The sequence below is a fragment of the Schistocerca cancellata genome, chromosome 7 (genome assembly GCF_023864275.1).
Source record: "Schistocerca cancellata isolate TAMUIC-IGC-003103 chromosome 7, iqSchCanc2.1, whole genome shotgun sequence".
Taxonomy (NCBI): Eukaryota; Metazoa; Arthropoda; class Insecta; order Orthoptera; family Acrididae; genus Schistocerca; species Schistocerca cancellata.
In genome coordinates this window covers 71,852,073-71,913,020 of record NC_064632.1, presented here as the reverse complement: position 1 = coordinate 71,913,020, position 60,948 = coordinate 71,852,073, and the positions used below count along the sequence as shown (strand labels likewise).

At 40.6% G+C, this 60,948-nt stretch overlaps 2 non-coding genes across 2 annotated transcripts; one reads left to right on the top strand and one right to left on the bottom strand.

Moving 5' to 3' along the window:
• Positions 1-7,135: 7,135 nt before the first annotated feature.
• Trnat-ugu (transfer RNA threonine (anticodon UGU)) lies at positions 7,136-7,210 on the top strand. The gene has a single exon. It is a non-coding gene; the product is annotated as a tRNA-Thr (tRNA).
• Positions 7,211-14,857: 7,647 nt separating this feature from the next.
• On the bottom strand, positions 14,858-14,932 carry Trnat-ugu (transfer RNA threonine (anticodon UGU)). The gene has a single exon. It is a non-coding gene; the product is annotated as a tRNA-Thr (tRNA).
• Between the last annotated feature and the right edge of the window lie 46,016 nt (positions 14,933-60,948).

The window sequence follows — 60,948 nt, the reverse complement described above, 5'->3', positions numbered from 1 at the left end:
AGTTTGCAGAGGATGAAGATAATCCATCCTATGGACCTGGAATGCACTAAAAAGTTAATCCAATCTTTGTCGCTCGATTCCCAAAACTTTTATTTTCTCATACTAATTACATGTTTTCTAAGGATCTTCGAAACATATTTGTTTCAAACTTTCAGTAAATATTACACAGTACCTTCTGCATAATTTAACACAGCCTTTTTCCAAAAAACTGTATATTTTTTAATATATAAATAATAAATTGCAAAAAACTGTTGTGAATTTTCATTACAATTGAAAAAAAAATCATCTTTAATAACTGAACTAAAATTTTGTAAAATCCCTGTGTTAAGTTGTAGCCCATATTCCAATAAATAATATGTAAAAAGTTCAACTTCCTACCTCAAATACTTTGTGAAGAAAGATGTAATTTATAAGCGTTATTTTAACATTGCAAGTATAGGGCGTTCCGGAGCCCCTTAAATACAGTAATGCTTTTCGTGCAGCCACAGGACGTCATGTTACGAATCAAACAGTGCGCAGTAGGCTGCATGATGCGCAACTTCACTCCCGACGCCCATGGCGAGGTTCATCTTTGCAACCATGACACCATGCAGCGCGATACAGATGGGCCCAACAACATGCCTAATGGACCGCTCAGGATTGGCATGACGTTCTCGTCACCGATGAGTGTCGCATATGCCTTCAACCAGAAAATCGTCGGAGACGTGTTTGGTGGCAACCCGATCAGGCTGTACGCCTTAGACACACTGTCTAGAGAGTGCAGCAAGGTGGAGGTTCCCTGCGTTTTGGGGTGGCATTATGTGGGGCCGACGTACGCCGGTGGTCGTCATGGAAGGCGCCGTAACGACTGTATAATACGTGAATGCCATCCTCTGACCTATAGTGCAACCATACGGGCAGCATATTGGCGAGGCATTCGTCTTCATGAGCGAAACTTCATGCCCCCACCGTGCACATCCTGTGAATGACTTCCTTCAGGATAATGACATCGCTCGAGTAGAGTGGCCAGCATGTTCTCCGGACATCAAACCTATCGAACAATCCTAGGATAAATTGAAGTGGGCTGTTTATGGACGACGTGACCCACCAACCACTCTGAGGGATCTGTGCCGAATCGCCGTTGAGGAGTGGGACAATCTGGACCAACAATGCCTTGATGAGCTTCTGGATAGTATGCTACGACGAATAAAGGCATTCATCAATACAAGAGAACGTGCTAGTGGGTATTAGAGGTACAGGTGTGTACAGCAATATGGACCACCACCTCTGAAAGTCCCGCTGTATGGTGGTACAACATGCAGTGTGGTTTTTATGAGCATTAAAAAGGACAGAAGGGATGTTTACGTTGATCTCTATTCCAATTTGCTGTACAGGTTCCGGAACTCTTGGAACCGAGGTGGTCCAAAACTGTTTTTGATGTGTGTAATATACGCCTGCTTGACACATTGCACATCTACACAACCATTAGTAAGGCCTCTCCTTTGCATTATCAGAATTACTCTCACTAAATTTTTTCTCCCCAATATTCTTAACACACTAGTAAGAATTGCCGGGAAAGTCTCCGCTTTCGGCGGTTTGACGAACCGTAAATAACAACCACGTCTCCCAGTCTTGCTTCAGTATCGTGTACCAGACTTGCAGCTGTAATATTTCTAATCAACGGACCATCATCCAATCCCTTTCGCACTGAGACAAGGGAAAAAATATGTTTCTACAATTTACTTTCTTATGACGCACATCCAGCACAGTTTGGAAAAAGAAATATGGTTTATAAGCAATAATTTTCCAAGTATTTTTATAACCGATGGACTATGACAGCAGCAGCTCGCATGATAGCATACTGAGCTGCTGTCGACCTTGGACGATTCAGCAGTGGTGGACATGACCTACTACACCCACTATCGCTGAGATATGAATTGGCGGTTACGCCAGCAACCGTGACCTAGCACACAGATCTGCTACTGTGTTTAATATTGGTTGTGGGTTCCAATCCTAATTCGGCGATATCTTTATGTGACGGTATCATGGAGAACCATGTTCGGGAGTGAGAGAACTACACTCCTGGAAATGGAAAAAAGAACACATTGACACCGGTGTGTCAGACCCACCATACTTGCTCCGGACACTGCGAGAGGGCTGTACAAGCAATGATCACACGCACGGCACAGCGGACACACCAGGAACCGCGGTGTTGGCCGTCGAATGGCGCTAGCTGCGCAGCATTTGTGCACCGCCGCCGTCAGTGTCAGCCAGTTTGCCGTGGCATACGGAGCTCCATCGCAGTCTTTAACACTGGTAGCAGGCCGCGACAGCGTGGAAGTGAACCGTATGTGCAGTTGACGGACTTTGAGCGAGGGCGTATAGTGGGCATGCGGGAGGCCGGGTGGACGTACCGCCGAATTGCTCAACACGTGGGGCGTGAGGTCTCCACAGTACATCGATGTTGTCGCCAGTGGTCGGCGGAAGGTGCACGTGCCCGTCGACCTGGGACCGGACCGCAGCGACGCACGGATGCACGCCAAGACCGTAGGATCCTACGCAGTGCCGTAGGGGACCGCACCGCCACTTCCCAGCAAATTAGGGACACTGTTGCTCCTGGGGTATCGGCGAGGACCATTCGCAACCGTCTCCATGAAGCTGGGCTACGGTCCCGCACACCGTTAGGCCGTCTTCCGCTCACGCCCCAACGCCATAGACTGGGAGACTCAGACGTTCATAACGGGTGGCAGGGAGAAAGAATCCAGTGAAATTTTTTTAAGTGCTTTATCTGAAAACTACCTTGAGCAGTTAAACAGAGAACCGACTCGTGGCGATAACATATTAGACCTTCTGGTGACAAACAGACCCGAACTATTTGAAAAAGTTAACGCAGAACAGGGAATCAGTGATCATAAAGCGGTTACGGCATCGATGATTTCAGCCGTAAATAGGAATATTAAAAAGGGTAGGAAGATTTTTCTGTTTAGAAAAAGTGACAAAAAGCAGATTTCAGAGTACCTGTTGGCTCAACACAAAAGTTTTGTCTCAAGTACTGATAGTGTTGAGGATCAGTGGACAAAGTTCAAAACCATCGTACAATATGCGTTAGATGAGTATGTGCCAAGCAAGATCGTAAGAGATGGAAAAGAGCCACCGTGGTTCAACAACCGAGTTAGAAAACTGCTGCGGAAGCAAAGGGAACTTCACAGCAAACATAAACATAGCCAAAGCCTTGCAGACAAACAAAAATTACGCGAAGCGAAATGTAGTGTGAAGAGAGCTATGCGAGAGGCGTTCAATGAATTCGAAAGTAAAGTTCTATGTACTGACTTGGCAGAAAATCCTAAGAAATTTTGGTCTTATGTCAAAGCGGTAGGTGGATCAAAACAAAATGTCCAGACACTCTGTGACCAAAATGGTACTGAAACAGAGGATGACAGACTAAAGGCCGAAATACTAAATGTCTTTTTCCAAAGTTGTTTCACAGAGGAAGATTGCACTGTAGTTCCTTCTCTAGATTGTCGCACAGATGACAAAATGGTAGATATCGAAATAGACGACAGAGGGATAGAGAAACAATTAAAATCGCTCAAAAGAGGAAAGGCCTCTGGACCTGATGGGATACCAGTTCAATTTTACACAGAGTACGCGAAGGAACTTGCCCCCCTTCTTGCAGCGGTGTACCGTAGGTCTCTAGAAGAGCGTAGCGTTCCAAAGGATTGGAAAAGGGCACAGGTCATCCCCGTTTTCAAGAAGGGACGTCGAACAGATGTGCAGAACTATAGACCTATATCTCTAACGTCGATCAGTTGTAGAATTTTGGAACACGTATTGTGTTCGAGTATAATGACTTTTCTGGAGACTAGAAATCTACTCTGTAGGAATCAGCATGGGTTTCGAAAAAGACGGTCATGTGAAACCCAGCTCGCGCTATTCGTCCACGAGACTCAGAGGGCCATAGACACGGGTTCACAGGTAGATGCCGTGTTTCTTGACTTCCGCAGGGCGTTCGATACAGTTCCCCACAGTCGTTTATTGAACAAAGTAAGAGCATATGGACTATCAGACCAATTGTGTGATTGGATTGAGGAGTTCCTAGATAACAGGACGCAGCATGTTATTCTCAATGGAGAGAAGTCTTCCGAAGAGTAATTTCAGGTGTGCCGCAGGGGAGTGTCATAGGACCGTTGCTATTCACAATATACATAAATGACCTGGTGGATGACATCGGAAGTTCACTGAGGCTTTTTGCAGATGATGCTGTGGTGTATCGAGAGGTTGTAACAATGGAAAATTGTACTGAAATGCAGGAGGATCTGCAGCGAATTGACGCATGGTGCAGGGAATGGCAACTGAATCTCAATGTAGACAAGTGTAATGTGCTGCGAATACACAGAAAGATAGATCCTTTATCATTTAGCTACAAAATAGCAGGTCAGCAACTGGAAGCAGTTAATACCATAAATTATCTGGGAGTACGCATTAGGAGTGATTTAAAATGGAATGATCATATAATGTTGATTGTCGGTAAAGCAGATGCCAGACTGAGATTCATTGGAAGAATCCTAAGGAAATGCAATCCGAAAACAAAGGAAGTAGGTTACAGTACGCTTGTTCGCCCACTGCTTGAGTGCTGCTCAGCGGTGTGGGATCCGTACCAGATAGGGTTGATACAAGACATAGAGAAGATCCAACGGAGAGCAGCGCGCTTCGTTACAGGATCATTTAGTAATCGCGAAAGCGTTACGGAGATGATAGATAAACTCCAGTGGAAGACTCTGCAGGAGAGACGCTCAGTAGCTCGGTACGGGCTTTTGTCAAAGTTTCGAGAACATACCATCACCGAAGAGTCAAGCAGTATATTGCTCCCTCCTACATATATCTCGCGAAGAGACCATGAGGATAAAATCAGAGAGATTAGAGCCCACACAGAGGCATACCGACAATCCTTCTTTCCACGAACAATACGAGACTGGAATAGAAGGGAGAACCGATAGAGGTACTGAAGGTACCCTCCGCCACACACCGACAGGTGGCTTGCGGAGTGTGGATGTAGATGTAGATCGTGCAGCCCGCCTCCAGTGGTGTCGCGACAGGCGTGAATGGAGGGACGAATGGAGACGTGTCGTCTTCAGCGATGAGAGTCGCTTCTGCCTTGGTGCCAATGATGGTCGTATGCGTGTTTGGCGCCGTGCAGGTGAGCGCCACAATCAGGACTGCATACGACCGAGGCACACAGGGCCAACACCCGGCATCATGGTGTGGGGAGCGATCTCCTACACTGGCCGTACACCACTGGTGATCGTCGAGGGGACACTGAATAGTACACGGTACATCCGAACCGTCATCGAACCCATCGTTCTACCATTCCTAGACCGGCAAGGGAACTTGCTGTTCCAACAGGACAATGCACGTCCGCATGTATCCCGTGCCACCCAACGTGCTCTAGAAGGTGTAAGTCAACTACCCTGGCCAGCAAGATCTCCGGATCTGTCCCCCATTGAGCATGTTTGGGACTGGATGAAGCGTCGTCTCACGCGGTCTGCACGTCCAGCACGAACGCTGGTCCAACTGAGGCGCCAGGTGGAAATGGCATGGCAAGCCGTTCCACAGGACTACATCCAGCATCTCTACGATCGTCTCCATGGGAGAATAGCAGCCTGCATTGCTGCGAAAGGTGGATATACACTGTACTAGTGCCGGCATTGTGCATGCTCTGTTGCCTGTGTCTATGTGCCTGTGGTTCTGTCAGTGTGATCATGTGATGTATCTGACCCCAGGAATGTGTCAATAAAGTTTCCCCTTCCTGGGACAATGAATTCACGGTGTTCTTATTTCAATTTCCAGGAGTGTATATACTGAATGTTTTTTTCTAAGCATCATACATCTGTGACGCTACGCCTATCACTTCCTCTTACCTCTGTATAAGTAACAGCAAAGTGCATATTCTTTTTTCCCGAGAGGTCTACGATAAGATTGATTTCTCAGCCACTAGCATGGATCTCAGTCAATTATGAAGGATTTTGAGCAGTGATTGTTGTAGATCATTCAGGGTAGCATCCAAGACTTCTCCCGCAAAACACTTACATATAGCACTAAAGTCACATCTTGACTATACTCTAAATATAAATGCAGATAACCATACAGTATGGAGATTTCCTACCGGATTTTTTGACATTTGCCACATTTTTTTCCATATTTATCCATTTTACTATATTCCATATGTAATGGTTATGACTCCTGAATTTTGAACACATAAGCGCTACAGTTTCATCTGAATGCGTACAAGGTGTGGAAGACTACAGTTTTAATGGATTATTCGGTAATGGTAGGATGTAATATCTCGATACTCTTCTTAAAAAAGGACGATCAGGAACAGTAATGAAACTTCCTGGCAAATTAAAACTGTGTGCCGTACTGAGACTCGAACTCGGGACCTTTGCCTTTCGCGGGCAAGTGCTCTAGTGTTCGCTGGAGAGCTTCTGTAACGTTTGGAAGGTAGGAGACGTGGTACTGGCGGAAGTAAAGCTATGAGGACGGGGTGTGAGTCGTGCTTGGGTAGGTCAGATGGTAGAGAACTTGCCCGCGAAAGACAAAAGTCCCGATTTCGAGTCGCGGTCCGGCACACAGTTTTAGTCAGCCAGGAAGTTTCATATCAGCTATATATGACGGTAGTATCTGTTCCCGAAAGAACAGTTACCGTGGATGACCATGCGGCTTTGCTAGGAATGAAATGATAATTAAATGGACACCCTAGCTGCAAACAGGCGTTGATGTACTTCATTGGGGACATGTTGAAAATGTGTGCCCCGACCAGGACTCGAACCCGGAATCTCCTGCTAGGGTGTCCATTTAATTATCATTTCATTTCTAGCAAAGCTGCATGGTCATCAACAGTAACTGTTCTTTCGGGAACAGATACTACCGTCATATATAGTTAAAATATGGCTTCCCGGCCATTGACCTTCTTGTGCGAACGCACACGCTATGCCCGAACTCGTACGGGACTTGGTAGATTAATCTACCACGAGTAATGAGTATGATGGGCATACATCTATTAGGCGCACTACGAATGTAGTGGTGTGGACATGTTGGGAATGTGGATCTAACGGGGAGCGTGCAAGGGATAAGTCCCTGCAGACGCACTATCCTCTGTGCCCGCGGTGGCTCAGATGGATAGAGCGTCTGCCATGTAAGCAGGAGATCCCGGGTTCGAGTCCCGGTCGGGGCACACATTTTCAACGTCCCCAATAAAGTACATCAACGCCTGTTTACAGCTAGGGTGTCCATTTAATTATCATTTCATTTCATATCAGCGCACACTCCGCTGCAGAGTGAAAATCTCAGTCTAGGAACTATAATGATTTATACAACAATGGCCTGTACATGTGGTATTACATGTTGCACATCCAGATGACCGTCTCTGTTCGTCGTAATCAAACCAGTTTGGAAAATTATAGTGAGAGTAAATCTGAGAATGCCGGCCGCTGTGGCCGAGCAGTTCTAGGCTCTTCAGTCCGGAACCGCGCTGCTGCTACGGTCGCAGGTTCGAATGCTGCCTTGGGCATGGATGTGCGTGATGTCCTTAGGTTAGTTAGGTTTAAATAGTTCTAAGCCTAGGGGACTGTTGACCTCAGATGTTACGTCCCATAGTGCTTTGAGCCATTTGAACCATTTTTGAAATTTGAGAATGCAAAGGACAACTACGCATCTGCTCTGGAGGGTTCGCTGCGATATAAAATAAATTATGAATTCCTGACACGTATTCGAGACATTGTTTGTCGGGCAGACCTACTAAAATTACCAAATATGTATACTTAAGATCGTTCCGCAATTTTTCTAACGGTGGTGAGTAATATTAGCTCCATGGCGTCTTTTCTGATTACGACTTCTAAAATTCGAAGACATGTTATATTTTTAGATGTATGTGTACATGTTTTGGAAGACAGTTGTTTTAATGGATTATTTCGGTAATGGTAGGACGAAATATTGATACTCTACTTAAAAAAGACAGCCAGGATCCATAATGGTTTATAAAAAATGTGCTGTATATCTGTACACTGACATTATGACCGCTTGCTTTACAGCGTTATGGTTCAGTCGCAATACAGCAGCAATTCCGCGTGACTTGGAAGTGACAAGTCCTTAGCAGTTTTCTAATGGCATGTGCTACCAGAAGTCTACGCACAGGTCACGCAATATCCGTAAATTACAGACCGATGGTTTGTGGCAGCGGAGCTGGCACCTGATAGCGTCCCAAATATGTCCAAATTTGGCGAAATTGGTAGCAAAGACATCAACGTGAGTTCGCTATAATACTCCTCAAACCACTGTAGCCCGATTCTGGCCTTCTGATACTGATAGTTACCCTGCTGGGAGGTACCATCGCCGTTGGGGATTCCGGTGGTCCATAGCTGTTATGGTGACTTTGATTACTACCGCAGGACCCGTGGAACAACAGGTGAACGCCCACCACAGCGTAATACTGTCCTCAACAGCCTGCGTCCATGGCGATTTGCATGTTTCGAACAGCCGTTCGCCTGAATATCCGGACACGGCCGTGGACCTGGTGTAACAGGAGGCGTGGTCTTCTCTGAGCAGACGACGCATTTTCATTGATCCACGGTCGAATCTAGATGGTCCCGTGCCCACTACAGTCGTAACTGACTGTTTTGTTGTGTCAGAATAGGAACACGTGGCTACAAATTCTCATGTTCAACAGTGTGCATTGAACAGTGCGCTCAGAAACAGTTGTGCCCGCATTTTACTCTTTCGACAGATCTGCCACAGGCTGTCGCCTGTCCCGCTTTTCAGGTCAGACAAGCATCTGACGTCCATGTTCCGTGATGTGTAGTGGACGTCCAACAGGTCGCCTTCTCTTGATTTCACATTCCTTCAACCACTTTCCATAGCTGTTGACAATAGCTGCACGCGAACAGTCTATCGGCATCGCCCTTTCCCAGATGATCATTTCCAAGGCCGGTCATAGCAATCTGCTCTTTTTCAAAGTCGTTTATGACAGTAGATTTGTCTATTTGTTTCTCATAGCAGCCCTAGACATTCGTCATCGGTCTCTGCACCACATGCATACTCCCCTCGTCGCGCCACGCTCTGACAACGCCACCAGGCGGCATTTAATCTCGCAGTGAGCAGTGCTCGTAATGCTCTGTCTCTCTTCAGTGCAATTTTTAACGCGAAAATGGACAGTGCAAAGCATCTGTATTGGAAGCCGAACAAACAGCGGAATTTGGAGCAACTCAGCTGGATGATTGAAATCATCTCGTCTGCCCACGTTACATCCTAGAGAATGAACACTGACTGGGAAACTAGTTTTCTTACGCTTCGCAGCTATTGTTGACAGAAACATGGTCTTTCCAGATGTGCCACAGTTCCACTAGACATTGCTAATGTCAGTATAGTGGTATCTACGATTAGGCTTCGAATCAATAATTATTTATCATCTGCATAACATGTTTAGAGCAGATATGATACTGCGTGAAGAGTTTGACAGAGCAGTGAAAGACCTAAGCCGAAACAAGGCCCCGGGAGTAGACAAAACGGCTCTGAGCACTATGGGACTTAACATCTGTGGTCATCAGTCCCCTAGAACTTAGAACTACTTAAACCTAACTAACCTAAGGACATCACACACATCCATGCCCGAGGCAGGATTCGAACCTGCGACCATAGCAGTCGCGCGGTTCCCACTGAGCGTCTAACACCGCTAGACCACCGCGGCCGGCCGGGAGTAGACAACATTCCATTATAACTACTGATAGTCTTGGGAGAGCCAGCCCTGACAAAACTCTACCATCTGGTGAGCAACATGTATGAGACAGGCGAAATACCCTCAGACTTCAAGAATAATATAATAATTCCAATCCCAAAGAAAGCAGGTTTTGACAGATGTGAAAATTACCTAACTATCAGTTTAATAAGCCACGGCTGCAAAATACTAACACGAATTCCTTACAGACGAATGGAAAAACTGATAGAAGCCGACCTCGGGGAAAATCAGTTTGGATTCCGTAGAAATGCTGTAACACGTGAGGCAATACTGACCCCACGACTTATCTTAGAAAATAGATTAATGGAAACGCAAACGTACGTTTCTAGTATTTGTAGACTTACAGAAAACTTTTCACAATGTTGACTGGAATACTCTGTTTCAAATTGTGAACGTCGCAGAGGTAAAACACAGGGAGCGGAAGGCTATTTACAATTTGTACAGAAACCAGATGGCAGTTATAAGAGTCGAGCGGCATGAAAGGGAAGCAGTGGTTGGGAAGGGAGTGAGACAGGGTTGTAGCCTATCCCCGATGTTATTCAATCTGTATATTGAGCAAGCAGTAAAGGAAACAAAAGAAAAATTTGGAGTAGGAATTAAAATCCATGGAGAAGAAATAAAAACTTTGAGGTTCGCCGATGACATTGTAATTCTGTCAGAGACAGCAAAGGACCTGGAGAGCAGCTGAACGGAATGGACAGTGTCTTGAAAGGAGAATGAACATCAACAAAAGCAGAACGAGGATAATGGAATGTAATCGAATTAAATCGGGTGATGGTGCGGGAATTAGATTAGGAAATGAGACAATTAAAGTAGTAAATGAGTTTTGCTATTTGGGGAGCAAATTAACTGATGATGGTCGAAGTAGAGAGGATATAAAATGCAGACTGGCAATGGCAAGGAAAGCGTTTCTGAAGAACAGAAATTTGTTAACTTGGAGTATAGATTTACGTGTCAGGGAGTCGTTTCTGAAAGTTTTTGTATGGAGTGTAGCCATGTATGGAAGTGAAACGTGGACGATAAATAGTTCGGACAAGAAGAGAATAGAAGCTTTCGAAATGTGGTGCTACAGAATAATGCTGAAGATTAGATGGGTAGATCACATAACTAATGCGGAGATACTGAATAGAATTAGGGAGGAGAGAAATTTGTGGCACACCTTGACTAGAAGAAGTTATCGGTTGGTAGGAAATGTTCTGAGGCATCAAGGGATCACCAATCTAGTATTGAGGGGCAGCGTGGAGGGTAAAAATCGCAAAGGGAGACGAAGAGATGAATACACTAAGCAGAAGGATGTATGTTGCAGTAGCTACTGGGAGATGAAGAAGCTTGCACAGGATAGAGTAGCATTGAGAGCTGCATCAAACCAGTCTCTGGACTGAAGACCACAACAACAACAACAACAACTTGTTTAGGATTACCGTGGTGTGTTATGACAAAATACGAAATTTCAACTACAGTCTGAGACCCTTATCAGGTTGGTTTAATTATGACAAGAGCAGCTGGTATAGGAGTCTAAAAAAAATGGTTCAAATGGCTTTGAGCACTATGAAATATTTTTCGTGGAATAAGTTGTGGTGCACCACTTTAATTACATAGACATTAAGATGTGAATATACATTTCCCTTGTCTGCATTGTTGTCTTTAATGTAATTTTTTTTTTTGTTTGAGCTATGTCATGTTTAGATATAAGTTATTTCTGCTGCTGTTTGCCAGGCATAGTGCTACTAAATTTCACTTTGTATTACTCTGTTAAGCTAGTTTTACTATTGATTTATTTTTATTGTTGCTGCACATTGGCTCATATTAGTTGTAATGTTGCATTGCTTGGTAATTTAGATTTACTGTAGCTTGCTTTGCAATTTTCCATTTTTTTTGCATTGCTGTTTGTGTTAATTTGTTATGTGCTGCTGCATTGCCTTGTCCCTTAGTTTAGCATCTGAGCTCAGTAGATTTAAGTTAGCTTAAGAGGAGTAGACTATATAAGAAACTAACTATGATGAATTTATAAGAAATGCATTGAGAAGCTATCAGAAAATGGTCTGGCAAAAAAAAAAAATAAGAATACTGTACAGTGGAGAAAAACTATTTTTGACAGAGGATGTGAACAGAATACAGAAAGCAGGCTTGGATATGACTTTTTGGGAATAATGATGAACGAAGGGAGATCTCCATGCAAAATACTGCAGTAAAACAAACCCTGTCCTTTCCTTTTGTGTCATCCCTCTATATGTTTGTGTACCCTTGTGTATTTGTGTTTTTCCTGTCTTTATGTGTTTAGCTGATGAGAGCTATGTTGTAGAATTTTTCTATGTTATTTACTTTGTAAAAATGTTGAGACATTATTTATTCTGTTTTGTTTTAATGCTCATGTGTGAAGTTGATGTTTCGCAAGTTATTCTGATCTTTTATGTATGTACTCATGTCATAATTCCTGTAACACTGATGTATATGTTTATTTCTATTCTTTTGTAAAGCCTGTACTACAAATGTTATCTGTATTATTATGTTTTTAATGATGTTTTCTGTATCTGTGTAATTGTATTCTCATGTTATAAAATTGTAATTGACACCAGTTCATCAAATTAAGTAACTTGTAAGCATTCATTTCACTGCATACATTTCTGTTGGTCATAGTAATGCACAATATGTGAGAAGTTGTGACTGTTAGTGTTTGCACGTATGTTAATAATTCAGCAAGGGTCTGGATAACAGCATTGTTGGTTCTAAGGACAATTCCAAAAACTTTGTGAGTGCACAAGTGGTGGTTTATGGACTTGCTATATTCTCCGCAAGACTCTTCGATGGTGATTGTGCACCTGCACAGTCGCAGCAGATGGCTGCTGATTGTGCACCTGCACAGTCGCAGCAGATGGCTGCTGGCCGTCTCTACATGGACTACAGTGGGTCTGCATCTTTGATGACCCACCAATACCATTATTTCTACAAGGACTGTAGTGGGTCTGCACCTCTGGTGGCCCACCAATACCACAATCTCAACCAGAACTACAGTGGGTCTACTCTGTAATGACCTACCTACCAATCTTCTTCAAAACGTCGAATGACTCTGCTGTGGGTTTGCTCTGTTGTGGCCCATTACCTGTCAGCATGTCAAGAGTCAGCACTGTCTTTCCGTTGGAAGGACATCACTACTTCTTCAAGACTGCATGGAAATCCACTACTTCCGTGTGCAATTTCTTTTACTAATGAGACTTTGTGAAAAAAAACTGTAATTACTATTATGATGAATGATCAGGACTATCTTTATGGACTGTGAGAAAATTTTAGCTTTTGACCAACATTGTATAAATAAGTGTGTGCATTTGATATCTTTCTTACTGTAATTATGAAAAATTTTTTCAAATCTGTATTGGCCAGTGCCCAACACATTTTGTAAAATTTTTTGTAGGGAGCATGGGGGCTATGTAAGTAGGCTGTTTATGTTTTCTTTATGTAAGTAGGCTGTTTATGTTTTATTATCGGCAACGTTACGTAGCGCTCTGTATGAAAATCACTGGCTGTGCTGTGTGCAGTGTGTGGCTAGTTTGCATTGTTCTAGTTTGCATTGTTGTCTGCCATTGTAGTGTTGGGCAGCGGCAGCTGGATGTGAACAGCGCGTAGCGTTGCGCAGTTGGAGGTGAGCCGCCAGCAGTGGTGGATGTGGGGAGAGAGATGGCTGAGTTTTGTAATTTGTCATGAACTGATATATATATTATGACTATTAAGGTAAATACATTGTTTGTTCTCTATTAATATCTTTCATTTGCTAACTATCCCTATCACTAGTTAGTGCCTTCTGTAGTTTGAATCTTTTATTTAGCTGATAATAGTGGCGCTCGCTGTATTGCAGTAGTTCGAGTAATGAAGATTTTTGTGAGGTAAGTGATTTCTGAAAGGTGTAGTTTAATGTTACTCAGGGCCATTCTTTTGCAGGGATCTTTGATAGTCAGATTGCGTTGCGCTAAAAATATTGTGTGTCACTTTAGTGAATGTTTGAGTACGTTCAGTTTTGCTCAGCTGTTTGAAAAGCAAATAGTGTAAGAGGTTTATCAGCACAGTCGTGTATAATTTGTTCTAAGGGGACGTTTCATCTTGTATAATTGTTCTAAGGGGATGTTACACCTTGTGAAACACATTGGCTTTCTCTTTTTCATAGGAACGGTATGTGAGTCTATTTGTGATACATCAGTCGTAATGTAACACTACATACACTGTCAGAACGCTGTTTTTAATAAGTCCCCTCACGGTGGCAAACACAAGCCAAGTTGCTTCATATCTGTCTCAGAACGATTTTTCCTGTACAGTCGACTTCTGGGCAGTGTGGCAGGGCTATGGACGAGTGACGCCCCGGCCCCTGTCACACGCCGCACACGAACTGCTATAGATGTCGCAGAGCTCATGAGTGGTCTTGGGTTGTCATGCTAAAGGAGAGCGGCCGTCACTTTTGGACGAGCTCTTGAAATTCGAAACTCAAAGCCAGTATGTAGACATAAAGAATAAAGATGCAAAATTCTGCTAGCAGAAAATTTTATAAATTATACTGTTAATGAAGGTTTATAAAGTGAAATACGTGTCTATTGAATTGAAGCTCACAGTAATCTGCTAGATGAAATTTCAGTACTTTTTAAATTAGCTTTAACACATTTACAAGATGATTCCCGAGGAATGTCACATAATGTGTGACGTGATCCTACATATGAAAATAAACTGGAAAAACCTTTTGAAAATGTATGAAGATGGTCTCTGTTCTTTCGGAGTCGGCCGCAGTGGCCGAACGGTTCTAGGCGCTACAGTTGGAACCGCGCGATCGCTATGGTCGCAGGTTCGAATCCTGCCTCGGGAATGGATGTATGTGATGTCCTTAGGTTATTTAGGTTTAAGTAGTTCTAAGTTCTAGGGGACTGAAGACCTCAGATGTTAAGTCCCATAGTGCTCAGAACCATTTGACCCATTTTGTTCTTTCGGACATGTCCGCAAGAACAGATACCACCAGTGACCATGCAGCTCTCTTAGAATGCAATGATAATTAAATCAAGGCTCTAAGCTGTCAACAGGCATTGTTATACATCAACGGGGACAGTTGAAAATGTGTGCCCCGACCGGAACTCGAACCCGGGATCTCCTGCTTACAGGGCAGACGCTCTATCTATCTGAGCCACCGAGGGCACAGAGGTTAGTGCGACTGCAGGGATTTATCCATTGCACGCTCCCCGTGAGACCCACATTCCCAACTTAATGTCCACACACTACATTCGTAGTGCGCCTGCCCTTTACACTGATTACTCGCGGCAGGAAATCTTAGCGAATCCCGTAAGAGTTCTGGCAATGCGTGTGCATCCAACCCAGATGAAGGAGGTCAATGGCCGGTTAGCCTTAAAAAATGGTTCAAATGGCTCTGAGCACTATGGGACTGAACAGCTGAGGTCATCAGTCCCCTAGAACTTAGAACTACTTAAACCTAACTAACCTAAGGACATCACACACATCCATGCCCGAGGCAGGATTCGAACCTGCGACCGTAGCAGTCGCACGGTTCCGGACTGCGCGCCTATAACCGCGAGACCACCGCGGCCGGCGTTTAGCCTTAACTATATGAAGATGGTATCTTTTCTTTCGGGTAAAATTGTCTGCCACGAGTAATGAGTGTAATGGACAAGGGCACTACGAATGTAGGTTGTGGACATTAAGTTGGGAACGTGGGTCTGACGGGTAGCGTGCAACGGATAAATCCCTGCAGTCGCACTAACCTCTGTGCCCTCGGTGGCTCAGATAGCTAGAGCGTCTTCCCTGTGAGCAGGAGATCCCAGGTTCGAGTCCCGCTCGGGGCACACTTTTTCAACTGTCCTCGTTGATGTTTATCAACGCCTGTCGACAGCTTAGGGTGTAGATTTAATTATCATTTCATTACGAAAATGTGTCCGATTTTCGACCGTTACAGGTCTAGAGTGGATTGAAAAATACATACACCGAATGGATATGTGTGAATATTACTTACTGAAATGTAGTACAGACCCTATGTTGGACAGAGTAATGATGACATAGATGATAGCTCCATCCCACAAGAGATGTGGAGGCTCTCCAACAGATGGCAGCACAGTGACATCACACTGAGGTAACAGCTGCAAGTGGACCTAGTGTGCAATCGTGGACTGGATCATGGCACATTCGTGAGGCTGTGTGCACGTCGTGCTTGAGTGTTGTTTACTTGAGCAAGTCCATTGGGTCCGTCAGTACCAACATAACGCATACGTTCTCCCACGTAGAATATGCAGATGTGTTGTTTGTGTACAGGTATTGTAATGGTAGTGCCCATGTGACAGTGACAGAATACAAGAGACCTTCCTCCAATCGACGAACCTCCTGCGCCAGGTTATTTCCCAGTGTTTTTCAAATATTAAGTGAATCCAGAACACTACGAAGTATGTACATAACATCAGAATGTGAGGCCGTCCGCCGGCCGGTGTGGCCGAGCGGTTCTAGGCGCTTCAGTCTGGAACCACGGGATCGCTATGGTCGCAGGTTCGAATCCTGCCTCGGGCATCGATGTGTGTGATGTCCTTAGGTTAGTTAGGTTTAAGTAGTTCTAAGTCTAGAGGACTGATGACGTCAGATGTTAAGTCCTATAGAGCTCAGAGCCATTTGAACCATATTTTTGAGGCCGTCCAGTCAGTTGAGGAAAGGAACGACATTATTGCAATGGTACAATGGTGTCCCACCACTAGTACACGGCTGTCAGCTCGATATTCTGCAAACGCGAGTGTGGCGTATGTTACATTTTGATGGCTTGTACCCATTCCATGTGTAGCCCGTGCAACATATGCATACAGGTGACTCAGACAACAATTCGGTGAATGGTTGGCTGTACACAGAGACACAGTTCAATACACTTTATTTACAGATGAGGCTACATTTATATGCAATGGCATCAAGAACATCCGCAGTTCTCATACATGGACACTGTAGAACCCACGTGACACTATGGAAACAAGATTCCAAGTTAGGTTCTCTGTGATGATCTGGTGACAGGGCCTTTGTTCCTGCCAAATCACATTACAGCCACAGCAAATGCACGTTTCCTGATAAAAGACACACCTTTTGGAAAACGTGACATTAGAACAACGATAGCAAATATACCGGCAACACTGTGAATTACCAATTCTCTGTACCAGACAAGTATTCCAGTATCTCAATAATAAATTATCTCATCAGTGGATTAGCTGTGGAGGACCCATTAACTGGCCTACCAGATCACCCGACCTAGCCCCATTAGACTTCTGTTTGTAGGAATGGTTAAAGGGGAGATACGTACGCAACGAAGGTGTATATACAGGGTGTTTCAAAAATGACCGATATATTTGAAACGGCAATAAAAACTAAACGAGCAGCGATAGAAATACACCATTTGTTGCAATATGCTTGGGACAACAGTACATTTTCAGGCGGACAAACTTTCGAAATTACGGTAGTTGCAATTTTCAACAACAGATGGCGCTGCAAGTGATGTGAAAGATATAGAAGACAACGCAGTCTTTGGGTGCGCCATTCTGTACGTCGTCTTTCTGCTGTAAGCGTGTGTTGTTCACAACGTACAACTGTGCTGTAGACAACATGGTTTATTCCTTAGAACAGAGGATTTTTCTGGTGTTGGAATTCCACCGCCTAGAACACAGTGTTGTTGCAACAAGACGAAGTTTTCAACGGAGGTTTAATGTAACCAAAGGACCGAAAAGCGATACAATAAAGAATCTGTTTGAAAAATTTCAACGGACTGTGAACGTGACGGATGAACGTGCTGGAAAGGTAGGGCGACCGCGTACGGCAACCACAGAGGGCAACGCGCAGCTAGTGCAGCAGGTGATCCAACAGCGGCCTCGGGTTTCCGTTAGCCGTGTTGCAGCTGCGGTCCAAATGACGCCAACGTCCACGTATCGTCTCATGCGCCAGAGTTTACACCTCTATCCATACTAAATTCAAACGCAGCAACCCCTCAGCGCCGCTACCATTGCTGCACGAGAGACATTCGCTAACGATATAGTGCACAGGATTGATGACGGCGATATGCATGTGGGCAGCATTTGGTTTACTGACGAAGCTTATTTTTACCTGGACGGCTTCGTCAATAAACAGAACTGGCGCATATGGGGAACCGAAAAGCCCCATGTTGCAGTCCCATCGTCCCTGCATCCTCAAAAAGTACTGGTCTGGGCCGCCATTTCTTCCAAAGGAATCATTGGCCCATTTTTCATATCCGAAACGATTACTGCATCTCGCTATCTGGACATTCTTCGTGAATTTGTGGCGGTACAAACTGCCTTAGACGACACTGCGAACACCTCGTGGTTTATGCAAGATGGTGCCCGGCCACATCGCACGGCCGACGTCTTTAATTTCCTGAATGAATATTTCGATGATCGTGTGATTGCTTTGGGCTATCCGAAACATACAGGAGGCGGCGTGGATTGGCCTCCCTATTCGCCAGACATGAACCACTGTGACTTCTTTCTGTGGGGACACGTGAAAGACCAGGTGTACCGCCAGAATCCAGAAACAATTGAACAGCTGAAGCAGTACATCTCATCTGCATGTGAAGCCATTCCGCCAGACACGTTGTCAAAAGTTTCGGGTAATTTCATTCAGAGACTACGCCATATTATTGCTACGCATGGTGGATATGTGGAAAATATCGTACTATAGAGTTTCCCAGACCGCAGCGCCATCTGTTGTTGACAATTGTAACTACTGTAATTTCGAAAGTTTGTCTGCCTGAAAATGTACTGTTGTCCCAAGCATATTGCAACAAACGGTGTATTTCTATCGCTCCTCGTTTAGTTTGTATTGCCGTTTCAAATATACCGGTCATTTTTGAAACACCCTGTACTTGAAGAACGTGCCGCGCGCATCACCGATGCTGTTACCTACATTAAAGCCCATGGAGGTGATATCCCTTGTGAAACACAACACACCGTCCAAAGCGATGAAAAGTGCATAGAGATGGGTGGAGGACATTTTGAACACCTCTTGTAGAATGAATCGGTCATCTGACTCACCATTATAATGTCCACCACAGCGTTTCGGTAATCAGTATTCACACTTGTCTTCATAATCATTCACGGATACGTGTAGTCTCCAATCTGCTCCAGTTCCGTAACGATTGAAAATCGGAGACATATTCATCGCATTCTTTGGTTTATTTTCACATGTAGAATCACAAATTATGTGACATTCCACGTGAATCACTCTGCAGTTCTACACATCCAATATGACATCTACACTACAGCAAACTGTCGGTATTTATTTGCGTGCTTCGCATAACATTACATCATATCTCAATGGTATGCGTAGGTTTTTATGCATACTCCACACTTTCCGAAATGAAACTGATTCCAAGATTCCCTTTCAATATTAATCATCACAAGTTTACTAACTCTTTCTGGCTTTTATATTGTTCATGCATTAAACCCTTGCCGGCCGGGGTGGCCAAGCGGTTAAAGGCGCTACAGTCTGGAATCGCGCGACCGCTACGGTCGCAGGTTCGAATCCTGCCTCGGGCATGGATGTGTGTGATGTCCTTAGGTTAGTTAGGTTTAAGTAGTTCTAAGTTCTAGGGGACTGATGACCTTAGAAGTTAAGTCCCATAGTGCTCAGAGCCATTTGAACCTTTAAATCCTTGCTCGCAGTCAACTGTATGCAGGGAAATGCTGGCGGCATATTCTGTAATTGAATTCTTAAGAGGGAATTGTTCACTCATCTTATTGTGTTGTGGTCTTCCTTGCGGAGACTGGTTTGATGCAGCTTTCCATGCTACTCTGTCCTGTACAACACTCTTCATCTCCGAATAACTATGGCAACGTACATCCTTCTGAATCTGATTCCTGTATTCTTCCCTTAGTCTCCCTCTACATGTTTACCCCCTGCACTTCCCGCCAGTACTAAATTGGTGAGCCCATGATATCTCAGACTGTGTCTATCAACCGATCCCTTCTTCTAGTCAGGTTGCGCCACAAATTTCTCTTCTCCCCAGTTCTATTCAGTACCTCCTCATCAGTTACGTGATCTACCCATCTAATTGTAAGTAGACTGTTTATATGAAACGTCCCCTTAGAACAATTATACAAGACTGTGCTTAAACTGACACACAATATTTTTAGCGCAACGCAATCTGACTTTCAAAAATCCCTACAAAAGAATGGCCCTGACTAACATTAACCTATCCCTTTCACAAATCACTTACCTCACCAAAAATCTTCGTTACTCGAACTACTGCAATACAGCGAGCGCCACTACTGCCAGTTAATAAAAGATTCAAACTACTGAAGGCACTAACTACTGATAGGCATAGTTAGCAAATGAAAGATTTTGATAGAGAACAAACAATGTATTTACCTTAACAGTCATAATATATATAGTAGTTCATGACATCCAGTATTACAAACTTCAAAACTCCGCCATCTCTCTCCCCACATCCACCACTGCTGGCGGCTCACCTCCAACTGTGCAACGCTACACGCTGTTCACATCCAGCTGCCCAACACTACAATGGCAGACAACAATGCAAACTAGCCACAGACTGCACACAGCACAGCCAGTGATTTCCATACAGAGCACTATGTGGCGTTACCAATATAAAAACCTAAACAGTCTACTTACGTAGCCCCCATGCTCCCCACAAAAAATTTTACAAATTGTTTTGGGCAGTGGCCAATACAGATTTGAAAAAATTTATCATAGTTACAATAACAAAGATATCAAATGCACACACTTATTGGTACAATGTTGGTCAAAAGCTAAAATTTTCTCACAGTCCATAAAGACAGTCCTGATCATTCATCATAATAGGAATTACAGTTTTTTTTTCACAAAGTCTCATTAGTAAAAGAAATTGCACACAGAAGTAGTGGATTTCCATGCAGTCTTGAAGAAGTAGTGTTGTCCTTCCAACGGAAAGACAGTGCTGACTCTTGACATGCTGACAGGTAATGGGCCACAACAGAGCAAACCCACAGCAGAGTCATTCGACGTTTTGAAGAAGATTGGTAGGTCGGTCATCACAGAGCAGACCCACTGTAATCCTGGTAGAGATAACGGTATTGGTGGGCCACCAGAGCTGCAGACCCACTGCAGTCCTTGTAGAAATAATGGTACTGGTGAGTCAGCAAAGGTGTAGACCCACTGTAGTCCTTGTAGAAATAATGGTATTGGTGGGTCATCAAAGGTGTAGACCCACTGTAGTCCTTGTAGAGATGGCCAGCAGCCATCTGCTGCGACTGTGCAGGTGCACAATCACCATCGAAGAGTCTTGCAGAGAAGATAGCAAGTCCATAAACCACCACTTGTACGCTCATGAAGTTTTTGGAATTGTCCTTAGAACCAGCAATGCTGTTATCCAGTCCCTTGCTGAATTAGTAACACATGTGCAAACACTAACAGTCCCAACTTCTCGCATATTGTGCATTACTATGACCAACAGAAATGTGTGCAGTGAAATGAATGCTTACAAGTTACTTAATTTGATGAACTGATGTTAATTACAATATTATAACATGAGAATACAATAACAAAGGTACAAAATACATCATTAAAGAACATAACAATACAGATAACATTTGTAGTAATACAGGCTTTACAAAACAATAGAAGTAAACATATACATTAGTGTTACAGGAATTATGACATAATACATAAAAGATTAAACTTTTAAAACATCGACTTCACACATGAGCATTAAAACAAAACAGAATAAATAATGTCTAAGCATATTTACAAGGTAAATAACATATTATTAATGCCAATTATATTTGAGGATAACAGTATTCCTCATCATAGTGAATGTAGCTTAGTATTAGAAAAATTCTACAACATAAGTCTTATCAGATAAACATATAAATACAGGAAAAACATAAATACACAAGGGTACACAAACATATAGCGGAATAATACAAGGAAAGGACAGGGTTTGTTTTACTACAGTATTTTGCAAACAAAACTTTCTTTGCTTCTTGGATATCTCCCTTCATTCATCATTATTCCCAAAACATCCTATCTATACCTCCTTCCTGTATTCTATTCATATTTCTTTCAAAATAATTATTTCTCATTGTACAATACTCATTTTGGCCCAAATCTTTTTCATATAACTTTGCAATGCATTCTTTACCTATTCTCCATAGTCAGTTTCTTATATAGTATACCCCTCTTAAGCTAACTTAAATCTACTGAGCTCAGGTGCTAAACTAAGGGACGAGGCAATGCAGCAGCACAAAACAATTAACGCAAACAGCAATGAAAAAAATGCAGATTTGCGAAGCAAGCAGCATTATAGAATTTAGCAAAGCAATTGCAATATTACAACTAATATAAGGCAATGTGCAGCAAACAAGAAAAATAAATCAGTAGTAAACTGGCTTAGAAGAGTAACACAAAGTCAAATTCAGTAACACTATGCCTGGCAAACAGCAGCAGCAAATGAAATAACTTATATCTAAACATTACATAGCTCAAGCAAAAAAAAAAAAAAACATTACACTAAAGACAATAATGCAGACAAGGGAAATGTATATTCACATCTTAATGTCTATGTAATTAAAGTGGTGCACCACAAAAACTAATTCTAGAAAAAATTACCAAGTACTTGAAAAGAAAATTGTATATGCAGTTATTGTTATCAGTCCCTTCTTATTGTTCTTTCCATTCCAGGAGCTCCTTTTTCGAAGAATGTGGATCATAAAATAATTATTTAATAGATCTGTTGACAGAAAGTGTTCACATTAGCAAATGCATTTAATTTTATTTTATGAAACCAATGTTGCAAGACAGCTGGAAACCAGATATCAAATGAAATAAGCAACTATGAACAAAGTAAAGCATAAGAACATCATTCAGTAGTCATGAGGCATTTCATAAGTTAGTAGAAAAATCTCTCAACTAGAAAGACAGTAATCATAATCAGGTGTATAGACATAAAAGTATTTCTCGTCATTACATGAGGCATTTCAGTAAATATCGTAAATTAAGAGGTCCACAGTGTTATCATGTGTTTTCAAGTTTGAGCATGCCGTATTTGCGATGCTTTCTACAAAGGAATGTCAATAGCGAGGATAATGGTCTCCCTTTTCTTTTTCTACCTGTGCCTCTGAAAAGGCACACACTAATGGCTTTTTCTCCAGGCGTCTGACACAGCTGAGTGCCCACGACACATTATGTGCAGGTGGTCACTTAACTTTCTTATGTAAATATTTACGACAGCAGTTTCCGCTACAGTGACAGTCTCATATAAAAATATTTCACAGGTCAAGAATTTGCGTTACAAAGCTGTAGAAACAAAATCCTATTGATATAACAGTGTCCAAAAACTTTTCATTGGCATTGTAATACATTCACGCATTTACACACATTTCATAACTCTTAAAGTACGATTCTTGGTTTCCAACAACCTTTTTCACAAATCAGCGTCCCTAACCACTACTCATTATTCCTTACCTTATTACACATATACATATTCATAGACATTCTTCAATATTTCATCATAATAAATATGTAGCATAATCAAATTCCTCATTTTGTGAAAGGTATAGGTTAATGTTAGTCAGGGCCATTCTTTTGTAGAGATTTTTTAAAGTCAGATTGTGTTGCGCTAAAAATATTGTGAGTCACTTTAGTGAATGTTTGAGTACGTTCAGTTTTGCTCAGCTGTTTGAAAAGCAAATAGTGTAAGAGGTTTATCAGCACAGTAATCAAGAAATTGTTCTGAGGGGATGTTTCATAATCTTCAGTTATCTTCTGCAGCACCAAATTTCAAAAGCTTCTATGTCCTTCTTTTAAACTATTTATTATTTATGTTTCACTTCTATACATTGCACTTACATTTACATTCGATATTAACAAATTTCTTTTCTTCAGAAACGCTTTTCTTCCCATTACCAGTCTATCTTTTTATATCCTCCCTATTTCGACCATAATCAGTTATTCGACTACCCAAACAGCTAAAGTCATCAACTATTTTAAGTAACTCCCTCAGCATCACCCGATTTAATTCGACTACATTCCATTATCCATGTTTTCTTTTGTTATGTTTACCATTTAGACTCCTTTCAAGACACTGTCCATTCCGTTAAACTCCTCTCCCAAGTTGTTTCCTGTCTCTGACAGACTTACAGTGACATTGGTAAATATCAAAGCCGTGCGGGGTAGCCGAGCGGTCTAAGGGGCGCCTTGCCACGGTTTGCGCAGCTGCCCCCGTCGGAGGTTCGAGTCCTCCCTTGGGCATGGGTATGTGCATGTCGTCCTTGGCGTAAGTTAGTTTAAGTTAGATTAAGTAGTGTGTAAGCCTAGGGACCGATGACCTCAGCAGTTTGGTCCCATAGGAACTTACCACAAATTTACAAATTTACAAACCCCAAACTTCTTACATCTTCTGCCTGAACTTTAATTCCTACTCCAAATTTTTGTTTTGCTTCTTTTACTAAATGCTCAGTGAACAGATTGAATAAAATTGGCGACAGGTTGCAACCATGTCTCACTCACTTCTCAATCACTGCTTGCCTTTCACGCCCCTCGACTCTTATAACTCCCGTCTGCTTTCTGTACAAGTTGTAAATAGCCTTTCGCTCCCTGTATTTTATCCCTGCTCCCATCACAATTTCAAAGACAGTATTCCACTCAACATTGTCAAAAGTTTTCTCTAAGTCTACAAATGCTTTAAACGTAGGTTTGCCTTTCCTTAACCTATCTACTAAGATAACTCGTATGATCAGTATTAGCTCGCGTGTACTTACATTCTTCCAGAATCCAAACTGATCTTTCCCAAGGTCGTTTTCTACCATTTTTTCCATTCTTCTATAAACAACTCGTGTTAGTATTTTGCAACCAGGACTTATTAAGCTGATAGTTCTGCCATATTCACACCTTTCTTTTAAATTGGAATTATCAGATTCTTCTTTGCCCTGTCTTATACATCTTGCACACCATATGGAAGCGTTCTGTCATGTCTGGTTCTCCGAAGGCTGTCAGTATTTCTGACGGAATGTCGTCTATTCCCGGAACCTTGTTTCAACTAAGGTGTTTCAGTGCTCTGTAAAGTTCTTCGCGCACGGTTATATCTCCCATCTCATCTTCATCTACGTCCTCTTCCATTTTTATAATACTGCCATCAAATTCATCTCCCTTCTATAGACCCTCTATATACTCCTTCCTCCTCTCAGCTTTTCCTTCTTTGCTTAGGACAGGTTTTCCTTCTGCGCTCTTCATATTCATATACTTGCTTCTCTTTACTCCAAAGGCCCCTTTAATTTTGTTGTTGGCGGCATCTATCTATGCCCTGGTGAAATATGCCTCCAAATAGTTAAATCTGTCCTCTAGTCATCCTTGCTTAGCCATCTTGCAATTCCCATCAGTTTCTTTGTTCTTGACGTTTGTATCCCCTTTCGCCTGCTTCATTTTCTGCATTGTCATATTTTTACTTTCATCAATCAAATTTAATATCTCCTGTGTTATCCAAGGATTTTTATTAGGTCGTGTCTTTCTACCAATTTGATCCTCTGCCTTTACTACTTCATCTATATAAGCTATCCATTCGTCTTCTACTATATTGCTATCCCCTGTTCTAGACAATTGTTGCCTAATGCTCCCTCTGAAACTCTCAACAACCTCTGATTCTTTCAACCTATGCATGTCCCAAATCCTCTGTGTCCTTCCTTTTTGAAGTTTTTATAGTTTTAATCTATAATTCTCAATCAATAAATTGTGGTAAGAGCACACATCTACCCCCAAAATAAAATTGATTCCTAAATCTCTATCTGATCATACTACAATCAACCTGAAACCTTCCATTGTCTTCATGTCCCCTCCATGCATACAGCCTTCCTTCATGAATCTTAATCCCAGAATTAGCTATGATTGGATTTTACTCTGTGCAAAATTCTATTAGGGGGCTTTCTCTTTCATTTCTTTCCTCAGGCCATATTCACATACAGCTTTTCCTTCTCTTCATTTTGCTACTATCGAATTCTAGAATTCTAGTCCCCCATAGCAACTAAATTTTCGTCTCCCTTAACTATCTGAATAATTTCTTTTAACTCATCATCCACTTTTTCACACACTTCATCATCTACACACATATAAACTTTTTCCACTGTAGCAGGTGTTGGCTTTATGTCTATTTTGGCTACAATAATACGTTCATTGTGCTGTCTGTAGCAGCTTACCCGCATTCCTACTTTCTCATTCGTTATTTGACATACTCCTGCATCTTCCCTACTTGATTTTTTATTTACACCCTGTTTTCACCTCACCAGAAGCGTTGTTCCTCCTTCACCGAACTTCAAAAATTCGAAATAACTGTATCTAACCTCACTCTGTCCATTTTCCTTTTTCAATTTTCTAACCTACCTGCGCGATTACAGAATCTAATTTTCCTCGCCCCAATCAGTGGTACGCTACCTTTGTTTCTCCTGATGTGATTTCCTCCTAATTAGTTCCTGCCCAGATATCCGAATGGGGAACTATTTTGCCTTATAAATATTTTACCCAAGAGGATGACATCATCTTTTAACCATATAGTAGAGCTACATGTCCTTGGAAAAAATTACGGATTTAGCTTTTCCTTGTTTTCAGCCCTTCGCAGTACCATCACAGCCGTTTTGATTGATGTTACAAAGCCAGATCAGTCAATCATCCAGACTGTTGCCCCTGCAACTACTGAAAAGGCTGCTACTCGTTCTGAGGAACCGCACGTGTGCCTGGCCTCTCAACAGATACCCATCTGTTGCATCTACTGTTCAGCACCTTCTTAAGCAATGCCCATTCCAGTAACAGATCATTTAAATTTACAGATGTGGCAGAATTAATTAGTTCATGTACTCCTCTGATTTGTTTTTTGCTCGTCATCAATTATTTAGGATATAATTTACTAAATACTCCTCTCTTGTCTAAGTCATCTAGTCTCTGATTCAAATTGAATTAGAATTCTCTGGTGACTTTCCAAAGTATCTAAAAATCTGTTTAGAGTATCTCGAAACTCTACAAGCGTCAAACAGTATTCAGCTGCTTCACTGACGTGCAAGAGCTAACGTACGGTTGCTAACTATCCAATATATCCTTGGAATATTCTTATTTTCATTTAATTTTGACAAAAATCGCGGGTCTCGTATGTTTCAAGATAAATCCCGTACTTTCAGAATTCTCCCAATACATTCTTTTAAATTAGACGATGATTGCTCTGATGCACTTTCTCACTGGCTTTCCCTTGTTTTTCTCCCCCCTCCTATCACCACTATGACTTCCGTTCGGCTCGATACACCTCGAAGCCGGCCGTCGTGGCCGATCGCTTCTAGGCGCATCAGTCTGGAACCGCGCGACCGCTACGGTCGCAGATTCAAAATGAATGGCTCTGAGCACTATGGGACTTAACATCTGAGGTCATCACTGTGGTGTCACCGCCAGACACCACACTTGCTAGGTGGTAGCCTTTAAATCGGCCGCGGTCCGTTAGTATACGCCGGACCCGCGTGTCGCCACTATCAGTGATTGCAGACCGAGCGTCGCCACACGGCAGGTCTAGAGAGACTTCCTAGCACTCGCCCCAGTTGTACAGCCGACTTTGCTAGAGATGGTTCACTGACAAATTACGCTCTCATTTTCCGAGACGATAGTTAGCATAGCCTTCAGCTACGTCATTTGCTACGACCTAGCAAGGCGCCATTATCATTTGCTATTTATCTTGTGATTCCTGTACCGTCAGACCGATGTTCACCAATTATGGATTAAAGTTAAGTATTCCAACAGCTGCGACCTTTTTTCCTAAAGTCTAACTTCCTTAAATGCTCCAGACCTCATGCCAGCCTGCGTGAGCTTAAACGCGTGCCTTTCGGCTTCCTCATAGTGGCTTGGCTGTTTTGCCAAGTCACAACAATCACTCCCCTAGAACTTAGAACTGCTTAAACCTAACTAACCTAAGGACAGCACACACATCCATGCCCGAGGCAGGATTCGAACCTGCGACTGTAGCAATCGCGCGGATCCAGACTGTATCGTCCAGAATCGTGAAAGGTGGCTACACTGAGTCACAGCGCCAGAGATTGCGCCAAAGAGTATTATTCCGCCGCCTCGACTGGCGCAGTAGTTGTTCAGAGAATGTCGAGGGCAGTTGTAGTTCAGAGGTTGCCGTGGGAAGTGCTTGTTGAGAGGATGTCGAGAGCAGTACTAGTTGAGAGCATGTCGTGTGCAGTTGTTGTTCCTGTTGGGCAAGAGAGTAGGTGCTGTTCGGTTGGTGTAATGTATATACGGAAGATGTTGCAATGATCACAGTGTATTTTTCGTCAATATATATGGAGGTAACAAAATTTTTTTTTATTTCAAATCTCCTTAATAATAATGCATCTTGGTCACAGGTTCAGTCAACAAAGCATTTGGCTCGTCTTCATGTATTAGACTTCTAATTCTGGTTTCTAGGAGCAATTATAGTATTTGTGGTTCTTCAATTAGTTCATTGTAAATGGCGTTTAAAATTTCTTGTCATATTGAGGAATAACCGTGCCAGATACATGTACGTTGAACCACACTACCACACACAGAACAGTTACGCTTGTGCTTTGCTGTTTCGTAGTTTTTATAGTTGCAGGGGACTTAATTAATCAATTGTGTTAACGGAAGTTTCGTTTCATTCTTTACTGTAATTTTATGCAGTCAGATTGCGTACTAATACTAGTCCGGGCCAACCGGTTACGAGACATCGTAACCGGACTCACAGCTACTAAAATATTTGCATTTTTATAATTAATTCCCCCATGCACGTGGCGAACGCTGCTTCGAATCGTCCCTTGGAACTCTTTTGATAGTAAAAATAGCAGACAGTGTTATTGTTGTAGTAATTTGTAGTTTAGTAATTGTAGTCTGTATTGCATGTGTAGATTTGGTAATTGAACATTTGTAGTTGTCTTGTCATTCTTCTAATGGTATTTTTGCAGAATTTATTTTTTTGATGTCTCGTATACTTGTTTGACAATTTTGTGCAATTATGAAGACTTCAATTGTTCGTTAATCGTGTTTGTCAGGAAGCATTTCGTGTGAATGGTATTGTTGGTGCTAAAGTGTTATATTGTGTGTAGTTTTCGTATAGTGGTGAGTTTTGTATGTTTTGTAAATGACGCGATCGATGAAAAAGGCAAAAATGATGGATAGTCAGAATGACGAAATCGTTAACATGGCGAACCCGCCAACACAGGAGAACAGTAGGATGAATAATGAGGTAGAAAACAATTTAATAAGCAGGGAAAATAGTCCGGAACCAGTTCAAAATTTTTCACAATCGGAAAATTCACAGAATACGAGATTAACGATAGAAGATTCTGAAATAGTATCGAACACAGATAGCTTTACGGCTATGCCGAAGGAAGTTAGTTTTACGGGAAATGTTAGGGGCGAAAAGAATTTAGAACCAGTTAATTTGGAGCAGTTGATGAGTGCAATATTATATTTAGGATCACAAATAGGAACAACTAAAACTGGTATGGGAACAATGGAAACACAGTTGGGAACATTGGCAACATGGTTAGACTCACAAATAGGAACAATTAAAACTGATATGGGAACAATGGAAACACGGTTAGACTCACTATTAGGGACATGTTTCAAAAACATGAAAGATGAATTAAAGAAAGAAATTAGAGAAGAAGTACAACCGATTTTGAATGCTCACAAAAATAGATTAATTTCAATAGAAATTAGACAAAAGGAACTGGATAGAGAACAGGAAGAAAGAGATCGCGTGATAGTACAAAAATTTTCAGAGTTAAATTTACAGCGTGCACACGATAAGGAAGAAATATTTGAAAGAATCGAGGAATCCGTACCAAATGACAGACTAAATAACCTAACACAACAATATGAACAGTTAACTACTAAATGTGTCAATACTGAAGTCGTGACACTTACGGAAGACATAAATAAACAGAAAGAACAAATAGATGACTTATCGGAAAGAGTTAAGGAGATTTCAGATAAATTGACAAGTCTTAGTTTAAATGGGGACAGAGATTCAGATGATACAGCTCCATTGCCATTTGGAGAAACCGAAGAGTACCTGAACATAAATAAACTTGTTGAAAATCAGGGAAAATTTAATGAACGCGTTAAAAGGGAATTTGAGGCGTTACGAAAGCAAGTTAAACAAATTGAAAGCGAAATCGTAGGAAAAGACAGTAGAAGAAATTTAGAATCACAGATAGCAGCGTGTTTTGAAGAAAATAATTTATTTCATTTACGAGATGCAACAAGAGAGTGCCAGGCGCGCGAACTTGACAATAATCGACATTCGGACTGGGACAGACGCGGTAGGTCTTTGTCACCACGAGGCGAAAACTTTGACTATAAACACTTTTTAACTGTTCGGATATTTAAGATCTTTCGCAATTCTAAGAATGACGTACATCCATGTTTAAGGTTAGATCAATTTATGTACGCACTTCCACCAAATTGGCCACTAAGTCACAAACTGGAATTTATGTGTGGCTATTTAAGTCCTTAGGGGATTCACTACACTAATTGAATATGTGCCGTAGCGTGCACAGGGCCCCGAGCTGTAGTGGTGCAATTTCCCTTTTAGTTTCCTGCACTGCTGCCTACTCTTTTACTATGCTTTGTATCTATCAAAACAGCTCTTCAACTATCAACCTATCTAGAAAAGGAGTCGGTGAAGAATAACCGGATATGACTATTTTACCCAACAGTGATTTCGGAAATTACCGTTTGGACTTACTATATCTTCTGCAGCATTCATTCGTAGTTTAAACGAAATTTTACCTGTTTATCTTCGTGACAATATTACTTCATATGTTGACGATATTCTTATTGCTAAACGTTCTTGGAGTGAGCATAACAACATTTTGGATTCATTATTACGTATTTTTTCAAGAGTTGACATTACAGTGAACTTGGAAAAATTCTGAATTTGGTCGTTCTCAGGTGAAATTTCCTGGTCATATTATTTCTACAGAAGGTATTCTTCCTGATCCAGAGAAACTAGACGCTATTCGTAATTATGCTGTTCCTACTACAAAACGTGATGTTCGTAGTTTCCTTGGTGTCTGTAATTTTCTTAAACGCTTTGTTATATTGAACAATTTGGCCACACCTCGTTTATGTGAACTATCTGGAAAGAATTCTAATTGGTGTTAGGATGAGGAAGCTCAATCAGAATTTGAACAACTTCGTGATGCTCTAGTTGCTGCTCCACTTCTTTCACATCCGGATTTATCTAAGATTTTTGTTTGGCGACGGACCCATCATACAAAGGCCTAGGTGCACACTTATTTCAAGAGATAGAAGAAAACGGCGTTGTAGTACAGAAAACTATTGCATTTGAAAGCCGTGTTCTCTCTAAGTCAGAAAAGAATTATTCGATTACGGAACTTGAAGCTTTGGCTGTTGTATGGGCTTTCACAAAATTTCGTATCTTTTTTTATGGCAGACATACTAAGGTTTACACCGATCATTGAGCTCTGGAATTTCTTATGTCAACAAAATTAACACATGGAAGACTGTCACGTTGGGAGCTGTATCTACAGGAATTTGATTTTGGTATTGTTTACATACAGTGGTCTTCAAATATTATTGCTGATGTTTTATCACGTGCACCTATGGGTTTGAAACAAAGTGCTGAGGAGGACTGCAAAGAAAACAATTATTGTTTGATGTATATTCAAGGTGTTGCGTTTGAAAATTTTATTTCGTCTTCGCTCCAGGACATCGATAAGGAGCAAAACAAGGATCCAATCTGGAAGGACATTAAGGAGAAGTGGAGGAGAAAGGAAAGCGTAGCGATTGGACAGTATTATTTAGTTCGCAATGATATTCTTTTTAAACGAAAATCGGTTGACAACTCTGTTTGGTTAGTTTGCATTCCTGATGAGTGGGTTAATAAATTGATTTGGTATACACATTTCAGTTATGCACACTTTGGTCCCAGAAAATGCTTTCATAATTTACGAGAAAATTGCTACTTCAGTAATATGAAAAACGTATTCGATTTGTTCTTGCCAAACGCAAATTATGTCAAAAGGCTAAGCCGCCAACTATTTCTCACAGAGCACAGTTGTTTCCTATCATTCCAGCGAAATTAAAGGAGACGGCTGCAGTCGATTTGTTCGGTCCAGTGGTTCGTTCTACTAATGGTTCTGCGTACATTTTGGTAGCAGTGGAATTGACATCAAAATATGTGTGTTTTACACCTTTACGTAAAGCAACAGCTCGTTCAGTATCTAATGCTTTCATCAAACATTTTCTTAAAGAAGTGGGTCATGTTGATAAAGTTATATCAGACAATGAATCACAGTTTCGCTCTAAAATTTGGCTTCGTACTCTACGGCGTCGTAAGATTAAACTAATTTTCATTTCACTTTTTCAACCTCAATCTAACGCTTCAGAGAGATGGATGAAGGAAATCTATAAATTGTGTCGTCTTTATTATCATCAGAATCACAGAACGTGGGATCAGTATCTTCATATTTTTCAAAACATTCTGATTGAACTCCCTAATGATTCAACTTCTTTGTCGCCTATATTGATATTAAAAAATAAAGCACCGACAAATCGCATTTCTGAAATCGTTCCTTTTCCGCCTACACGGAAACTGTGGCATTCTGAAGTTGTCAACCTGACTCTACAAAATATTGCATCTGCGGCTGCTAGAAGAGAGAAATCAGCTAATCGTCCTGGTCGTTTAAAAACCTTGTCAGTTGGTCAAAAGGTGTTAATTAAGTCTCACCGTTCGTCTCACAAAGGAAAGGCGTGTGTCGCAAATGTTTTCTGCTTTATAAAGGTCCATATAGAGTTCGAAAAATTATTCATGATAAGACTGTCGAAGTAGAAACTCTTAAATCTCGATGCTCTAAGAGAATACATCATATTTCGAACGTTAAAATTTTTGTGGAATGACATACTTTTGAGAAACTGACAGTTACATGTAAACACGCAGAGAATTTTGAGGATACCGCGCCGTACTCTGGCGGCGGCACATACTCAAAGCAACAGTCAATTCTGCGCGCCGCACAAGGCAGTTGTTGACCGCAAACAATTACTTCCTATGTCATGCGTACCTACAACTGATCGAGCGCTCAGTGCGAATGCACTGACAGCCGTAAACAACTCACAGTCTAATTTCTCCGATTCAATTCACTATAAAGCTATAGTGACTTGATAAATTTTGTTATTAACGTTCAGTTTTTTTTCAGGATGTTGTTGTTGTTGTGGTCTTCAGTCCTGAGACTGGTTTGATGCAGCTCTCCATGCTACTCTATCCTGTGCAAGCTTCTTCATCTCCCAATATGTACTGCAGCTTACATCCTTCTGAATCTGTTCAGCGTATTCATCTCTTGGTCTCCCTCTACGATTTTTACCGTTGCGTTCACTATGTTGTTTGTCGTAGCTTACCCGAACTCCTATTTTTTATTCATTATTAAACCTACTCCTCCATTACCCTTATTTGATTTTGTATTTAAACCCTGTTTTCACCTGACCAAAAGTCTTGTTCCTCCTGCCACCGAACTTCACTAATTCCCACTATATCTAACTTTAACCTATCCATTTCCCTTTTTAAATTTTCTAATCTACCTGCCCGATTGAGGGATCTGACATTCCACACTCCGATCCGTAGAACGCCAGTTTTCTTTCTCCTGATAACAACGTCCTCCTGAGTAGTCCCCGCCCAGAGATCCGAATGGGGGCCTATTTTACCTCCGGAATATTTTACCCAAGAGGACACCATCATCATTTATCCATACAGTAAAGTTGCATGCCCTCAGGAAAGTTACGGCCGTAGTTTCCCCTTGCTTTCAGCCGTTCACAGTACAGTTCACATTTCACATTCACAGTTCACATTTGGTTAATGTTACAAGGCCAGACCAGTCAGTCATGCAGACTGTTGCCCCTGCAACTACTGAAAAGACTGCTGCTCCCCTTCAGGAACCATACGTTCTTCTGGCCTCTCAACAGACACCCCTCCGTTGTGGTAGCACCTACGGTACGGCTATCTGTGTCGCTGAGGCACGCAAGCCTCCCCACCAACGGCAAGGTCTATGGTTCAGTACAGAGCAGAAAATGGCTCCCTCCTTAAGGTGCCGCCCCTAGACCCGTGCTTAGTGGGCCTATGTGTAAATCCTCTAGTGTTCGAGAGTCGTTCGAGGCACTAAATTTTGTCAAAGCCGCTGCTGCATCCTCTAAAAACGCTGAGGGAAGTGTGGTAGCCACTGAGAGAATAATCTACACAGTAACAGAGGAAAATATTGCTACAAGAAAATTTCCAGTATTAAAAGAACTGTGTACAGACTTGTCATGGCTTTCTTTGACCAAATTAACTTTCAGTGACAATGCACATTATGGAAATTATGATACACTGAGGCAAAAAAGAAAAATGGAATAACAATACACAAATGTACAGATAGCGATAGTATGACGTAAGGAAGGTATAAAAGGGCAGTGCACAGGCGAAACTGTCATTTGTACACAGGCGGGTCATGTGAAAAGTTTCTGAAGTGGTTGTGGCCGCAACACAGGAATTAACGGACTTTGGACACGGAATGGTTGTTGGAACCGGACGTATGGGACATTCCATTTAGGAAATCGTTAGGGAATTCTATGTTCCGAGATCCACATTGTCAAGATCGTGCCGAGAATACCAATTTTCGGGCATTACCTCTCACCACGGACAACGCAGTGGCCGACGGCCGTCAGTTTACGTCTGAGAGCAACGGCGCTTGGAAGCACTCATTGCTACAGTGCGGCGGAAGTTTTAGTTAAGGGGCTATGGCAGCAGACGACCGATGGGAGTGCCTTTAATAACACTACATTATCATCTGGGCTGTGACCACATTTAATGGACACTAAATGACTGGAAAGTCGTGGCCTGGTGACGAGTCGCGATTTCAGTTGGTAATAGCTGATGGTAGGGTTCGAGTGTGGCGCAGACCCCACGAAGCCATGGATTCAAGTAGTCAACAAGACACTGTGCAAGCTGGTGGTGGCTACACAGGGAGGTGGAAGGTGTTTACATGGAGTGGACTGGGTCCTCCGGTCCAACTGAACCGATCGTTGACTGGAAAATTGTTATGCTCGGCAGCTTTGAGACTTTTTGCAGCCATTCATAGACTTCAGGTTTCCAAACAACAATGGATTTTTATGGACGACAAAGTTCCATGTCACCATGCCACAATTGTTCGTTACTGGCTTGAGGATCATTATGGACAGTTAGAGTGAACGATTTGGCCAGCCAGGTCGTCTGGCATGCATCCCATGGAACATTTGTGGGATGTAATATAGACGTCAATTCATGCAAAGAATCACACATCGACAACACTTTCACAATTATGGACGGCAATGTCTGTGGGATGTAATATAGACGTCAATTCGTGCAAAGAATCACACATCGACAACACTTTCACAATTATGGACGGCTATGAAGGCAGCATGGGTCATTATTTCTGCAAGGGACTTCCAACGACTTATTGAGTCTGTGCCGTGTCGAGTTGTTGCAGTAGATTGTCTGACACGATATAAGGAGATATTCCATGATTTTTGTCATCTCAATGTAATATTTATGATACGCGGGATGTAATTTGTAAAAAAATTACTGATGATATCATCGAAAATAAAGTCAGCAATGTGGTATTGAATTATGATACACGAGCCTACTGCCATTACTCAAATAGAAACTCTAATCATATATGTAAAAGTAGTGCAGAATGGGAAAATGTACATGCAGTAATTAACGCTATGTCCACTAACAGGTCGTACTGTGAGAGTTATACAGGCTGGACCATAATGGGGAATAAATAGGGATGGAGATGAGATACAGCAAAATGTTGTAGATAAAAGTTGTAGGTGGCAAAGGGGGTCACGCACTGTTACTAATGGATGTGACCTGGAACGTGATTTTAAAGGTAGGGATTAGCTCGGAACAGATGAGGAATACAACAAAATGCAATGTTAGATGCAGATTGGAAGCAGCATAAGGAATCACGTATCATTACCGATAACCACGATTTTAAAGGTAATTATCGTAGGTCATTAGGAATTTGAGTTTTGTTTCGTGGAAACACCTATTTGTAACATCGGATTTGGAAAGAGTAAATAGGGATTTGAACCTTAAGTTTTAATTAATGCATTTTTGGCAAAGATAAATACATCACAGCGTATAAATGTTATTGTGGCATTAGCAAGACAGAAGAAACATAAACAAAACGCAGATAATTGGCTTAAAAGGCGTTACATGAGTCCACTTTTTCTCATTCCTCCTATTTGTATCTAACACTATATTTTGCTGTATCGCTCCCCTATTCTAAGTTAATTCATACTAGAACTAAAAACTTATTTATGTATTTGACCTTCATTGAGCTAGCCATGAACCTGAATAATGTTTATTTTATATGTAAACTTTTCCACTCTTTTCAAATCCTGTTTCAAATATTTGGGTTCCCATTAAAAGAAATCACTTGACCTTCTTTGCCACCTGAAAATTTTACCTGCAACATTTTGCTGTATCTCATCTCGAGCCAGAGTTATTCCGCATTATGGATTAAAATGGCACATACTGTGTATTCATGTATCGTAGGAATTTTGGATAGGCATGGCAGTGATAAGAACAAATGCTCCTCAATTGCTACTAATGGCGCATCTTTTACGAGAGGAGTAAGAAATGGGATGGCAACTATTTTTCAAAAGTATTATCCCATGTATAATCTGTACATTAGCTTTGCCAAATAAGTGGAGCTAAGTGATAATTTTGTATAACAGCAGTGAAAATGAGGGATAAACGCAAAAAATAAGGAACCTAACGTTGCATACTCGTACAGAGCAACAAATGGTAAATAATCGTACTGTATTATTATTCTCTATAAAAAAACTGTATCATTACATTAACAACAAAAATTACATACATTCCCGAAAATTGAAAAAAGAATAAATATCCATCTGAACAGTAGGTTCAACACCTGACAGATTCACTTACAGTGATTTAACACCTTATCTTTTAATTATTATGGCTTTCTGGAATTAGGCAACAGATCGTGTCTCTTTCTGTACCACTTTTTGCAAAATAGAGAAATTTCTTACAACTGTATTCGAAATGCACACTAACCTAAAGTTTTGGTTTTATTAGATCTACACTACTTTTGTTTCGTTAGTCAATCCATTTATTACTTATTAACGGAAAAATTCTTTCTCTACGTGCATTTGATCCAGGCATACTGAAAACAAATCCAACTTCCATTAAATGATAAGGCAAACTGACATTTCTATTTTTTGAAGGAGCGAAAAAATAAACCCATTGTTTACAATCGTTTTGTTACTGAGAGATAACATTTCAAAAACATCGTAGGAGTTGGTAAATTCCTCATACAAAGCATTTTCATCAACTTTGATCCACATAAATTCCAGAAGTTTCTGCATGTACTTAAATTTAAGCTCAGATACTAAAGTAAATGGTACCCAAGATTATACTGAAAAAGTTTCATCAAATCTAAAATAATGGCTTAAATAGTCAAGCAAAGTGGAATCTAAATCTATGAAGTCTGTCTCAGTAACTACCTTAGAACAAGTCAGTTCATTTAACATTTTGTTTGTAACACTACCAGTAAGATTTGTTAGCTATTCTTTGATTTTACTAATTACAGTTCTTGCTATTTCAAAAGACTACGTTATACTTATGTCAGCACATTCTAGTTTATTGGAATATTCCATTACTACATTACGAAATTAAGCTACACTTAGATGGAGGTTGCAAAATATTGTAAAATCGGAAATACTTTTCAGGCCAAAAACATTTTTCACGAGAGTTTCAGCTTTTGTGTGATCACTCTGCACGTTTTTTGAAATGCCCGGATCACTCAGCTCTTCCATAGCTAACTTCACGTTACAGTCCATGCTATTCTAATTGAGGTTATGTTTTATATATACACAAATGCCAGTTCTCCCGCAGTTGCGCTGCATAGTTTGTTTTGTGATGTGCCGCTGAAGGAGTTATATATCTTGTCTATCTGCTTTACGACCCTTTCTCTCTCTTTGTGACCTACGAAAACATAAAAAACAGTCATTGCTGCGTTTACTAGATTACTAAATGAATAAAATAAAATCAAAAATGACTTTAAGCCAGTAATTCGTACTACTTACCCAACGTTTTCGAATGTTGAAGACAGTCTGTGTTGCAACCACGTGTAATATCGAAATCCTTCTATCAGAAAGAACAATGTGCTTTATGATGATTATTCATTATATGTGTAAACCACGAGTTCGCTTAGGGCGAGGCAAACATAAATTTTTTATTTTCTTCCGTGGCGAATTTTCTTCTCCACTGTACCCATCAGATTCAGTCATCTTTAACTCCTTACAAAATATTTGTAAGCCTAATTGGTCACGTTGTCCTCTCAGAAGACAACTACAACGACTGAGCAATTGTGAAAGAGGAACACAACGTTACGCTACGAGGTGTATCAAATGGTTCAAATGGCTCTGAGCACTATGGGACTTAACTGCTGAGGTCATCAGTCCCCTAGAACGTAGAACTACTTAAACCTAAATAACCTAAGGACATCACACACATCCATGCCCGAGGCAGGATTTGAATCTGCGAAGGCGGCTGGGGTGGCCGAGTGCTTTGCATGGGGGCTTAATTATAAAAATGCAAATATTTTAGTAGCTGTGAGTCCGGTTACGATGTCTCGTAACCAGTTGGCCCGGACTAGTATTAGTACGCAATCTGACTGCATAAAATAACAGTAAAGAATGAAAGGAAATTAACACAATTGATTAATTAAGTCCCCTGCAACTATGAAAGCTCTGAAACAACGAAGCGCAAGTGTAACTGTTCTGTGTGTGGTGGTGTGGTTCAACGTACATGTATCTGCCACGGTTCTTCCTCAGTACGACAAGAAATTTTAAACGCCATTTACAATGAACTAATTGAAAAACCACAAATACTATAATTGCCCCTAGAAACCAGAATTACAAGTTTAATACATGAACACGATCCAGATGCTTTGTTGACTGAACCTGTGACCAAGACGCATTATTATTAAGGAGATTTGAAATAAAAAAATTTTTGTTACCTCCATATATATTGACGAAAAATACACTGTGATCATTGCAACATCTTCCATATATACATTACACCAACCGAACAGCATCTACTCTCTCGCCCAACAGAACAACAACTGCACACGACATGCTCTCAACTAGTACTGCTCTCGACATCCTCTCAACAAGCACTTCCCACGGCAACCTCTGAACTACAACTGCCCTCGACATTCTCTGAACAACTACTGCGCCAGCGGAGGCGCCGGAATAATACTCTTTGGCGCAATCTCTGGCGCTGTGATTCAGTGTAGCCACCTTTCATATGCCCCTCCTCCATGGGCTAGAATTTGATGGTATTTTTGCCAGCATTGGTGGTGAAAATACCACCAAATTCGTGCAAAAAAAATACAGACAAAAATAAAATACAATATTAATAAGTAAATATCACATAACTAAATAAATTTTGGCTTTCCACAGACCCTTCAATAACCTAATGTATAAAATAAAGTGAGGAATACAAATGCTTGCATACATGTGATTTTACATAATAGTTTACACAAGTATTATTCAATCAATGGCACCAGCAATGACGAGTAGGTGCAGGTAAGAGTTTCATAACATTTCATAGACAGTGAATACACAAAAAATCACTTTATACAAATATTCACATAAAATCTTTTCAATAGTTCAATAAACAAGTAGCACTCCTCAGAGTAGTTGACAGTTCCAACAGTAGCACCCAGCAATGGTCAACAGGTGCAAATAGCAGTCTCATAACATTTCATCAGCAGTATTTAAATAGCTCCAACAGTGCCACCCAGCAATGGCGAGCGGGTGCAGACACCAACGAGTGACATCATCTCAGTAGAAGCAGTTCTATCCGTGGCACCCAGCAATGTTGAACAGGTGCAGACAGTAAGAAGTAACATTATCTCAGTATAAGCAGTTCCATCAGTGGCATCCAGTAATGTTGAACAGGTGCAGACACCAACAAGCGACATCATTTCAGTAGAAGCAGTTCCATCAGTGGCACCCGGCAATGTTGAACAGGTGTAGACACCAACAAGTGACGTCATTTCAGTATAAGCAGTTCCATCAATGGCACCCAGTAATGTTGAACAGGTGCAGACAGCAACAAGTGACATTCCAGTAGAAGCAGTTCCAACAGTGACACCCAGCAATGTTGAACAGGTGCAGACAACAACAAGTGACAGCATCTCAGTAGGAGCAGTTCCAACAGTGGCACCCAGCAATGTTGAACAGGTGTAGACACCAACAAGTAACATCATTTCAGTATAAGCAGTTCCATCAATGGCACCCAGTAATGTTGAACAGGTGCAGACAGCAACAAGTGACATTCCAGTAGAAGCAGTTCCAACAGTGGCACCCAGCAATGTTGAACAGGTGCAGACAACAACAAGTGACATCATCTCAGTAGGAGCAGTTCCAACAGTGGCACCCAGCAATGTTGAACAGGTGCAGACACCAACAAGTAGTGAAATCATTTCAGTAGAAGCAGTTCCATCAATGGCATCCAGCATTGTTAAACAGTGCAGGTAACAGTCCATAATATTCACTATCACTAATTAAACAGTTCATCAGAGTTCATCAGCACAAATTAAACAATTCCAAGTGGCACCCATTATTGTTGAACAGGTGCAAGCACGAACAACAGTTTGAATGAACATACAACTGCTTTCACAAAATTATTATCAATGCTCGTACACTAAACATACAAATTATAATAAACACACAAATGATATCAGATAAATGTCATATTAACTATTACAAATACACAAATATCAGTAAACCTATAATATTTATGGGTGTCAATGCAAGCCACAACAAACAAGTAAAATAATATTTAGGAGATAGGTCGGTACCAATTATTTGGGATTAGGAAAGGAAAACACACAAAACACACTCACTCATCTTTCATCCACATATTAAGTACTACTGTGTAATTGAATAGTGTTAACTGTGTAAATGCAATTCTGTCAAAATTTGATGTTCAACATGTGTATCAAGTAGTAGTGGTAACGGTGTATAACAGTCAATAACAGTTAGTCAATGTCATAGTCATCATGTCAAGACCAATGTTTGCCAAGCCAAATCAAAATGTACGATTGCTGAACAACTGTCAGTGTGCCAAGATATGCAAATACCTGCTCTCTCCAAAAAAAATTATATACTGCTTATTGATTTAACAAAGTGTGTGTGTAGACAATCTTCCTTCCACTTGAGTGTTCTAGTCTGCCATCTTCATCCTTCTTGTTCCATATAAACCAACAAAACAAAAACAAAATTCAAAAAAATATGCTCCTCACTTACTTGACCTCTTATCCACCAAAACTCCAGTAATCATCAGCATCACATAATCTTAATACTTCAATAATACCTCTTACGTCGATACATATAAACCTTATCATCAATATCATGTACCTTACCTCTTGTCCACCAAAACTCCATTAATCTTCAACTTCACACAATCTCAATACGTCAATAATACCTCTTCAATACGTCGATACATATAAACCTTATCGCCAATATCACTTCCATAACAACTCTTTCCTCTAGGCAGTCTCCTCGAACAAGTACTGATAAAATTTTAGTGCAAACTTAAATTCATCATCCCATACAATCCGAAGACACAATGTCCACACACAACCTCTGTGTAATCCACCTGACCCAAATCTTCTACTCATTATGAATTATAAAATACATTTTGGTTACCTTGACCATCATTAAATAAAAGAAAAGCATACATGACATCTAACACCCTTTATTTTGAATAACTTTCAGTAAGTAAGTACGAGTACAGAGTGAGAATAATAATAATATTTCACAGTGTGTACACCACTTCAAGAATCATGGCAAAACAGAAGCAAACATGTGGAGTATATTTTTTGGTATCAAGTGTCACTTACTATTTCAATTGCTCACGAAGAATGCAGTGTAATAACTGTCAATGGTCTAAGCCTAGTGTTGGTATTTCATGTCGTTAGCTTCCTTTCTATTGGCATAAATTTATACAGCTTCCGTAAAACCTCCAGCTCATGTGACTTCGATGAAGTTTCTTGTACCAATGTCGTTCGTAGAATTATAGCAGTTCATTTTCTTATCTTAAAATATAAAGCACTGAGCGTAACCAAAACATGCAATAGCGAGTAAAAATACCAGTAGAGAACAGAATGTCAACAAGTGGATGTAGCACAATCCCTATAACGAGGCTCTGCCAAGCGAACAATCTATAATAATACCATAGTGTGACCTAAACTGCATGTTTGTACACAGTACATCAGCATTTATATATACCAAATTATAGTGTAGATATGACAACAATACAAGAATGTGTAAATTTGCAATCCATACGCAAAGCAGCAAATATATATCTTACATAATAAACAGGTCATTATCATCATATCAACATAAGCAAATAAATGTTCAAATGTAATCTTAATAAGTAAACATGAAGGCGCAAGCAGATAAATCACAAAGTGTAAATTACATACATAACCATATCAGCACAACTAATCAGCTGACAATTATAATTTAAATAAATAAGCACAGCAGGCACATAATAAAAAAAGCAGTGCAGCCAAGCGATGCATAATATACATAAGTAACAACCATGTTCATTAATCAATCATTGTTAAAATCAGTTCACACAAAGTATAAATCACGTAATCGCGACCAGTAAATTACGTCTAAAGTATGTACCTAAGTGGAAATATATTACCTGAAAAATAAACTCAATTAATAGTTACCTTTTTAGTTTATTACTTTCTTCTTCGAAATTACATTCTTCCTGAAATTTTCCCGATAGCAAGTCCTCTTTACGTCGGACACACACAGAATTTACCTGAAGTTCTTAAATACTTTCTACAACTCTATCCTGAACCCCCCCCCCCCCCCATGAACCATAGACCTTACCGTTGGTGGGGAGGCTTGCATGCCTAAGCGACACAGATAGCTGTACCGTAGGTGCAACAACGACGGAGGGGTATCTGTTGAGCGGCCAGACAAACATAAGCTTCCTGAAGAGGGGCAGCAGCCTTTTCAGTAGTTGCAGGGGCAACAGTCTGGATGATTAACTGATCTGGCCTTGTAACATTAACCAAAACGGCCTTGCTGTGCTGGTACTGTGAACGGCTGAAAGCAAGGTGAAACAACGGCCATATTTTTTCCCGAAGGCATGCAGCGTTACTGTATGGATAAATGATGATGGCGTCCTCTTGGGTAAAATATTTCGGAGGTAAAATAGTCCCACATTTGGATCTCCAGGTGGGGACTACTCAGGAGGACATCGTTATCATGAGAAAGAAAACTGGCGTTCTACGGATCGGAGCGTGGAATGTCAGATCCCTTAATCGGGCAGAAAGATTAGAAAATTTAAAAAGGGAAATGGATAGGTTAAAGTTATACTTGAAAAAAGAGACAGCATTGGTCGTATATTTTTCTATTGCAAAATCGATTTTCTGTCACTGAGTGACCGTCTTCAGTGCTATATTGTATAACAACAGTGCATCCCAATTTGTTATACAATATAGCACTGAAGATGGTCACTCAGTGACAGAAAATCGATTTTGCAATAAAAAAAAAAATATATGACCAATGCTGTCTCTTTTTTCAAGTATACCTGTTACCTGGTCGTAGTGCACAAGACAACATGGAGTCGCCAATCAATAGGTTAAAGTTAGATATACTAGGAATTAGTGAAGTTCGGTGGCAGGAGGAACAAGATTTTTTGTCAGGTGAATACAGGGTTATAAATACAAAATCAAATAGGGGTAATGCAGGAGTAGGTTTAATAATGAATAAAAAAAATAGGAGTTCGATTAAGCTACTACAAACAACATAGTGAACGCATTATTGTGGCCAAGATAGACACAAAGCCCACGCCTACAACAGTAGTACAAGTCTATATGCCAACTAGCTCTGCAGATGGCGAAGAAATTGATGAAATGTATGATGAGATAAAAGAAATTATTCAGGTAGTGAAGGGAGACGAAAATTTAATAGTCATGGGTGATTGGAATTCGAGGGTAGGAAAAGGCAGAGAAGGAAACATAGTAGATGAATATGGATTGGGGCTAAGAAATGAAAGAGCAAGACACCTGGTAGAATTTTGCACCGAGCGTAACTTAATCATAGCTAACAATTGGTTCAAGAATCATGAAAGAAGGTCATATACATGGAAGAACCCTGGAGATACTAGAAGACATCAGATAGATTATATAATGGTAAGACAGAGATTTAGGAACCAAGTTTTAAATTGTAAGACATTTCCAGGGGCAGATGTGGACTCTGACCACAATCTATTGGTTATAAACTGTAGATTAAAACTGAAGAAACTGCAAAAAAAAGTGGCAATTTGAGGAGATGGGACCTGGATAAACTGAAAGAACCAGAGGTTGTAGAGAGTTTCAGGAAGAGCATAAAAGAACAATTGACAAGAATGGCGGAAAGAAATAGAGTAGAAGGAGAATGGATAGCTTTGAGGGATGAAGTGGTGAAGGCAGCAGAGGATCAATTAGGTAAAAAGACGAGGACTAGTAGAAATCCTTGGGTGACACAAGAAATACTGAATTTACTTGATGAAAGGAGAAAATATAAAAATGCAGTAAATGAAGCAGCCAAAAGGAGTACAAAAGTCTCAAAAATGAGATCGACAGGAAGTGCAAAACGGATAAGCAGGCATGGCTAGAGAACAAATATAAGGATGTAAAGGCTTACCTCACTAGGGATAAGATACATACTGCCTACAGGAAAATTAAAAAGACCTTTGGAGAAAAGAGAACCACTTGTATGAATATCAAGGGCTCAGATCGAAACCCAGTTCTAAGCAAAGAAGGGAAAGCAGAAAGGTGGCAGGAGTATATACAAGGACTATACAAGGGCGATGTTCTTGAGGACAATATTATGGAAATGGAAGAGGATGTAGACGAAGATGAAATGGGAGATATGATACTGCGTGAAGAATTAGATAGAGCACTGATAGACCTAAGTCGAAACAAGTCCCCGGAAGCAGACAACATTCCATTACAAGTACTGACAGCCTTGGGAGAGCCTGACCAAACTCTACCATCTGGTGAGCAAAATGTATGAGACAGGCGAAATACCCTCAGACTTCAAGAAGAATATAATAATTCCAATCCCAAAGAAAGCAGGCTTTGACAGATGTGAAAATTACCGAACTGTTAGTTTAATAAGTCACAGCTGCAAAATACTAATGCGAGATCTGTACAGACGAATGGAAAAACTGGTAGAAGCCGACCTCGGGGAAGATAAATTTGGATTCCGTGAGGCAATACTGACCCTACGACTTATCTTAGAAGCTACATTAAGAAAAGGCAAACCTACGTTTCTAGCATTTGTAGACTTGGAGAAAGCTTTTGACAATATTAACTGGAATAATCTTTTTCAAATTCTGAAGGTGACATGGGTAAAATACAGGAAGCGAAAGGCTATTTACAATTTGTACAGAAACCAGATGGCAGTTATAAGAGTCGAGGGACATGAAAGGGAAGCAGTGGTTGGGAAGGGAGTGAGACAGGGTTGTAGCCTCTCCCCGATGTTATTCAATCTGTATATTGAGCAAGCAGTAAAGGAAACAGAAGAAAAATTCGGGTAAGTATTAAAATCCATGGAGAAGAAATAAAAACTTTGAGGTTCGCCGATTACATTGTAATTCTGTCAGAGACAGCAAAGGACTTGGAAGAGCAGTTGAACGGAATGGACAGTGTCTTGAAGGGCAGATATAAGATTAACATCAACAAAAGCAAAACGAGGATAATGGAATGTAGTCGAATTAAGTCGGGTGATGCTGAGGGAATTAGATTAGGAAATGAGACACTTAAAGTAGTAAAGGAGTTTTGCTATCTGGGGAGCAAAGTAACTAATGATGCTCGAAGTAGAGAGGATGTAAAATGTAGACTGGCAATGGCAAGGAAAGCGTTTCTGAAGAAGAGAAATTTGTTAACATCGAGTATAGATTTAAATGACAGGAAGTCGTTTCTGAAAGTATTTTTATAGTGTTTAGCCATGTATGGAGGTGAAGCATGGACGATAAATTGTTTGGACAAGAAGAGAATAGAAGCCTTTGAAATGTGGTGCTACAGAAGAATGCTGAAGATTACATGGGTAGATCACGTAACTAATGAGGAAGTATTGAATAGAATTGGGGAGGAGTTTGTGGCACTACTTGACAAGAAGAAGGGATCGGTTGGTAGGACATGTTCTGAGGCATCAAGGAATCACCAATTTAGTATTGGAGGGCAGTGTGGAGGGTAAAAATCGTAGAGGGAGACCAAGAGATGAATACGCTAAAGAGATTCAGAAGGATGTAGGCTGCAGCACGTATTGGGAGATGAAGAGGCTTGCACAGGATAGAGTAGCATGGAGAGCTGCATCAAACCAGTCTCAGGACTGAAGACCACAAAAACAACAACAATAACAACAACAACAACAACGTTTTAAAATAACTGCGCTTACCAATGACAAAAATTTTTAATATTGCTTAGCAACTTGTAACGCCGGAAATGCATATCCTTCTATTTCCATCTATTGTACTATAGATTTTCCCTTATTGTGTTACCTGAAGACATGACATTTCTGTGCCTTTTTATATTGTAATTGTTTTACTATTTGTATATATATATATATATATATATATATATATATATATATATATATATATATATGCATTTATGTCGATGTATAATTAGCATGTTTTGTAAGTACTATTTCTATTTTTACACTGGGTCTTGCCAAGGGAAAACTATGCTATCGAACGATTACATCGATAGGTCGTGTGGAGAACCAAAGTGTTTAGGATCTTTGGTAGTGTTAACTCTGCCGCATGGAGCGAGAGCAGAGGGAGTTTGGCTGGAGTAGGGCAGTGGAGCAGGAGTGTTATGTGACGCTCCTGCGAGCTGCTGCGCTTCCGGGGTTTGGCAGAATGTAATTGCGCTCGACTTACTATAATAGTTTCTGACACGGTGTCGCGGATGGGAAGCATTAGCTGGCGCACATCAAGAGCCCGTTTCGCCTGGTGACCGTGTCGAGAAGAAGGCACGCCAACATACAGCTTCTGCAACAGCGACTGCCGACAATGAATGACCGTCGCCACCTCCCCGATCGACGGCTTCAAACCTTCAATCAATCAACAAGGAAGACTGGAAGCACATAAAGTTTTAGAACTGTATGGCAGACCTCAGCCTTTCAGACTGTTCCATTTGCATAACTAAAATTACAGCAACTTAGCGTGAACCTTTGTTGCTCATTGTCTCAATTGCATTACCAAGCAGGGTCCCTTCCTTTTCCGAAATGAATCCGAGTCTCGTTGAAATTCAAACCCCAGCATTACAGTAATATCATTCCATTTCACTGCTTTAATTTCAAAGTTCAGTTAAGGTATTCATAGCTGGCTACAATATTTAGATTACACAAGCACAAATTAAGAGTGCGAGTTTTGTTACCATATTTTAGCTTACCTGTGACTGCAGCTCAGCTTCGTATGTACTAAATTTTACTATTGTTAATTGTTCAGAATCATTTAATTCAAGTTCAAAGTTAAATCCCTTATTTCTAAATTGCGTAGTTTCAAGTAGCTTTTGAAATGATTGTTGAGGTAGCCCAAGACTAACCTTATTTTATTGAATTTCGTATTGCTTTAGAAACCAAGTTCACTATTAATTTCAGTCACTAAATTAACTTTCAGTGTTCCGGTTTTATTAATTCTTTTGATAATTTAAGTCAGAGTATAGCGAATTTTCCCCAAATCTCAAATATCTAATTAACGCTAGTTAATTGTTAGCGTAACGACCGCACATGTACTTTATTAACTTTACCCCTTTTCAAAATTCATTTCTACCAGTTTTAATTGCGCTTATCCTTTCATTTAGATGTAACCCTTTCCTCCCTCTTTACCGACAGATTAACTTCGTTGACGATTGTTTTTCCCAAATTTCCATTACGTACATGCGGTTTAATTTTTAACTGTCATTAAGGTTGATAAGTGAGGGGGAGGTTACACGTGGCGACTTGGTGACTGGACAATCTTCGGATTTGAGGTTGTTCTGGACACAAATTTTGCATTGTGCAAATCTCGTAACAAAGTACTTGTTACGAACAGGTCGTTAAGTCAGCGAGAATAAGTAGTGGGAGGAATCCTAATTAGATTTGATATTTGTCATTTATATTGAAAATTTGTAAAATGAGTGAAGGCAACAATTACCAGAATTTGGTAGACGTGGGTAAGGAACAATCGGTCGAACAGTGGGAAACGCGCACCGCGGAACCCATTGTTCAGGGGCAGGCGGCTAGCTTGAAAGACGCGACCGCCGAAACGCAACAAAGAGCAGAAATGGAATTCCAAACTTACGAAAATGTTTCGGAATCGGAAGTGAAAATCAAATCTGAACCCCTTGATGTCGAATACGGGGGACAATTAAAGAGGAAGCCGCTACAGAAGTAAAATCGGTAGTTTCCGGGAATTTAACTGATTTATTGAATGTTTTGATTGATGAAATCAAGAGTCAATCTGCAGAAATTAAAGCTCAGTCTGGCAAGCAAGAAGCTCAGTCTGAAAAAAATTACAGGAAGCTAGACAATCAGAACAAAGCTATTATTGTTGTTAACAACAATGTTGGAGTTGTTAACACAAAAGTTGATAAAATCAAACAAGATATTGTTGTGATTAATACCGAAATCGGTAATCTTAAACAGGAAATGATAGGCGTTCAGGCGGAAGTTGCGAGCATAAATACTCGTTTTTATTCCGAAATTAGCAGAATCGAGAAAAGTGTAGGAGAAGCAGTTGCTCCGATCATCGAGAATAAGGTGACGGAACAAATTCAATTAGTGAAAAAAGAGGATCAAAAGAAGGTGGAAACTTTAAAGGCTTTAGTATCCAAAGTAGATACCAAAGTGACGAAGCAGGCTAATACCTGCGAAGAAAAAAAAAAAGGGAAGTAGAAACGCTTGCGACAACCACTTGCCAAGTAATTACGAGAGTGTCGGAATTAGAAAAGAAACTTGACGAAAAACAGAGGCCGGCCGGAGTGGCCGTGCGGTTACAGGCGCTACAGTCTGGAACCGCACGACCGTACGGTCGCAGGTTCGAATCCTGCCTCGGGCATGGATGTGTGTGATGTCCTTAGGTTAGTTAGGTTTAAGTAGTTCTAAGTTCTAGGGGACTTATGACCATAGCAGTTGAGTCCCATAGTGCTCAGAGCCATTTGAACCAAAAACAGAGCTATGTGCCAATCTGTGCACATAGTTCGGAATTGTTGACGAAAGAGGAGCGGTTCTACCCCTTGAAAAAAGGCGGTATACACCCGACGGATTTCATTAAAAATTGTGAAAGAGTTTTACCCAGATAATGGACTAATGAGAGAAAAATTAATGCGGTTATTGATGTGTTGGCTGGTGATGCCAAGCGTTGGGGCTTAAACCTCAACATTACCTACCTGACTTTTGACGAGTTTAAAAATTTGTTTCTGGCTGAATACTGGTCAGAGCAAAAACAGCGAAGTGTCTGGCGCGAATTTGTCGTATCGAGGCCTTTCGATGCGAATTCGCGCGGCTCGATGAAGGAGTTCTGTGAGGGCTGGATCCGCAAGTTGGAATATTTGCGTGATCGCCGCACAGAATCCTAAATAGTCTGGGAACTCTACAAGAAGCTTCCAGATGATACAAAACGCTACATAGGAAGCAATTACAGGACAATCAATGATTTCCTGGAAAGAGTTGAGGACGAGGACAATTGGCGCAATAATCGCGATAGTGGTAGAGGCCGTGGTAACAACAATGGGTACCACAACAACCACAACGATAACCATGGGAATAATGCATACCGCAACCTTGGCAGCAATAACAGTAGTAGTTCGGACCGTAATAACAATCGGTACAGTGCAAATAATAACAGGAATGACGGAAACCAGTATCATACTAACGTGATACGGGCTTCAGAGGATAGTAATAACGCCAGAGGATGCGATAAGGCGCCTCAGCAGCATCCGGGGAGCAGATCTGCTGGGACGAGACAGGGAAACCATTAGCCGCGCCGGTGAGGGGCCCACCGGGCGTGGAGAAATTTTGGAGGCCCAATAACAGGAGAAAACCGAGGTGTCGTCTTTATGAAAATACCGTGTGGAATAATCAACGGCGGGAGAGTGTGCCAGTGTTAAGCGAAAGGAGTGCGCCCACAAGTAGTAGATCAGCTGTAGACACGGCAGTAGAAAATACATTCTCTGTCAGTGAGAACAATTTAAGTAGTGTTCCGGAAATCGATTATAAAGTGGCAGCTGTAACACCCACAGCGGAACTGGAGATTGAGTTTACGAATGATTCGCAATTGTTGAGAGAAGATCAGATGTCGGATAACACGTCCGTCATCGAGCGAGGGGATGCAGAGAGGGATGAGGTCTGGTTAAGGCAGTTCGGTCGCTTATACGATGAACTAAGAGATTATAGAGGCCTGTACGGGAGAAGTGTTTATGGGGAGCGCGTGCAGGATTTGCCGCGTCTCGTCCCTCAGGAAGATAGTGTTTGTGAAGTGATAGAAAGTTCTGGCCCTAACCGGCAGACTTTACCGGAAATAGTTGATGTTATTGGGGAGCACGAGCAAGATTCGTCGTGTTTCGTCCCATCAGGAGTTGGATGTTGAAATAGTAACGGAAAGTTCTGGTCCTAACCGGCAGACCTTACCGAAAGTTATAGTAGTAGAAGTAGCCGACCCATCCGACGCAAACCTCCAGTTTAAACATTGCGAGAGTATTAAGGAGACAGATTACGAAAATTTTAGTGATAGCTGGACACGACTGGTAGAAAAGCACGTAGATTACAGCGCGTATGAGGTTAGAGCTGACGTTATACGGTCGGACGGTAGCAGTGTGGGTTGCGCAGATCCAGAGGAAGTAATTGCAGATACTACTGGGCACATTCCTCCAGGTAGATTGGCAGATGAGATCAGTCTGGCCAAAGAGGAATCAACGAAGGTGACAATTAGTGAATTGATAGCAAAGCAACACTCACTAGTTGACGAGTTACAGGAAAAGGTTTCGGTATTGGAGGCGAAGCTACAGACTAAGCCTCAGGACAAACGTGTTGAAATTAAAACTGTATATGAACAGAGGCTGAAAAAGCCGCAAGATGCCGGATTTAGGATCAAAGCGGGATGGTTTGTTTTTGGAATGACCTGGATATAGACGAGGATTTATTGTGGGAAAATAAAGAAACAGTCGAGGATAAGTGTAGACAGATAGTAGTATCTATTAATATGCACGACCTACAACTAAACGTGTTGATTGACACCGATGCAGAATTGAGTGCTGTATCTGGGAAAATATTTGAGTTGCTGAAAGACAGACCTGGCATCGTAGTTATGCCAGTAACAGGAGTGAAAATTATCGGTGCTACTGGGAAGGCCAGTAAACCGGTCACAAAACCGATTTTTGTCAACTTCGAGATTGTGGGGCACGATTTGAACAAGAATTTGTCGTCGTGCCAGACTTAACTACGGAAGTAATTATCGGGTTAGATTGGCTATTAAAGTAGCATGCAGTGATTAATTGCGAAAGCAAAACTTTGACATGTACATCACAAGATAAAACAATAGTAGTTAGTTTTGACGAGGCAGGAGATGGTGTGCATAGGAAATACCAGCCTATACACATTGTTAACTGGCCGGATGCCATTGACGTGGGTATGAATTTGAACTACTGTAACGTGAGGAATCTCGGCATTGACAATAGTGTAGAAAGTGAATTGGAAAGTATTGTAGACGGTGTGTCAAACGTAACACACGAACAAAGACGACGCCTGTATGAAGTAATAATGAGGAATAAGGGTGTGTTTTCAGACAAACCGGGACTTGTGGAAGGATATAAATGCAAGTTGCATGTAATTCCGCACGAACCGTTCTTCGCGAGGCTGTATGCTATACCGCTGTCCAAAAAGGAAGCAGTGCAACGGGAGATAGATAAGATGATCGAATGGGTAGTGATTGAAAGAAGTACGAGTCCATACAATAACGGTTTGGTCATTGTAGCAAAACGGGATGGAAGTGTGCGTATTGTGATTGACGCACGAAGGTGAATAGGGTCGTTCAACGCGAGACAGACAGACCAGAGAGTATGGAGGAGATTTTGCAACGTTTTCATGACGTTAAGTTCATGACTAGCCTCGATCTGACTGTTAGTTACTGGCAAATAGAACTTGAACAAAAATCTAGGCCATACACCGCCTTCTTTTTTGCGGGCAGGTGTTATCAGTATAGAGTACTGCCGTTTGGACTTAATATATCTGTACCCGTATTTATCAGGGCCCTAGATAAAGTGCTAGGGCCGGCTTTGAGTTCAAGATTAACTGTATATATTGACGACCTATTGTTGGCCAATGGCACTTGGCATGACCATTGTGACCTGTTAGTTGAAGTTTTCAGAGCATTGCGCCGTGGCGGAATGACTCTAAAGCTAAAGAAATGCGAATTTGTGAAGCAGGAACTGAAATTTTTAGGGCATGTAATTACCACTGCTGGTATTACGAAAGACCCAGTGAAACTAGAGGCAATAAGGAATTGTCCTCCACCCAAGTCTAGGAAACAGTTAAAAAGATTTCTAGGGCTCACAGGATTTTACCGTAAATTTGTAAAAGGACAAGTGTTTAATGATGAAAATTTGAATAACCTCTTACGCAAAAATGTTCCGTTTGTGTGGTCTGACGGATGTCAGGCCGCTTTCGAGAGATTAAAAGACGAGTTGTTAAGATCTAACATACTATTTCATCCTGATTTATCGCTACCCTTCCATCTGGGAACGGATTAGTCGAATTACGGGGTGGGGGTAGAACTGTTCCAAGAAGTTGGTAAAGGAGGGGATAAGGAACACCGGACAATAGCGTTCGCTAGTCGAACTTTATCAAAAAGTGAGCGAAACTACACGATTTCTGAGAAGGAGTGTCTCGCTATCGTGTGGGGATTCAAGAGGTTCGAGGGTTACCTATGGGACCGTAAGATGATTGTTCATACGGACCATAAGGCGTTCACTTATCTGAAGGATTGGAAACTACTTCACGAAAGACTGACTAGGTGGTCGCTGTATTTACAGCAATTTAACTATGACATCTGTTACGTAAAAGGGACCGACAATTGCGTAGCGGATGCGCTGTTGCGGTTGCCCGAGTCTAATCAAGATGTATTGAAAGATGAGTCAGATGGAGTGGTCAAATTATACTATTTTAAAGAAGTTGAGAGACGTAAATTAATAGTGAATATCTGTAAGAATCTACGTCGTCATCAGAACGAGGACGGTTGTTTAAATATGGTGAAAACCCGATACGACGAAAGGAGTCCAGAAGGAGAGAAATTAAGGAAGTATTACGAGATATACGATCATATCTTGTACATACGTAAGGGTGAAGATAGTAAAGTTTGGCGGGTATGCTGGCCCACCAAATATGTCACTGAAATAATAGACTACTACCATTTGGTGTATGGTCACTGTGGACTAAAGAAATGTACGGAAAAGCTGAGTGAAGTAGTGCATTTTAACAACATGTTAAAACGCGTTACTGACAGAGTGAAAACTTGCGATTTATGTCAGAAGGTGAAGGTTACCAACTGTACGAGTCGTGATCCTATGCAAAGTATAAGGCCTAACGACACCTTTGAATTACTGTGCGTGGACTTGTACGGACCTTTGCCCAAGTCATCTGGAAACTTTGCCTATATTTTAGTAGTGCTAGAAGCTTTTTCCAAGTTCATCAAACTATACCCGATTGGGAAAGCTACAGCCAAAGCGGTCTACAGCAAGCTTGTGAACGATTATTTTGTTCATATTGGTAAGCCCAAGGCGATTCTATCAGACAATTGGGCACAATTTACTTCTAAGTTGTGGAATGAAGGCATGGAAAGTAATGGGGTCGAGGTGATCCATATTTCACTTTACTGTCCGGCTGGAAATCCCGCTGAAAGTATATGCGCAAGCTAGACCGACTTCGCCGTACCTATTGCCACCACAACCATGGGGCATGGGGCAAATATATAGCAGAATTTGAGAGAATTATGAACACCTTGAGACATGAGTCTACGGGATTTTATCCAGAGAAAATCCTGTTAGATGACAGAAGTAGATTAAGTGGAAGAGATAATCTAATTCCCTCCACAGATTGACACTAATATTGGTGTGAAAAAAGATCGTTTGCGAGAAATATTGTAGCTAAAAGCCGATGCTTGCATACGTCGTCATGACGCTAAAGCGCGTTTTGCTAAGTTTGCAATCGGAGACTTAGTACTTGTAAAAGCTCATGAGAAATCGAGCGAGATAGACAATGAAATCTCTAAATTTAAGTTTGTTTATAATGGACCATATAATGTCATCGGTATACCTCACACAAATGCTTATTGCTTAGAGTATCCAATCTCTGGAAAACTACTAGGTATACGGAACATTGTAGACTTGAAATTGTACCAACCTAGGATTGATTAATACCACAGAATGGGTAATTTGTACAGTATGTAAATATAAAGTGTAATATTTAACGATTTGCTAGATTGCCATGCTTTTGACTGACCAAGAGGTCATTAAAGAAGTTGCAATTAATGAGTAGTTAATTTTGATTAAATGTTTTAAGAGTAACTGATTATTAATCAATTGAAAAATCCAAGCTGCTAGTTTAAGTTATCAGCTGAGTCACAGTAGATTAAGGAATGTAAATATGATTTTGCAACTAGCTGTAAGATTTCATAAATATGTGATTTACTAGTCATTGCCGATGTACTTAGACGCTGTTTCAAGTTTCAGGCTAGTACATGCGTGTGATGATGGACAGTGTTGAGTTATCCACTGTGATAGTGTTAATGGACTCCCTGAGATTACACGTGAGTGAGTTTTTCCTAAAGAATTCAGTGAAACGGACGTTCTGGAAATGCCGTTACACAGGCGAGTGAGGTCAAGCGTGCCGCACAGGCGGGGGCAACAATACTGGCGAGGCGGAGCCGCTGTCTGCTCTTGTGCCGCGCCTGGCATTCTTTGAACTTGTGGGTAAGGAAGGCAGAGTTGTTTTTCTTCCCTGACAGCTGATGTGAAAGAATTCTGCTGTCAATATTTATGTTTTTGTCGATCTGCTGTATATTATTTTCTTGTTTAGCGTTAAGTGAACTCTCGTGGCGAGAATATTAATTATGAAAAGGTTATATAAAAATGTGTGTTCTATATAATTAATTATTAATTTGCGTATTTTGGTGTACCTGTTTTTATGACAATGCACTCTGATTAATTTTGTAAATAGTATTTCATTTCTTGATACTGTTAGGACGTTTGCTGATTTTGAATAGATGAACAATATTCTATGATTTCTATGAACTTTAATATGTTGTCAAACTGTTTTCTTTTGTGTAAGATGATAGAGTGGAATAAGGTTATGAGTGCCTCCACTCAATTATTATGGTTAATTAGCCTAATGCTAAATTTTGTTGATGTTTTGAGCATATGAATTTCCGCTGTTTTTTCCCTTTTGGGACATTTTCTGAGTCTGTTTACATTACACGAACATCCTCAGACAATGTGGGGCACGTGTAACGCCGGAAATGGATATCCTTCTATTTCCATCTATTGTACTATAGATTTTTCCTTATTTTGTTACCTGAAGATATGACATTTCTGTCTCTTTATATATTGTAATTGTTTTACTATTTGTGTATATATATATATATATATATATATATATATATATATATATTTATGTCAATTGGTTTGCTTTGTAAATGCTATTTTTAGGTTTACGCTGAGTCTTGCCGAGGGAAAACTATGCTATTGGACAATTACATCGATAGGTCGTGTGGAGAACCAAAGTGTTTAGGATCTTTGGTAGTGTTAACTCTGCCGCATGGAGCGAGAGCAGAGGGAGTCTGGCTGGAGTAGGGCGGTGGAGCAGGTGTGTTGTGTGACGCTCCCGCGGGTTGCCGCGCTTTCGGGGTTTGGCAGCATGTAATTGCACTCGACTTGCTATAATAGTTTCTGACACGGTGTCGCGTTCGGGAAGCATTAGCTGGCGCACATCAAGAGCCTGTTTCGCCTGGTGACCGTGTCGAGAAGAAGGCACGCCAACATCCAGCTTCTGCAACAGCGACGGCCGACAATGAGTGACCGTCGCCACCTCCCCGATCGACGGCTTCAAACCTTCAATCAACCAACAAGGAAGACTGGAAGCACATAAAGTTTTAGAACTGTATGGCAGACCTCAGCTTTTCAAACTGTTCCATTTGCATAACTAAAATTACAGTAACTTAGCATGAACCTTTGTTGCTCATTGTCTCAATTGCATTACCAAGCAGGGTCCCTTCCTTTTCTGGAATGAACCCGAGTGCCGTTGAAATTCAAACACCAGCATTAAAGTAATATCATTCCATTTCAGTGCTTTAATTTCGAAGTTCAGTTAAGGTATTCATAGCTGGCTACAATATTTAGATTACACAAGCACAAATTAAGAGTGCGAGTTTTGTTACCATATTTTAGCTTACCTGTGACTGCAGCTCAGCTTCGTACGTACTAAATTTTATTATTGTTAATTGTTCAGAATCATTTAATTCAAGTTCAAAGTTAAATCCCTTATTTCTAACTTGTGTAGATTCAAGTAGCTTTTGAAATGATTGTTGAGGTAGCCCAAGACTAACCTTATTTTATTGAATTTCGTATTGCTTTACAAGCAAAGTTCACTATTAATTTCAGTCACTAAATTAACTTCCAATTTTCTGGTTTTATTAATTCTTTTGCTAAATTCAGTCAGAGTGTAGCGAAATTTATTACTTCTGACAAACATTCAGTTTTCACACAACACGTGTCAACCTTCAGTTGCCACGCTTTTAGTGCTAATTATATGTGCAATACCCTTTCTTTTTCAGTTATTATAGTAGTTGTCCATAGGACTGGCGACCGTAATTTTCCCCAAATCTCAAATATCTAATTAACACCAGTTAATTGTTAACGTAACGACCGCACATTTACTTTATTAACTTTACCCCTTTTCAAAATATATTTCTACCAGTTTCATTTGCATTTTTCCTTTCATTTAGATGTAACCCTTTCGCCCTCTTTACCGACAGATTAACTTCAGTGATGATTGCTTTTCCCAAATTTCCATTAGGTACACGTGGTTTAATTTTTACTGTCATTAAGGTCGATAAGTGAGGGGGAGGTTACAAACTTACGAGTTTAAGTGTGCCTTAAGAGCGAAATTCGACAATACAAGTTTGGAAATGTACATAGTTTACTTGGTGACTGAATGGAAATTTAACATTGGGTTTCTGTCTGGTATAATCTTCATGATTGTTCAAAATATTTTGAAGTAAGCTCTCAGTATGGCAATCTACGATACAGTGTTTGAAGCGTTATTATTCTGAGAATGTTATCGGCTGCTACTTAACCCTACCATATTTTCCCCATGAAAATACCCGAACCCCTGAAAAGCTGTGATAAACTAATCAGTAGTTTCTCAACTACTGTAACATGTGTGGACCTCAGTATGTAAAACCAGACTGTACTTAAATTTCTTGCAGAAATTACAGGGAAGTATCAAACCAGCCCTTCATTAATGTCATTAATGTGAAAGTTCTGTGTTCTTCAGTATCTGAGCTTTGATTTAAGACACCCATTTAACAAAACAGGTTGATACTGGGAATCTTTTACATTTTTAAACACATTTTTATACGGAAAGAACATAAGCAGAATATCTAATAATGTGTGAAATACACTTCACAACAGTTGAAAAATTTTATTTATTTATTTACTTAGTTATGCAAGCAGGATATCTAATAATGTGTAAAATTCACTTAACAACAGTTTAAAATTTTTATTTATTTATTTACTTAGTTACTTTTTTTGTCGAAAGAAGAAGAAGAAACCAACTTTCGTTTGTCTCATTTATTGTGCTGCAGCCTGAACAGTATCAAAGCTCCTAGTCTGTACCATCGAATACTACGTGGCATTACAAATTTTATGTTAAACTTCTTAACTAATCTTTTTTTCTTCGAGTAAAGGTTATTTTTATTTTATGTTGGAACAAAAGGTGTATTTGCATGTAGACATAACAGCAGTGTTCACACAATTAACGACACACCACATCAACTGCCAACAAGACTAATTAAACCTTGTAGTTTGTCTTCTGTGCACACAGAAACCGCTAAAATGTTATAAGAATAAGTTGGATAAGAGTCGATCCAGTACACCTCACTGCAAAAAATTGCAAAAATTATTTTGTTTTTAAATTACAAAGACAGTGTCAAGAATATTCAGAACATATTTGCGTCCCAGCTAAAATTTCGGCGACGTGGGAAGCAGAAGCCAAAAAGGGACTGTCCCGTTTTCTTCATTAGACGAATTCCAGCCAGCAGGTGTGCTTCTACTGTTCACTGACAACAGAGAAACAGGCGAAAATGAAATTAAATTATTCTGCATTGTCGTTCTTTCATAGAACAGTTAGTCATGTAATCCGATTTGGTCAGTTCATCTCTCTGTGTTTATAGGAAAAATCTTTGTGTTCGTGTGCCATGTTCAAAGTAAAATTCTTTGTGCACATGTGCGCTCATGGGCGGTGTGGTACGATTGCAACTGGATAAAGTCTTTCTTTCTTTCCTTTTATATATTTTTTCTTTTGTTTTGACTGTTTATTGACAATTTTGTAAGTGCTTGAACATGAATAACAGTGAAAAAAGCAAACATGCAAAATTAAGTGTGGTGGCATTTCTGAAATTATAGAAGGAAAGGCGAGAACGAGAAGCCAATGTTCTAAAATCGCTTGACGGAGTAGATAAATTTTTCGTAAAAAGTATTGCTGGTTCGACTTCGAGTTCAAGCAGTACGGATGATATTTATGGCACTCAGCTGTTGCAAAAGAAGTAAATACAGACGAAACAAAAGTTAAAAATGAAGAAAAGCAAATTGTTTCTGCTTTCGAGTTTCACGAAAAACTGATTGTTGAGTCAGACACTACAAAAGGAAATTACCTCGTTAGTGATGATCCTGCAGAAAGGTGTGTCAATGAACCAACAATCGATATTCTCTTACAATGTGGCATTAATCAAAATTGTAACGGTGATTTTCCTAATTCAACAAGATCAATAGGCGATAAAACCACAGATTTTTAAAAAAATGTATTTTACCGTGAACTTTCAAATGGTGAATCAACTTTGCATGATTTTCTAGTATACTCCTGTAGCACCGGCGCTGTTTCTTGCGCACCATGTAAATTGTTCAGAGGTAAGGCCGCGATTGCTACTAATTGTATTGCAGACTGGAAAAATATTTCAAATACATTATCTCATCATGAGAAATCAATTGAACAAAAAAATTCTGAGTTATCACTCTTAACAAGAAAAAAGTCACTTGGAACAGTAGATAACCATTGCGAGTAATCTGTTGAGAAAAAAAATGTACTGGCGCGGTGTGTTGAAAAGGGGGTTTGCAGTAGTGAAGAAGCTGACAAGTCGTGGACTTCCCTACATGGACACGTTGAAAGATTCCATTCATTACATAATGGTCAGTTTATGATGTCTCTTGAACTTATAGCCGAATTTGATTCTTTTCTCGCAGAGCACATTGAACGATATGGAAATCCAGGGCAGGGACGTACAAGTTATCTGTCTTCAACAAACTGTGATGAAATAACAGAGTTTCTTTCCGAATGAATGAAAAGAGTTATCATAAGTTAAATAAAACAAGCCAAATATTTCTCTATAATAGCAGATTCTACTGCGGAAATTTCACATATTGATCAATTATCTTTCATATGAAGATATGTGAACGAGAATGGTGAACCTATTGAACGTTTCCTTCTGTTTTTATCAAACCTGGGACACAAGTCCGAAAACTTAGCTGAGGCCGTGCTAAAAGTCCTGTCTACAAATTCCATTGATATTACTGACTGTAGAGGCCAGTCATATGACAACACAAGCAACATGTCAGGAACCTACTGGTTTGCAGGCACGCATTAAAAACGAAATCCGAAAGCGCATTATGTACCTTGCGCATCACATTCTTTGAATTTAGTCGGCACTAGTGCTGCAAGCTGTTCTCAGGAAGCATGTTCATTTTTCAGTGTAGTGCAAAACCTTTAATAATTTTTTTCTCTGCTTCTACACAGCGCTGGGATTAACTTCTTACTTTCAGGAAGCAAAACGGTAAAAAGTGTATCAAAAACACGGTAGTCAGCAAGAGAGGAAGCGTGTGTAAGTCTGTATGAAACGTGGGAGGGCGTTGTCAATGCACTCACACATATTGCCAATAATACGTTTGAAAAATCACTTGTGCGAAATGTGGCTTCAGCTTTATTGGATCAATTCAGCAGACTAGAAAGAGTATTCATGATGACAGTTGGGAAGGACATACTCCAGAGATTTAATAGTGTAAATCTGAAATTGCAAAGTGTAAATATTGATACTAAAATAGTGCATGAATTATATGAATCACTTGATGGATTTATTGCATCTATTTGTGGCATGTTCGACAATTACTAAAATAAATCCATGATGTTTGTGACTATGAATGCACCTATAAAAGATCACGAAAAAGCAATCTTGATGATAAAGAAGCGGACTCTTGAAAAAGTTTGCTGACTGCATGGAGAAAATTTAAGAGTCGAAACATTTCTCCCAATATTCGACAGCTTGTACGCTGAATTATTGAGGAGGAAGGAAACCTATAGAACACTACTAGACTCCTTCACAGTTTTCAGTAACCTTAAGAACAGTTCACCTGACGATATTGCTGAACGTGCAGCAAAACTCCAAGCGTCATATGACACAGATTTAGAGCCTTCCTTCCGTAGTGAATGTGTACATTTCGCGGAACTTTTGAAACCTTCTGAGATTAGGGATATAATAGTCGAAATGAGTAATTTTTTACGAAAAGTGAGGTTACAGTCCGTGTTTCCGAATGTTGACATTGCTATTAGAATATTTCTATATATGGCACTTGCAAACTGTTCAGCAGAACGCTCGTTTTTAGCTGGTAAGAGACTGAAACCGTACCTACGTTCTACGTTGTCTGAGGAGAGATTGAACGCCTTCTTCACTCTTCACATCGAAGCCGACCTCCTAACTGATAACAGTCTGAACTATGAAGATATGG